Source organism: Setaria viridis, chromosome 7 (genome assembly GCF_005286985.2).
Source record: "Setaria viridis chromosome 7, Setaria_viridis_v4.0, whole genome shotgun sequence".
NCBI classification, from domain to species: Eukaryota; Viridiplantae; Streptophyta; class Magnoliopsida; order Poales; family Poaceae; genus Setaria; species Setaria viridis.
Window position 1 is genome coordinate 15,278,500 of NC_048269.2, and position 71,013 is coordinate 15,349,512.

At 44.1% G+C, this 71,013-nt stretch overlaps 6 protein-coding genes and 1 pseudogene across 6 annotated transcripts; 2 read left to right on the forward strand and 5 right to left on the reverse strand.

Moving 5' to 3' along the window:
- Window positions 1–13,313: 13,313 nt before the first annotated feature.
- On the reverse strand, window positions 13,314–17,245 carry LOC117864645 (homeobox-leucine zipper protein ROC6). Its single transcript, XM_034748769.1, has 8 exons — window positions 17,010–17,245; window positions 16,804–16,921; window positions 15,933–16,493; window positions 15,725–15,826; window positions 15,411–15,635; window positions 14,711–14,891; window positions 14,198–14,610; window positions 13,314–13,733 (listed from the first exon to the last, which is right to left on the reverse strand). The coding sequence occupies exons 1-8, from the start codon at window positions 17,243–17,245 to the stop codon at window positions 13,314–13,316; spliced, it is 2,256 nt and encodes a 751-aa protein (XP_034604660.1).
- A 4,362-nt stretch (window positions 17,246–21,607) lies between these two features.
- Window positions 21,608–22,340, forward strand: LOC117863064 (uncharacterized). Its single transcript, XM_034746646.2, has one exon. The coding sequence runs from the start codon at window positions 21,725–21,727 to the stop codon at window positions 22,058–22,060; it is 336 nt and encodes a 111-aa protein (XP_034602537.1). The 5' UTR covers window positions 21,608–21,724; the 3' UTR covers window positions 22,061–22,340.
- A 6,359-nt stretch (window positions 22,341–28,699) lies between these two features.
- On the reverse strand, window positions 28,700–31,508 carry LOC117864646 (homeobox-leucine zipper protein ROC6-like; annotated as a pseudogene).
- LOC117864647 (homeobox-leucine zipper protein ROC7-like) lies at window positions 30,809–34,410 on the reverse strand. Its single transcript, XM_034748770.2, has 4 exons — window positions 34,255–34,410; window positions 31,761–32,014; window positions 31,558–31,675; window positions 30,809–31,399 (listed from the first exon to the last, which is right to left on the reverse strand). The coding sequence occupies exons 1-4, from the start codon at window positions 34,408–34,410 to the stop codon at window positions 30,809–30,811; spliced, it is 1,119 nt and encodes a 372-aa protein (XP_034604661.1).
- A 12,189-nt stretch (window positions 34,411–46,599) lies between these two features.
- On the reverse strand, window positions 46,600–50,531 carry LOC117864648 (homeobox-leucine zipper protein ROC6-like). The gene is made up of 8 exons (XM_034748771.1): window positions 50,296–50,531; window positions 50,090–50,207; window positions 49,219–49,779; window positions 49,011–49,112; window positions 48,697–48,921; window positions 47,997–48,177; window positions 47,484–47,896; window positions 46,600–47,019 (listed from the first exon to the last, which is right to left on the reverse strand). The coding sequence occupies exons 1-8, from the start codon at window positions 50,529–50,531 to the stop codon at window positions 46,600–46,602; spliced, it is 2,256 nt and encodes a 751-aa protein (XP_034604662.1).
- Window positions 50,532–54,890: 4,359 nt separating this feature from the next.
- LOC117863065 (uncharacterized) lies at window positions 54,891–55,622 on the forward strand. Its single transcript, XM_034746647.2, has one exon. The coding sequence runs from the start codon at window positions 55,007–55,009 to the stop codon at window positions 55,340–55,342; it is 336 nt and encodes a 111-aa protein (XP_034602538.1). The 5' UTR covers window positions 54,891–55,006; the 3' UTR covers window positions 55,343–55,622.
- Window positions 55,623–62,710: 7,088 nt separating this feature from the next.
- Window positions 62,711–66,017, reverse strand: LOC117864650 (homeobox-leucine zipper protein ROC6). The gene is made up of 8 exons (XM_072295291.1): window positions 65,770–66,017; window positions 65,567–65,684; window positions 64,875–65,408; window positions 64,692–64,793; window positions 64,384–64,605; window positions 63,878–64,037; window positions 63,373–63,782; window positions 62,711–63,112 (listed from the first exon to the last, which is right to left on the reverse strand). Exons 1-8 carry the CDS (start codon window positions 66,015–66,017, stop codon window positions 62,711–62,713), a joined length of 2,196 nt encoding a protein of 731 aa, XP_072151392.1.
- Between the last annotated feature and the right edge of the window lie 4,996 nt (window positions 66,018–71,013).

Below are 71,013 nucleotides of genomic sequence, written 5' to 3' on the forward strand. Positions count from 1 at the left end.
ACTGATAAATTGCTAAACAACCTAACTGTGATTAGCTAGCAATTATATGGATTAAAAAGGCATAAAGATATACCTCCATTGGGCTGCCAGCCGGGAAGGCTTGCTGGGCAGGTCAGGCCGCAGCTGGGCTGCTCGGCTGAGCAGTTGCCCCGGCCTGGGCCGCTGGCCTCCAGCCTAGGCCGGTGGGAACGCCCTCGTGGGCCGCAGGCCCCCACCAGCGCAGCTCGCCTGGGCTGCTGTGGGAGCTGGTCCGCGTGGGAGCCAGCCAGGCCGCCTCCTGCGCCTGGGTGGGCCGCGAGCCGTCTGGGCCGCCGCTGGCCGGGAGCTCCTACATATCCGGAGATCCTGTACAGCTCCCGGAAGCCCGTTTGTTTGTTATTGGGCTTCCGGTGTTGGAGATCCATGCGCGTAGCTGCAACCGTTAGATGGATTCGTCTCTTTGCAGTCCTAGCTCCCTTTGTCCCTTCCTGCCTGTTCTCTGCCGCCGCCGCAGCACCCGTGCAAGCTAGATGTACATGCAGCCCGTAGCCCGATAGCCCGACACAAAGTCCAATTTTTTAGCCCGTCGCAAACACAGCTCGGTCCGTAACTCTTCGAGCTCAGGCTGGCCTGGCCCGATGGTTCGTGCCGGGTGTGGGCCGGCGCCTCGGCCCGCCGGGCGGCACGGCCCGGCATGAAAACTAACCGACCCAACAGTCGCCGCTCCCAGCTCCCACTCAACCTTATCCGAGCGATCGGCCGACCGAGCCTCCCAGTCCATGTCATCCTCCCCTTCCCCCATCCGCTCCCCTTCCTCTCCAACGGTCCAACCTCCGCCTCCCCTCCAGCCTCCGGCGGCCGCCCCTCCGAGGCTGCGACCTGATGACCTCCCGGGCGGCACGCCACCGGCGCCACCTCCCTCCCCCGCGGTCTCCTCCGACGCCACCGCCGCCGCTGCCCTCCCTCGTGGCCTTCCCTGGCGCCACCGCTCTCCCTCACAACCTTCTCTGGTGCCGCCGTCGCTACCCTCCCATGCAGCCTCCTCCGGCGCCGCCGCTTGGCCTCGTGGTCTCCTCCGATGCCACCGCCCTCCCTCACGACCTCCTCCGGCGCTCCCTCACGGCCTCCTCCGAAGCTGCCGCTGTCGGGCGCTGGCATAGTGGCGCACAGGGAGGGAGTAGGCCGCGAGGGCCCGCCATGCCTCGGGTCGGCCGTAGCCCTCTGGGCCCATGCTTGGGCTGCCGACGCAGCCCGTGGGCGGGCATGGCACGGCATGGTGATGTCATAGTGCCGGGCCTGGCCCAGCACGAAAATCAACGGGCCTTGCCGGGCCTGGGCTAGACCGGGCCAGGTGGCCCGAATGGACATCTATTGTGTGAGCCGCTGCAGCCTGCCGCCATTGCCAGCTAACACCTCCACTGCCCTCCCGCGCGCCGCCGCCATTCTTCCCTACGTTGGCCCCGTGCGCCTCCATCGTGCTCCGCCGCCCAGCCGCCTACCCGAGCTGCTCGGCCAAGCGCCGCTACAGCACGCCGCCCGACCGCGTGCCGCCGCCGCTCCCCGCCTCCCCGTGCAGCCCCGCGCCCATGTCTGCACCCCTGCCATCATTGGAGAAGAAGCCTCCACCGATTTTTTTTCCTAAAATGTTGATTTAGGTTTTAACAAATGTTGGATCTATTATCATAAAATGTTGAACTAGAGTGTGAGAAATGTTGAAGATAGCAATTTTTTAAAAATGTTGAGATGTGTTTTCAAAAAATGTTGAATCTGTTATTTCTAAATATTAGTTCATTTTTTCATAAAATATCGAATCCAGATTTCTAAATGTTGAATTTAGATCTCTAATTTGAGACTAATAGACTTTAAAATTATAACTCTTATCTAGCTTCCGCATTTTAGGAGCCTGTGTATCACCGTGCTAGCAGCAACACCGTCGTTGCCACAGGCCGGCTGGAGGACGATGTCAGGTGATTTTTGTCGCTCGTGGCTGGCGACGTCGGCGGTTAGCTGGTGCCTGGCCAGCTTTGCTTTGGATCTTTTGAAGGTGGAGGTGTCAGAAAAAGGCACCTGTGTCACAGGTAGTGCGGCGCCGTTAATTGAGATACTGGCCCCGTCACCCGTGCACTGTGAGGCTGTGATAGGAAACAACCCCACAGATGGATCGTCCGGATGCGCTGTGCTGCCTGTAAAGAACCAAAAGCCTTTTCAAAGAAATTTCCTGGGCACAAATGTTACTGGTCACTGGTGCAACTGCTAACTAACACTTCCTTGGTCTTCTGTTTTGGTTTCTGCGCCAACCAACGTTTACTAGTTACATGTGATCTTTATTACAGAGGCGCTCGGCACAGGGAAACGATCGCAAGGTGATGCAAGTGATGGGTTTTCCGACACCACTATAATAAATCCATGATGAGTACAAGTTAACCTACGATGCGAAGTACACGGCAAAATAAGATTTCATCACAGATCCCACTTAGTGACGGTTTTTCTATGATCTATGACTGAATGTATGTCATTCAGCTATTAATACATTTCTTGTAGTGCACTCATAGTCTACCGTTTGATTTATCATCAACTGCATTCTTAATTTAGTAACTAGTAAGTTTGGATTCGACTCCGTGAGATCAAATTAAACGGATTTGAATTAAAAAAGTAAGAATATGCATGTTAGAGATATCCCTACTGACTTCAATTCGGTAAAAAAACAAACATTTTAACTTAAGAAAAAACTTTACTGATTGAAGAGAGTAAGTAGTTTAGAACGTCGATACGGTATATAAAGGTGAATATTTCAACCAATTTCTAAAAATATATTCAAATAATTGGAAGAGTATATGTTATGAAATTATTTTTCATGATAAAACTAATAGTTTCAGCGCCTTGCCTTGCAAAACTATTTGGTAATTTTTAGCTATTGATTTGAAAAATAAACATGTATGACGGTCAAAGATAAATATGATATTAATAGTTACTTATAATAACTGTGACCAGATCGACTTCTCTTGGATACTTTTTTGCTTCCTTTTCCAGTGTTCCTTTCCCTTATTAAGATGTAACTTCACTGCCGCAAAGTGTAGTAGTTGTTTTTCTTTCTAAAAGTACTTGACCAAAAGTGAGTCGCCTCTCCATGAATTGGCGGTGAAAATTGGTTGGCAGATGTTTGTACGTACGCTCATCTGTCAAAAGTTACATGGCAAAAATTAAAAGCATCCATGTCTGCATCCTAGGAAACCGATACTCCCCAACCAACACCAAACGTCAGCATTTTGTGCTCAGCAGGAGATCAGAACCTCCGTTTATAAATTGTGTTCGATCAACTGCTCGTCTACGTGGGCATAGCACTACCTATACAACCACCAGAGCGTAGCTACAATTGCCAAGGACGACACGCGCGAGCATGGGCAGCAAGGTGCGCGTCGTCTTCCTGCTTCCGCTGCTCGGCGTTGCGCTTGCTCTCGCCGGCGGCACCGTGGAGGCTGGGCTCGCCGGCACGGGGCCGTACGCCGCCGCGCTGCGGATGATGGCCCCCTCGACGACGACGTCGACGATGGGCTTCGAAGTGCGCCGCCGTGTCCTCAGCAACATCAGCCCGTCCTCGCTCAATCCTAACAGGGCAGCTTGCCTCCGTAGTTGCCCGGCCTCCGGCGGGGCCTACACCGGCCGCGGCTGCCAGAAGGTGTACCAGTGCTCCGGTTGAGCATGCGCGTCTGTGCTTCCTCCTGCTCCGGCAACCTGATCCTATATCTCTTATTTTGTCTATGTTTCTTTTAATTTCTACTTTAGTAAGAGCCAAAGCATGTGTACCATTGCAGTAAAAACAAAATCATATGTACCATTTGCTGATTTGCATCCATGTATCATCACGCATGGACTTACGCGCGTGTGAAATTCAACTTTAAGGCATTAGCTTTTGTCTTGACGGTGTACCTGCGTAAGTCTATTTTTTTTAAACGAACCGACGGTAGAGTTGCCTGTTGTATTGAAAAGAGAAGAGTCCGGATAGACAAAACAAAGTTGTTTACAAAGGAAATACATGAATGATTCAACCTCAAAAAAGAACTCGCGGGAAAACTCAGTGACGTTCCATGAGGATAGCTAGGTGTTTTGCTTCTGCCATCATCCTTGATTTTCTGAAGGACTCTTTGTGCTCGAAAATTCTTGCATTTCTCTCGAAGGTGGTGTTTTGCGCGTCTTGATGACGACATATTTACTTATATTATTGACGCGAATCAATTTATCAAATTTAGGCTAAAATCAGTTCCATGGACCAAAATGCATGACATTGGAGGTTCAATACTACAAGCACCGAAAATAAGATTATTGGAAATAACTCTTTGAAAGGATATATATCAGCGTTTCAGTTTCACGATTTGCGTTTGTCTGAACCAAGGCAATGGGTGAATATGTGCATCAGCTTAGTTCAAAACCTTGGAGACAACAGGTTAATGCAAGACAATCAATCTTCAAATTCAGTGGAGTAAACTAGGACAATGAAGGAACAGTAAATATAAGATGACAAATACAAGTTAAGTGCGCTTTAGGCCCGTCTCAACGGGGGAGTTTCATGACATTAAAATCAATGCCATAGCAGTAAAAATGCTGCCTTGACAAGGTAATTAATAAAGGGAGTTTCATCAGATGAGAGAGGAGTTTCATCCCCATAACACTCATTTGGCACAGTTACCTAGTTACCTAGTTCTCTTACCTAGTTCTCAGTCTAGATAACTGTACAATGAAACTGTGTATTGAGATTGGCCTATTCATTTAAAATTTTAGATAGATCGACAATACAAGATTTGTATTACTAGATTCATTTGAAAAGCACTTTCATAATAATTTACGATCTCTTTCCATTTAACATTATATTTTATATTTTACAAGCACCTCCTCCTCTCTATAAATAGAGCACTAGGGTTTGGAGGAGAGGACTTTTTACCACTTGTTCATTTAGCTCACTTGTTCACTTGGATGGTTTTCTACATTTCTCCCTAATCCCAACAGTGGCACCCATCCTGGTTTCGCACGAAATAAAATTCACGATCACCATGAGAGATAAAGAGATTATAAGCAATCGAAGATTTCTACTCAATTACAAAAGCCCAAAATGCTTAGCTGAGCACCCTCGGGTTAAAAAAAGAATAGAAAAGTAAAGGAACAGATGCCGATTAAAACGATTACCACACAGCGAAGCTGGCAGCCCAGGCAAGGAACATGACTTTAAGCTGTTGCCGACGTAAAATGTTGAAAAGTCAACTATCGCGGGGCTATGGCTACTGAAATAACGAGGGTCATAGTTCATTTCTTCAAATAAAATACTTTAGTCTTACCTTCGATGTCTTCCATTTGACTTTGCAAAAGTAAAAATCGACTGACACCTTGTTTCTTGACGGTTTGTATTTTACTACACGAGGTTCATCTTGGAAACGCTGAGCATGTTGGTGCATCTAAATCAAGGTGGGTGCACCCTCGCAGCCAGGCAACGCTGTCCATCACCTCAGTTCCCAGGTGCAAGAACCCTCGCAGCAACAAGCCCCGACCTGCGGCAAGCTCCAATGTACCCTCGCGGCAAGCGCCGACATCCACGGCAAGCTCGACCCTAGTGGAAACAATCCCCACGGCAAGCACCGATCTCGAGGAGGAAAGCTGCGTTCTAGTTTTGGCAACTTAGCAACTCAGTAGCAACCTCGTTACAGTCAGTCCTGTATGCATGCGAGGTTGCCAGGCACCAAGGCAGAGCGAGGGTGCAGACCATCGATCAAAGCCGCACTCGTCAACATACGCTGCATGCAACTCGAAACTGCTGTACCCAAGAACCCTCGAAGTATCATCGGAGCCGAACCCTCGCAGTATAGCCTCGTAATGTGAAGAAAGCAAGAAACAGGAAAAGAAGCTTCTGTCCCCGAAGCTGTAGGGTCTGGACCACATGCAGAAAAGTTATAACCTATATGCATGGTATAGTTTTTGTGCGTACTTGAAGTGAGCTGCCATGTAATGCAACATCAGAGCTGCTGGCCGCTCGCCATTACAGCTTGGCAGCAAGTTCCCCATCAACAACAAGTTAGGCAAGAACCCTCGTGGAACACAGATCATAAGGTCTCATCAAACTTAAGCTTAACAAGGTCACGAATCGAAGGTGCCAAGCAAGTTGCTAAGCATGGTCAACTGTATACCATCACCCTCGATGGTTCATCAAAGAGAAGCCAGACAGGAGCACGGCCAAGGTCTGGTGCAAGTTCCCTGCCGCGCATGCAGCCTCGTGATGGTCCGAGTGCCATGCAGTTCAGCCTCCACATTCCGGATCGCACGTGAGGCTAGAGGGCAGCACAGTTAACCTCGCAAAGTTGCAAATCAAAGTTCCCTACCACGCATGCAGCCTTGCGAGGGTTCGAGCGCCATGCGGTTCAGCCTGCACATTCCGGATGCACGCGAGGCTAGAGGCCAGCAGGGTTAACCTCGCAAAGTCAATCAAAGTTCCCCGCCGCGCATGTAGCCTTGCGAGGATTCGAGTGCCATGCAATTCAGCCTGCACATTCTGGACGCACGCGAGGCTAGAGGCCAGCATGGTTAACCTCGCAAAGTCGCAAATCAAGTTGTACTCGGAAACTCCAAAAGCCAACCCTCATGGCAACCCCCAACTACCCTCGCACAGTGACGACCTAAAGCAGCAACCAACCAACACTCTAACATCAGGCTAGGGTGCGGCCAGTCTTCGTCAGAGGAAAGAAACAAGAAGCAGTACGTGGAAGGGAACTGCGCGAGGCTATGGGTTCTTGAAGTGGGAGCCTCAAAGCTAGGTGTCCAAATCGGATTGTGGACAAAGTCCCAAGGTCAGAAGATCAACCTGACACAAAGATAAAATTCCGAGGTTGGAAAGATGGAGGCGTGAGTTATGCTCAAAACCTCCCAAAGCTAAACTACGGAACCCTTGCAAAACAAGTCAAGCCAAGCCGTAGGACCTCCGCTCCAAACCTCAACGACCTCGCGACACCAATGCTTCCAATGCATGCCGTACACCTTCGCATACGTATATCACCGTCTATCACGCATGGATGCACCCGTCCACATAGCTCGGAGGCATATAAATATCGTCATCATCATCACGTCACACTTGTTGGGTTGACAGCCCATCGAACAAGAGCAAAACGATGACAAGGAAAATTAAAACCACGCTGAGCAGCTCGTACATAGTCTGAACACCAATTGAAGGTCATTTTCCACCTCTACAAATAAACTATTTCAATTTTGCCAACCTCGGTTATTTTCGCAAGAAAGAAAAATACATTTTCTAATCATCTTGCTCCTTTCGTATAAGCTGGTTTCACCTCTCGAAAGGCACTTGGGCGTTGGTCTTAATAAGTGGTGAATGGTGGTGGGCTGCCTCGCTTGGTCCAAAATTGCATGGCCCAAGCAGCGATCTCGGCCCACGAAGCTGCCGTCAATACGTGGTGCAGCAGTCTACTTCCACATTCATGTGAAGCAACACCATCACGTCATTTCATTCATCATCTACACGCAAAACGAAAAAACTCAGGAAGCAAATAATATTCGTGGGGTCAAAGTTCTAAGGTCCTATCTCAACCAATCAGACAAAACACTTGATACAAGTTGCTCAAACATACTATGCATATTTTGTCCAGAGCCCTACAGGGGGCTACACTTAGAAACTCACTTCTTTTCCTTAGAAATTTTTCTCACTAACTTGCAGGACTTCACCAATGTACCAATACAAGTTAACTCTAGTAAGCATGTGATTATTTGCACTACTTATACATGTGGCTATCTAACCTATGCCAACATATCACCAACTCATTTTCAATGCAATGTTTTATCCCCCACAAGACTAAGTTTAAATTGACAGTCGAAGCAACCAAGAGTTGCGATATCGACTAGAGCATGATGCTCGGAAAGTAAGTCCACAAAAGCTTGATCATAAGCAAGCTTTCGTCGACTTATCTGTTTATTTTATTGTTACTATATTACGGTTGGATGAGGCAAGTGACCTCCAATCGAGACATCCTTAAAAAATAATGCAAGTTACATCTTAATATTGAAATTTCTTCTCTCTAACATGCAGGTGCTCACCACTGTAAGTAGTTCTCCACCCGCTTAAGTTAACCCTTGTATACTAGACCTTCGCATCTTTTTGTAGGAACATTGATTTTCACCTCGTAACCAAGTCAAGAATTGGGGCATGATATATTGGTTTTAATGGCGCGTTGGTTTTCATCAAGTGATATATTTTACGGGCATTTGGCTCTCATCAACTATTGGAATTATCTCTATTAGCTTTCATCAGCCATTGGCCTTTCACTATAATGGTTTTCAGAGCACCAAGTCACAACCTTCGGAGGTTGATTAAAGCAATTCAATGCACTATTTTTTTTGTGTGCTTAAGTTTCAATTAAAACTACTTTCTTTTGGAGGGTTGATGACATGACCAACTATGAGATATATCTTTGCATATCCAAGCATTTCATTCATATGCATCAAAGCATGCATCAAATCATCGCATTGCATGGACGCATTACTTTCATTCATGAATCAGGAAAGCCCGAGAGGCTAAGAGGTTTGATTTCGTAAAAGAGAAGTTGGGTGATGACCCACAAGTTTACCTTTTCTGCAATATTACTTTTTGCTCAAACATTCAAAGCCAAAAGCAATAAAAAGTTGCGGCATCATCTATACATTTTAAGCATTTTTAATTACTAAGCCTCAAAAGGCCACTACATCGCATTTCTGCGCAAGTAAAACCTTGCATTTCTATGCAAGCAGAGGTTTGCTTATCCCAACCGTGGATGCAAACACTCAAACCTTGCATTTCTGCGCAAGTAAAACCTTGCATTTCTGTGCAAGCAGAGATTTGCTTATCCCAACAGTGGATGTGAACACTTGAACATTGCATTTCTGCGCAAGTAAAGCCTTGCATTTCTGTGCAAGATCTGAGCCAAAAGAAACAACAGGTTGCGATGTCAGTTGTACTTTTTGTTCAAGCATTCAGAGCCAGAGGCAACAAGAAGCTGCGGCATCAACTTTACATTTCAATGTACAGTTGTTTTCCCTCTAACCTCGCAGGGTTTAAAGTTTCATGGTCGAAGCAACCAAGAGTTGCGATTTCGACCTTACTTTGAGCAAGTCAACCTGCGCTCAGAACCCTCGCAAGTCGAGTCATGCTCCAAACCTCCGTAAATCAAGCTATAGAACCCTCGCAAGTCAAGCTGCGCTTGGCACACCGCTTGCCCAGCTCCAACCGAAGCTTCATGTCATCTATGTGTCACCTACGCGCGGCCAATCACCAGCTCCGGTCATACTTAAGCTCGTGCCATCAATCATTTGGAAGTGAAATACCAAGTCAAATCCAACCATGTCAACCATCGAGGGTCCATTATCCCAGTTAATTCAAGGCATGAAGCTCATATTAACCTTCGTCTCATGTTCTCTCATTTAAGAATAATGGGAGCTCCGAGCTGGTTTCTCAAGCCATGCAGTTCATAAAAGTGCCGGCCACCATCATCACCACAAAAGTCATGAACCACTTCTTAACATGCATTACTACAATTCTGTCACCCTCGATTTGTCTGTTGCTAGAAATAATTATATCATTTTTAATCATCTTGTTTATTCGCTAGTTGCTCCACTAAGATGAGATACAACTATCTGTCCCTTGTCCAAGGCTCGAAGCTATCATAAGCCCGTGTGGATGGACATGCATGTATTACCCCTGCATGCATCTACTTTGGTCCTATGTAGCATCGCTTGCATGCATGTCGTTGCATCCGCTTGCAACACGAACCTGTTAAGCATATGGCTGCAAACACCTTAGCTGCCAGGCAATGTTTGCCGCTCGTCATCTACGCACAACAGCAATGCAAAGCTGCTGGATCGAAGCTGCGGACAACTCCGGCATCTCCGAGGACCGGCTCTGCATCACCTCCGCAGGGATCTCAACCCTCACGACAAGCACCGAACTCTGCAGCACGCTGCTCTACCCTCGCAGCAAGAACCTTCGCACCTAGCGCCGACCTACGGCAAGCTCCACCCTTGCGGCAAGCCAACCTCCGTGGCTAGCTTAACCCTAGCGGCAACCTGCTACCGTCACCTCTGCATGCATGCAAGGTTGCTAAGGCACCAAGACAGAACGAAGCATCGAAGCTGCTAGGCTTACAAGTAGCAAAGCTAAAACACAGCTCGTTACCTGCGAGTGCATGGCTGGATGCTCAAGCAACTAGGCAGCGCTCCCTCCATCACCTTAACCCTCGCAACTAGCCTCCACATACCAGAACCCTCGCTACTCTCTGAGACGTGTGCATGCGTCAAACAAAAACCACGCATGCATATATTACCTCGGCATGCATGCTCTGCTGAGACCAACTCTCCCGAGGCTAACTGCTCACCAAAGCGGCCAAAATAAGTACATAGGCAATTATGTTAAACATAGATGGTTTTCAGCTTACCACATCTGATGGTTATGATCCTATTCTATGCATGCCAGCAATTGCTAAGCACAGATGGGTCAAACTTTTTCCCCTTGATCGAAGGTATCTAGAGACACCGGAATGCAAAAAATATGCTAAGTTAATTTGCCACCATGACATGCAAATCTGATCAGCCGCCCCACTGTTAGAGAATGCGTGTGCACTATATTGCTTCACTTCAATCACTAACATTTCTGTTTGCAGGGTGTATCCTTTAGGCGCTCATTACTTAACCATATGTGAATTTTGTCATTTCTTTTAGTATTCTTTCCTATGTTACAACTAAGTTAATTCAATATAGTGAGAATTCGTGTGCTAACCCCTCTATGGAGGCCATGTTACCTATCAAAATACAGGCCTATGATACTTGGTTTCTTGAAAAGGTCAGTGACGAAGGTTGTGACCTTACTGGTATCCTGTCTATATTAACCTATTTCAAAGGTCTGGGTTTTCCGAAAGGATCAGGATGATCAAATGGCTCAACCTTGGATGGCATCATCTGCTACATCGGCTCGAGGGGCTCCACCTCAGCATCACCCTCGACTTTGCCTTAGCTACATCGGCTCGAGAGGCTCATCCTCGGCATCGCCGCACCTTCAGCATCGCCATCTACCTCGCCATCACTATGTTGCCTCGAGAGGCTCGCCGTCAACTTCAACGTCATCACCGACTACACGTACGATTCAACCTCAGCCACTGCTATTATATCTACTACATCGACTACTTCGACTACTTCCACCACATGCACAACTTCTCTCACGAACACCAGCCAAGAGGGGCTGGAGGGGCGTATTAGAGGACCAGTCCATCCTAGTTGCCTGGTGCTCATGAGAGAAGGCTTGAAGATGCTGGATCTATCTTTGCCTACGACTACATCAGCTCTTGAAGCGAGGCTCGCTGATCAAGGCTTAGGAGTAAAGCCGCATGCAGATCGAAGCCCATCGTTCCAGGCACTTGGAGGCGTAGTGTCTAGAGTTGGCACATGTAAACTGAAGAGTGTGCGTGCTCTTTTCTCCATGCCCCTTTTTCCCATTGGGTTTTTGGGATGGAGTTTTTAGTGAGGCGCACACGGGTTGGTTGCAAAGGGCATTCCTCGCAACCGGAGTCTGAGTTGCCAGCCTCTTTTAACAGGAGCAACTATTAGATCTTGTTGTGCCAGCCAAGACCGAATAGTTGAGGGGCTATTATTGGGGGTTCGCCTTAGGAGTCCTAAGGCTAGGGACCCCTTGTATGTAAAAGAGGCCTGAAATGAGATCTAAGGACTTGTTTGTGAGGTTTAGGGACTCAGTTGTAACATCTAGGGATCTCTTTATAAAGTCTAGGGACCTATCTATAATATTTGACCCCACCAATGGAATTAATATAAAAAGCTACCTCCTCCTCCATATAAATAGAGCCCTAGGGCTTGGAGGAGAGGACTTTTGGCCACTTGTTCATTAGCTTACTTATTCACTTGGATGGTTTTCTACATTTCTCCCTCTTTATTATCTGTTCGGGATTCCTAATCCCAACACTTACTTAGTGAGAAAGGTATGGAAAAAAATCTATCAATGGAGTGTAACAACCTATTTTGAAAGTGGCACACTGTTTGCTCACAAACTGTCTAGACACCTGCATAATAACCTGCTTACATTTTTGTACTCGCTTCGCTTATTATGCAATTGTTATAATTGTTAGCAAATAGTACACACACATATATGCTTTTTCTCATGAGCTTTGCTTAAAGGCCTATTTTAGCGGTGGACCTCAAATGAAGTCTTCTCAATGATGAACATTTCACAACTTCTCCATTCATCAGAAGCATACTAGAGCTTCTCTTTTGAACAGCCCCAGCCCCACTAGACACTGGCTGTTATTGGAGGCCTGCAGGGAATGCGAGAAAGTATCGATACCGCCATACATATATCAGCCCCTGCACAACATTTGAATATGAATCTGGAACCGATAAATGAATCTAGCATTGTACTTTGTTTGTACAATATTTTTGTGATTACTTCACAAAATTATACAAGAAGTTATTGCTGTATCAGATTATTACCTGACAGTCAATATTGCAAGGAATCAGGAATGCATGCAGCTACTGGAGATGAATTATGTCATATACTCCCTCCGTCCCATATTACTATTCGTTTTGATTTTTTTAGATACATCACTTTTGATATGCATATAGACATAAATATATAGCTAGGTGCATATCAAAAGGTGTGTATTTAGAAAAGCCAAAACGAATAGTAATTTGGGACCGAGGGAGTATATGTCTATATACATCAAATATGCTTGTTTACTATCTATATAAAACACCATGTGTATTATTGAAAAAAATGACATAGGAATTTGCAGCAAAACTTTCACACTATAAAATTGCTATGAAGGCCTAAAAAATACATGAAATTATAATCTGGGAAAGTACAATCAGCATGTGGCTGGGAACACGTGGGAAATCCATGGACTCATACTAGTAACCAATAAAAGAAGTGATGTATACTAGAGATGATCACAGCAATGCAATGACGATCCTAATTAATGTCCAAAAAATAAAATGAAACATAAGCAACATAGCAATCGCTTTGGCATCGAGAAAAATTATGTGTTCGATGTGTCTTGGTAAAAGTAAAGTTTACACAAATTCATGATACAAGAGGTTCAATGTAATAACAATTAACAACCATGTCTAACAGGGCATTTCATTCAGAAACCAAGCCAATGCACCTACTAGCGACATGCCCAGCGCAAAGCTTAGAGCACAATCGATTAGTTCTTGACTTGATTCCTCTAACCGCTCCATGCACTATTGTATATATGAAAACATAAACTGTGCTTGAGTCTAATTTTATTCTCTTCGCCATTCTCCGACATAGCCAGTCAGTCCACTATGACGTTATTGGCCCCGACGGCGTCCTTGATCTTCTTTATCGCATCGCAGAGCTGCTGTCCTGCATTGTCAAAGGCCCGGGTAGTGGCATGGTCGCCTGATGGGGAGCTAGGCAACATTGCTTGGAACGCCACAGTAAGAAGTGCTCCTTCACCGTCGTCGTTGTTGTTGTCGATGGGAGCACTAGTAGAGGAGCTGGCAGCGTTGTATCGGGCCTTGCCATGGCCGTCTGGGAGGATGGCGAATCCAGAGGGCACGAGGAAGATGTTGTTTTCGGCGCCAGCCATGATGCCACGCATCACGTTTTCCTCAATGAGACTGTACACCACCAGCGAACCTGACGCGTCGGTGCTTGACTGTTGCAAGATCAGCATGTTGTTGTTCATTCCACGACTTCCCTGAGCAACGATCTGCAATAAAAACAAAAGCCATACTAATCACAAATTTGATGGAATTAAGAAACTGGACTATGTTTTTATGACCATAAATATTAAAGAGATTACTTCTAGTTAACTGCATGCGTAAATCTTAATAGTTGTATCCGAAAGCTATGTTATAACAGTTTTGCTCTCTTTTACTTACTTCAAACTAACCCAGTTATTCCTTCATCAGAACAAAATTAACCTATGGTATATGGTATATAGTATATATAAGATCTAACTATTCATTATTATGGATAATTTAGTAATTATTAATTGTAAAAGTGATATTTCAATTGGAATGGTCTTTTAACTTATGCTAGTGTCAAAAACTAAAATTAAAGTGATGCCATTTGTGTATTTTTATCATGGTACTCTTATACTACCTATACTACCTATACTAGTCATGTATACTACCCATAGTTGAGAAAATTAACAAGAGCATGCAGACTCACAGTGGGGCGGAGGACAGAGACAGCGTTGCCATGGAGGCGTGCAGACGTGGAAACATATCCCAATTCCTTCACTTGGCCCCCATTGACAAAGCTATCCCACTCGCCACGGCGCTGCAAATTGCAGAGGTACTCGAACACGCGCACTGGCGGTGTGCCAGGCAGCCGGACTGTGGTGGTGGCGCTCAGCACCGTGATTGCAGGCTCTCCAGGCATGATCTCAGCGCAATTCCATATCACCATGCGCACTGCTGCGTCCACCCTCTCAGCAGCAGTGCCACTGCTAACACACCACTGGTTGGTGATGTTGGTCGATGCAATGGTAACCGGCCCAGAGATGGCGGCGTAGAAGCTCGCCGTCATCCGCTGGGCCAGCTCCAAGACTCCCCTCTTCCCCAGCGATGATATGGCTGCCCCTGCAGGATTTCCAGAACAACTGAATCACTAGAATTTCAATACAAGTATGAATGCACTAGTCTTTTATTTTTTGTTTCTATGATGTTTACTTAAATTTACCTGAGCTGCTACTGCTGCTGCTTGGAACATGGCTGGAAGCCAGAACGGCCATGTACTCACACTGCCTCTGGAACGATCTGAGCCAACGGCATGCACCAAAGGCTTGCCCAGAATGGAGAAACTTTCTGAAGAGTGTTGGCACAGCGGCTCCAAGGTACTCCCCGTGCACAACCCACGTGACCTGGAATGCACCAAGAATTTCAATGAGAAAATAGGGTTGCACACAATCGAATTTTATGAAGTCGCAACGTCTTTGCAGCAAACATGTATATGATGTAAAACATAAACTATCTTTTGGTCATTAACAAGTTGACATCAAAGTTATTCACAAAAGTTTAACTCATATGATATACACCGCATGATGTGTCCCTAAAGAAAATTACAGTTAAATAATACAATTAGAAGTTAAATAATAACAGGTTAGCTATATTCGAATTTACATGATATATATAATCACATTATACTACTTTTTGTGGAGCTCATTTGATATACATTGAAATGTGAAAGGCCAAAAATTAAGCTATAAAATCTCAAAGTCAATAATGAAATAACTGACTTTTTTGCTTACAGAATTTGATGGGATGGAGAATTGAGATAGATAAAATCAGATGTTGTGAAAATATATCCTTTGTAGCAAATTAATATGATGCCACACATCACTAGAGGTCCAAAAGTTTGATTCTGAATTGTGGTAGAGTACCTTGCAGAAGCCACTCCTCATGCCCTCAAGTATGCAGCCGGATGGCAGCAACCTGTAGCCCGTGCAACTAGCTCCGCTGCTTTGCTGTTGAAATCCATGCTGGTTGCCATCAACAGACACGTCTACCACAGCCCACTTCCTCTCCGCCATCATCTTGCTAAACCTCAGAAACTTCACGTTGCGGGTCGGCAGGCACGGCGTTGGCACCCAGAACTCTACATCCATCTGCAAGTACTCCACGGCGTTTGAATTAGGTGATTGATCGTGATCAAAGTGAACACAACAGATGCACGAGATAGAGAGTATGAGTTCACCAGTTGAATGAGCCCGTCGCGTAAAGAGGAACTGCCGCTGCAGATGACATTGCTGGACCTCACATATGAGACGATATCAGGGAACATCTCTGACCACTGGGCCTGGGAAAACACAATGCAAAAGATGTGATATTTATACACCTGAAAACGCTGGCTGACCATTGCTGGAATGTAATATGTGTAGATTTTAGTTTGGTGTGTGTGTTACCACATCGGTGAGGATGCTGACGAGGTCCATGGCTTCGCCTTTGATCATATCAGTCTCCCTTGTAGCCTCCGCGACAAACCCCCATGGGCAAAATCCAAGTAACCCAGGGAACGTTTGCAAATCGTACTGCTGGTCGCTGAGCACCTCGCCGTCGATGGTTGGCATCCACAACGGCTGACCCTTCGTTGCCAACATGACAAGCTCCTTGAAAGCACGCTCAGCGTGCGATCGAAGTGTAGCCTGGTTGGTTCTATTGCAGGTGAATGGCACAGGGTTCATGTAAGCTGATGCCTGATTCTCGGATGACATAGGCTGAGGACGTCGTCCTGCCTCACGGATGCTTCTTTTCAGGTAAGCATTGGCACGCTGCAGTTCATCCTTGAGCCTTGCATTTTCACTGAGCAGGCGCTGCCTCTCCAACGTCGTCTGGTTTGCTCCTGCGGGGTCACGACATTTGAAGCATGTCGGGTCCAGCATTAGTTGCTTCAGTTCATTGTTATCAGCTTGCAGCTTCCCATTTTCTTGTTGCAACTCCTTGACCTCGTTTCCACATGCCTTCAACTGCATATGTCAATTGAAGAAATTAGAATAATCGATATCGTTTTTCAAACACATGTATGCGTTTAGCCTTAATTCGTGAATTTTGACAATTAACAGAACAGAAATGTACCACCACTATATACTATCTCTGTTTCTGAAAAAATTATGGTGTTTTAGGACAAGCTAATCAATTTAGAAATGAAATAATTAGTTTGTCCTTCACTTCATTTATTTGAGAATCGGAGGGAGTATTTAGGAACACATTAGAGATATACATACACAAGAGACAGAACAACTGACTTTATAAGATGGTGGCAAGATGTAGACTTACCTTCATCAAGGAGCGCCGGTTTTGGAACCAGAATCGGACCTGCCTTTCCTCTAAACCAATCCTTGTGCCAAGTTGCTGACGCTGTTCAGCATCTGGGTGGGTACATGCGTGGAACATCCTGCATATAGAAGTAGAAGAGAGATGCTTACATTCTTTCAAACAAAAAAATGTGCACAGTGGTTCAATGATTATGGGTAGTGCCTTACGCTTCGAGTTCCTGAACCTGCCGCACATTGAAGCGCTTCGGACGCTTGGATTGCGGTGTCTCACTCTCAGGGAGGTGGTCCTCGTCATGAGTTCTCTGGTTAGTGTCCACATTATGGTCCTCTCCTAGGAGAGCATCCATATCATATTCCACAGGGTAGTCCCATGCTGTAGCGTCTCCCAAGGTGAGGCCAAGAGCTTGTTCCTTGTTGTTGTTCAGATGCCCATCGTTCTCCATAGTAACCTGATAACGAAACGAAACAGTAACAATGATCAAATGGGATTAAAAGTCAAGATCATTCTGTTACTATAGGAGCTAGTTTTTTACCCGGGCAATCTTATTAGTTCAGATGCAAGGCAATCAAAGAATATTTCATTTTCAGTCTCTTCGTGGACTGTGGCGGTGAGTGTATGTACATGTCGTGAAGCAGATAAACAACACGGGTAGACACCTACTTAACAAGCGAAGTTCTACTGTTCAAATATGCCACCACCACATTGGACAACTACACGGCACCCAGGATTTGGTGAAAAGACGACTGAATTGCAAGCTATGATGGCGTGAATGTAAAAACTGCAGTGAAGCCATCCGTGCTTATACACATGCTGAATTATACTCGATATGAAGCTACGCTGACGAGGCAGGTTTCCTAAAAATTCATTTCCCTCAATTTTCCACAAAATATGTTGCAACACATTCCAAAATTATTTGATCCCTAACCATGCAAATCCTCGGGTTTAAGGCTAGTGTGCATAATACTTCACATCATTAGTGGTGAAAGGAACATGGAGATGCAAGAATCAAACTACGCTTAAGAACAAACATAGTAGTTAAAAAACTTGATCCTATACCTTCGATTGAAGCTGCAGTCCTGCTGACACAAGAATGCCTTCGAATGGCTGGGGTGTGGTGGCGTTTCTCGACAGGTAGAAGCTAGTATAAGCTTTGTATGATTGCTGGTGTAACACGCCTCTGGCTGTGAGAACAACTACCTAGGCCGCCATTCAATTTTGGCTATGAGAAGCTAAGGGTCTCCCGTGGTTTAAGTAACAGGAGATTGGGGTGACGATGAGCACAAGGCCGAGTGGGTTTAAACGTGAAGGAATAAATCGGCTGGTAAAAACATGTGACAGCATATCTGTATACTTGGAATAAATTAATTTCCACAGCTAAAATAATGCTGTACAGAATGATTGTTCATGCATTGAATTCCTGCCTCGGATTCTTTCTATACGTTTATCTCTTTGTCCATTCATTTTGCTATGCTCCATTCTCAGGTTTCACTGGTAGCACAAATCTATTGCATTTATTTCATACCATACTAAACTAGGGTCTATTTGGCATTTTTAAACCATGCTATTGTTACATCTTGACTGCCCAAAAATAAAATGTAACTTGTTCATTCAACTGGGAAAAACTGCAAACACAGAAAAGTAAAGGAAAAACTTTCAAATGATGATCAAATTTCCCGGATCAGAAAACATAAAGACTATTTGAACTAAAACATTTCAAGTAAAAAACTCCCAAATTAAAATTATTAAGTTCAGAATAAAGTTGCAATGCGTACAAAAAATTCATATGAAAACATTGAGTTCAAAATTTCAAAAAAGACCAACATGTTTGCAGCTTATTTCGGGCTCTAGGTGGTTGCCTATCAATGGCTGCACCATGCGGCGTAGAGATGTGCAGGAATGATATAATGGAGTTGAGTTGTTAGGGAGGGTAACATACGGAGAGCTGAGAGAAAAGGGGGTATTTTTTCTACCTTACGGGGATGAGATCCGGAAAGGACAATATCCACCTCCTATTTGTCAGCTTCCAACTAGGGCGACCTGACCAAAGGAGCTCACTCACATGCACAAGAATTTCCCTACTATTTTGCTGCAAAAAGTAAAAATATATGTGAGAAAAAAGAGTTAGAAAGTCCAATTAATTTCTTTCAATCAGTAAGACTTAATTAATATCTTTTGCTATTCAAGGCTTGCCGTTTATGGAACATATGCACAATTTTCAGGATAGGTCACTGCGGGCTTACGCCATGATTGTGGTGATGCGATGATGCCCGTTCTTCTAGGTTTGTTTGTCCATTGGTCACCACTCCACTTCATTTAACTGAAAAAAGCTTCAAAGGCATAAAAAGAAAATTTTTAAGTGATGTCAAAATGTCCAAAATCAGGGAAAAACGTAGAAAAAGATTCAAGTTGAAATATTGAACTAATTATTTCAAGTAAAGAAAAAAACCAAAACAAAAGTGTCAAGTGTTCAATGCGTCAATGATTTTCAGATCGAAAGATCCAGTTCAATGTTTCGATTTTAAAAAGTGTAACATGGCTGCATTGAGGACCTATTGTTTCTCCTCTCTTCACCGGGTTCACGATGCACGCAGCTCTTTTCTAGCTCCACAGCGGTTGCCTAGCAAGGGCTTTGAAGATGCAGCGTAGAGGTGTTGGGTTTTGCAGATGTTTCAACCTTATGGAGATGATCGAGATCTAGAAGAGATTGTTCTTGCTATACCTGGCTGAACAAAGTATGCATACTCCCTCCGTCCTGGAATACAAGACATCCTAGGATTTTTAAAACAGATTAAGGGGTGGGCAAATATCTCATCGACCCTTAGTTAATGGTAACACAAGGCAAGTTTTTTCAGTTAACAAGGGAAATATTTGGCAAGTTTTTAATTGAGTTGATTGAGTACTTGCTAAAAATTCCTAGGACGCCTTATATTTGAGGATAAATTTTGAACCCTTGGATAACTTATATTTTAGGACGGAGAGAGTAATTGTCAAGACATGCCGCTGTGGCCTCTACAGCTTGCATCCGCGTTGTTGTTGCCATATATTCACCTCTATAATCTATATTGCCTAGCTAATATATCCATTTCTACCACTGAATTGTTGCAAACTACTATCTTTTATTTGTCAAGGTGTTATGGGGCCATAATTAGGATCTTGACCAAGTATCTAATGCAAAAATTAATTACAAAAAGCAGGATAAAGAAGTTGAAGTGGAATGTTGTACTAATATATATCCTTACAAAATGATAGTGGTAAGTTTGGTGTATTATTCACCGCTCTTGGCCACTACGCATACTATGCAACGTGAATTGAATATGCTCATAATGAAATCCATATTTTGATTGGGTTTTAGCTTTACCCAAGAGACAGTTGAAACAGCTAGTGGGATTAGCTCGCTGTCACATCCTAAGAAGAACCACGTGTCTATGCCCCTCCATATACATGCATTAGCAGTCTTATGTAATGAGGCGAATAATATATTATTCACACTAACTCAAGCGAGCCAAACACTGTACCGTGGTAAAAGTAACATGATATTCATCTGTATAAAAAATTATGTGGTAAAACAATACAAACACAGGTTGACGAAACATGGACCGCTACGAATCAAGCCCGTCTATTGATGCCTTGATTTCTCACTAGCTTCTTGCTCTTGTGCCTCTGTGGGACTGGGTCACTTTATTTTTTTGATGAGTGGCCCTAATGTAATCTATGTATTGAGGATCATCATGCACCTTCAAATGTGCAGTAACTAATAATGCCCTAAGAGCAGTCTAATCCGTAGGCAACAAGAGCTTCATCAAAAGCTCAGAGAAGAGATATAGTCCCACACCCATCGGAACAATAGGCTCTGTTGATCGGGTAGTGGGTACCTGTAACTTACAAAACAAAACGGGCCTCAGCCTTACACAATACATACCACTATATGACAACTACTAGCCAGTTATATAACAACTAAAGTCCATTATATAACCAAATGAACAACTAGATGTGACTCCTAACAACTTATCTATTGCTCAGAAACCTAGGAGACAACTGTATATGACAACAAAGAATATATATTCTAGTAATATAATGATATCGCAGTACTCTTGAGTAAGCTAACTCTTTATGAATTATGTAGCTAGTGTAGAGGTAAAACTTAAATTGACTTCTTTTTACAAAACTTTGATATAATTTTAAGGCTTGATAGTTTATGAATTTGTCATTCGAGGTCCTCATCATGCATGTTCTTGGTCCCTTTATATCCTTTTATTTATGTTGCCCTAATGTAATCTAAGTATTATGGTGTGTGTAGATTATATTCTTATATGCATATCAATTTATCGCAATGATGTGCAGCTCTCTCGCACAGCAATCCAAGCTAATTTTTGTTAAGAGCTAAAGCTGATTAGTGCGTGTTTGCTGTCTGAAGCTACTTTCCTTTTTCCCTCGAGATAAACATGCAGTAGTAGTCGGGTTGTGTTTTTCCTCACCTTGTTTTGCTCATATTGTCACGAACATCCTAACTGCCATTATTCTAGCTGTTGTTTCGTTAAAAAGCCACCATGCAGCTCAACAACTTTTGAATTCTCTCAATTCCTAATCTAGCTGAAGTATCGGTTAATATTAATGCGCTTTGCCGCCGTAATTTGTAGAGATAAGATGCAAAAAGTAGTTCACCTGTCGGTTCCATGATTGGCGGCAAAAGTTATTGGTAGTGGGTTTTGTGCTGCGCACATCGTTTGACATCATCATTCAGACAGAAACTAGAGGACGTGAAGCTACAAGTTGGAGCCAAAGGAAGACACACATATCCAACCGGGCCCATGCCAGGAAATCGCCCAATACCAACCCTCCAATTTATAAGTGGAGCTCCTAGTGGATTCGCAGCACCATTCAGCACAAACCAACGCATCCCCAGTTTGCAACTCTCGCCAACATGGATAGGAGGAGGGCGTACGCATCCTTGCTCGTGCTCGTCGGCGTCCTACTCGCTCTTGCAAGCCCCGTCGTCGCCGGCGGGATGAGCGCCACGTTCGCAGCCGGCGTTGGGGTCGGAGACGCGGCCGCGCTGCGACGGCTGATGTCGACAAGGCTGGAGGACGGGGTGGCGCCGGAGCTCACGGTGGACCTGGAGCTGCACCGCCGCGTTCTGGCCGGCGTCATCAAACCGGGCGCGCTGAATCCCAACCGCCCGGCCTGCATACGGTCGTGCCCGGCGCCAGGGCAGCCGTACAACCGGGGCTGCAAGGCCATATACCATTGCCCCCACTGAGTGAGCAATTTCTGATCAAGTGATCGCCATGGGTCGATGCACGCGAGCTTATTAATCCATTTGTGGTGCCTTTGCTGGCTTGATCCCTCGCCCAAGTGTTTGTTGCTAGTTACTATTATTATTTGATGTATCACGAAATAATTTGCGCGTCACTGTTCTCGTGGTACTAGAAACCACAAAGAGTTGTTACGCGATCGTATCGGCAAATTGTGGTGAGAAGCATGGCATCCTGTGATGAACTTGGAAAGCCTATAGATATGCTATATGAATTTTCAGAATCTGTCGTTGACAGCAAGGAAACGAGTGGACAAAAGGACTAGGAAAACCTTTGACTCTTTGCTGATCTTGATTTCTTGGTCCATGTGGCTTGAACGTAACGCAAGAACTTTCAATAGAGTCGACAAGATGGCGACGCTACTGGCACAAATGATCCTTGAAGACGCGTATGTTGGAGATGCCCAAGAGGGCCTAGCCCATTTGGATGTGCTGGCCCATTAAGCAAGTTTATAAATGCTAATCAACTGGCCACAAGTTTAATTAACCCTACCCCTGCCGCACAGAACCAGGGGTGAGGCTCCGCTGCCGTACAGAACCAGGGACGAGGTTCCTACCGCCAGCTCGCGCCTTGGCTTTCTGGTGCGCCACCGTCGCACGCATCTGCCTGGTGCGCTGCTGCAGTCCTCCCTCCCGGATCAAAGGTTGAAGCCGTAGAGGTGTCGCTCGGTTGCGCACTTCATCAGATCGTACGACTAGTTCCTCGACGTTGATCGGATCGACTACTCGCGCTTCATCAAGACTTCTATTGCGATGCGCGACGAGCGAAGGTATAATCTATGATCATCTACTCGCAAGTGATCCTATTTACAGGGTTATATTTTTGTGTGCTAGAGAGTAGCATACCCACATTTCCTAACAGTGGTACCAGAGCTGTGCTTGTGCTGTTTTTGATCTAGATTAAATATTTTGCATGGTTGGTTGTAGATCAGATCATTTTGGCGAATAGCATTACACGCGAATTGAATTATTTTACTCCGTTCTTGCTTCCTCATTATGTGACTGGCTAACTGGCTGTCTTTATGACGGCACGCGAGCGCCGCGTGGTTGACCACGAGGTTGTGAGTTCGTGTAGCGAAGCAGTCAATACGTGACGTGTACGGCTATGTCGGCTAGAATGCCATGTTTGTTAGCTTCCTGACAGCATGCGAAAAATCTGTTCTATCCGTTATCGGCTGACGGGACCAAATCGTGTTTTAATAGAAAAAAGGGACGTGCTGCATCATTCGTAGAAACGCCTAACTCGTTTTTGCAGAGAATGATGTGATCGTATGGTCTCAAAATCATGTGATGATCTGTGTGTAATAAATTTGTGTGGCCTGCGTGTCACAAATTATTACAGCCGGGTTGAGGCTATTCATTTTCAGCCTGTGTGCCACTCCTGTGATGTAATTTATAATTTTAATTTAGCTTCTAGCGTGTATTAGCTGAATTAGATTATGTAATTCATCGACACAAGCGAAGCAACTCGGCGACCGTTGTACCTTGGAGAAGGCACCCAAGATGCGACGTCTCGACATAGGCGTGCGGACTGGCGGTTGTCGACATGTGCTATTTTTTGTTGGACGAAGAAAGACCATACTATCACAATAATTTTATTATATGTGATGACTATTATTATGCACTGCCTGTGATGAGCATGATAAATCCCTCATGAAAAATTAGGATTTTATGCCCTTGCAACAGCTGCACCATTAAAGTCTTGTTAGTAGGTGATGGGTCTGCCAAAGTAGGGTGTCATCTTCTACCTTGATCCATTGGGTGGTGTCGGACACCACAGCATAGTGTTGGTTTACTTGACATAGCTATCAAGTCACACTTGGGCTTTGGGGCATTAGTGTTGGGAGCCGAGACATATGATGTCGCCCAACAAACGAGAGTCGCACTATATGCGATTGGAAAGTGTTGCCTACCTTGTTCACTATGATGCTAGCGGTGATGCCAAAGCTCACTAGTATCACAGGGAACGTTGGTTCTCGTCCTACTATGCAACGCCGAGGACATTTGCACAACATAGCATGAATTCTTTTATTACAAGTGTTAATAAAAGAAGTGCTAACCGTCGCGTATCTTCCTGTTGTAGAAAATGTCGAGTAGATCAAACTTTAATTTGCGATCGATCCTAGATAGATAGAGAAAAGCTAAATGGAACAAACTTTGTTGATTGGAATTGGAACCTAAGAATTGTTCCTAGACAAGAAAAAAAGGAGTATATTCTTGATATGCCTTACCCAGAAGAGCCTCAGAATGTCGCGCACACCACTAGTGCATATCGTGCTTATGTGAAGCATACTGATGATGCGGTGGATATGCAGTGCCTGATGTTTGCTTGCATGAACTCTGAGCTGCAGAAGCAATTTGAGAGCACTAACCCATACAATATGATCGTGGGGTTACGTGGCATGTTCGAAAACCAAGCGAGGGTTGACAGGTTTAATACCTCAAAGACCTTGTTTAGTTTCAAGCTTGGTGAAGGTGCTCCAGTTAGCCCTCATGTGATTAAGATGATTGGGTACATTGAGAGCTTGCAGAGACTGGGTTTTCTCCTCGATGACGATCCTGCCACCGATGTGATACTGCAGTCCCTGCCTGCTAGCTTTGAACCATTCATCCTGAACTATCACATGAATGGTTTGAAGAAATTGCTGACTGCTAGCTTTGAACCATTCAGAACTAGGGAACAGGTTCCTGCCGCCGGCTCGTGCCTTGGCTTTCTGGTGCGCCGCCGTCGCACGCATCTGTCTGGTGTGCTGTTGCAGTCCTTCCTCCCAGATCAAAGGTTGATCGCGGGGATCTCCGAGTACGTGCTGTGGAGTGCTAGCATGCTCCGGTTCGTCATCCCATCCCTTACGTATGGACTGCCGTATAGGTGTCGCTCTGTTGCACACTTCGTCAGATCGTACAACTACTTCCTCGACGTCGATCGGATCGACTACTCGTGCTTCATCAAGACTTTGCTGCGACGCACGATGAGCGAAGGAATAATCTATAATCATCTACTCGCAAGTGATTCTGTTTACGCGGTTATTTCTTTTGTTAGCGAGTAGCATACCCGCGTTTCCTAACAGCGTATGCCTGGGTAGCAGCTCATTTTCACTGCCTGGCGCCGTTCACTGCAGCTCTTCATTCTAATGTCACGAGCAATAACCTGGTAGTTGGGTCGCAAGATGGGGCAAATGTTATCTTTCCTTAACTTTTCATTTGTAAAGTAGGCCATCACTCCTATTTGACACTGCATGATCATGTAACCTGATATTTCTCCTCTCTTAATGAAATACGTGCCAGACCGTGAAAAAAGGAATCCATGGGGAATCAAAGTGTTGACGCAAAAATGTGCCACTACACGAGCACGTCACGTGCAACGGAAAGGCGCTCCTTACAATGCCTTCGCGAATCTGAAAGTGGATCAGTTTTACGCTCATCTAGGAGGGACCCGTCAAGTTGCCTATATATAAGAACTTATTTGCTTGGAGCACTATCATCCAGTGGTGAAATCAAACAAAATGCTGTTCCGAAAGTCCTAAACCGTGAAACAAGATAACCTTAACACATCTCCTATCTTGCAGGCACCTGGAAGCTGGGTGAATTTGTGATTTTGAGGCGATGGATTGAACACAAGATGGTTTATCTTCACCTAGTGCAACTTCAATTCCCAACTCAACAATGCTCTTCATAATGTTTGTCAGGTATAAACCTTTGTAAAGCCCCTCATGAAGAACTGTGCTTGGATCATATATTGTTTAATTATTCCACATCTGTTCAGTTTCCACAATAAACGAATAGAAATATACATATAGACACTGTTATTCTCCGTCAGACCATCCTTAGTAGCTCTTTCAAGTCCATCTCTGCTTGCTATATGTACTCTTTGCGTACTCCGCTTTGAAGGTACATCCAACTTCCACTTGGGATTACCTCTTGGGAGGTAGGAGTTCGAGTGAATCACATCTATCAATTTTTAGAATAAAAGATATAATTAAATAATTAAAATAATCCAAAAAGGAAAAGGCTGGCAATCTCGCGGCGCTTATTTTCATCCCTTTCAACCGTGATGCCACGTTCACGTTATGGAAAATTATGAAAACTGTACATGTTCACCTTCAACGTGAGGGAAACACTAGTAGAGAATTGGCTTTCCATGCGCCCCCTTTTGTCCCGGTTTAAAGTTGGCCCGGGACAAAAGGTTCACCAACCGGGACTAAAACTCGGTCACTGGTGGGGGGCTCACCAACCGGGACCTTTTATCCCGGTTGCAAAGGCTAGTGGGAAAAAAAGACTCTGAGAGGCCTTTTATCCCGGTTTGAAACACCAACCGGGATAAAAGGGTCAAGAGCCTTTTATCCCGGTTTGTAATACCAACCGGGATAAAAGGGATAAAAGGGGGTCATTTATCCCGGTTGGTGTTTCAAACCGGGATAAAAGGGTCCCCAACGAGGTGACTGGAAGGTGGCTGGAAGAGGATTAAATTCTCGAACCCTTTTATCCCGGTTTGTAATACCAAAGATATATAACCGTACCAAATTAATGAGTATCAGAAAATGTCAGTGCTGACGATTAGCCTAGGACAGATATTCTTCAGTTCTGTTGCATCTAGCGCTAGTCTTCAGGGGTCATGTCGCCACACACCTGCATGCATGCCTAGCTTGCGTGCACTATGCAAAGGCTCACGGCCACAGAAGATGTACAACCTGCCGATTGCATCTCAATCTCTCTCATAAACATCTGGCACAGTTTTGTAGAATAACCTTCTTGGTTAGCTAAGTATCCCTTAAAGAACCAGCCATCACAAGCCTCCTCCGGTTTGTGTCATCTTGACAGATAAATTCTCCCACACGGCCACACAGTTCGGGAGGAACTGTGACAGACTAGTCATCAAATAATGTAAGCATTTTTGTAGTAGCGTGTCTTGTGACTCAGCGAGTCCTGGACAATACCTAGCACATAGAATTTGCATTCCTTAATTAATTTGTTGTGTGTCATCATATTTATCTAGCTAGTACATTTTATGATTTTGGTTATTTTATAGAATTTGTGATTTGTTTATATGATCATGAATGTCATGCTTGCATCATACAGCAAATGCCTTGATCAGTGTCATCTCTGTCAATACAAGAAATGTTCTGTCATCTCTGATTAACCTACTTAACATTTGAAGGGTTCTTCTCTCAGGTACTAAGCTACTCAATTGAAAATTGTATATTATTATGAGCAAAAATCCTAAGCTAGTGGGTTCCGTTAGTTACAAATAATAATGAGAACAAGGTACAAGATACTAAGTTGTAATATAATTTTGTTGGAGACTGAAACAGTTCACCGAAGATGGAAAGCTAGCTTTGAAATGAATCCATATTCATGCAAACCGCCCCCAAAGAAACCCACTTTTAAATGGTATATATCTGCTCCAGTGGGACTCGCAACACTAACCAAATCAGGTACCAGGGCTTGAGAAAAAAATCAAGAGAGTGACTGAGTGAGGATTGGCGCAAAGGTATATTATATTTGTTGAAACCGCCTGCAGCAGGATTTTAACACCAAGGAATATTCAGTGCAAATAAGGAAGGTGGCACTAGGTAATCTAGTGCATTGACAACAAAGGTAGCATTAACAACAAACATTGTTGATCCTTGAACATTTTTGGCTTTGATACTGTTGAAGACATGAAGAAGCTCTTGAACACAAAGAAAGACGAGATCAAATCACATATGTGGGTTTTACCAAGATGAAGCCCTCGCCAAGGTGATCAAAACAGACATTGGTTTGCCAATTTGAAGCGTAGAGAAAGTTGCCGCCCAGAAGATGTCGACACCATAAGTTCCATCAATTCCCAAGAATTGGTAGGATTTACCTTGTGTTTGTTTGAAACTTCCGTCTCATTTGTCAAAAATTTAGAATGAGTCCAGAATAGAGTTATAGATTAAGTTATTTGTCAGTTTTGACACATTTTTTCATAGACTTGACTTGTAACTGGACAACACCTCCTTTTGCTTTAAGAATAGACAAGGCTAATTTATCCAACACAGAATTTGAAAAAATCAGTCTACTGTATCATTTTCCATTTACCCTACTTTTCCAACCCTATATTTTGTTCATTTTTCATGGGATCCCTCCTGCACATTTGGTGCATGGTGCTTCAAGACCTTCGCTGGCCTGTTTAGAAGAGCGTGCTCACTGTTGTGGGGTACATTATATTTTTGCGTGTTCTTTGTAGCACCATTTACATGTATGCTGCATTCACGTACATATACCATTTGCCTCGAGAAGCATATGTTAAACAGTGTCCCAGGCCTTGCTATGGAAAGGAGTTTTCTCAAATTGAGCCTCAAATGATAAATAGGAAACATAATTCAACTGATGCAAATCCACAATGATACGGGTTCAAACCAAGTATAAAACTGACTTGAACTAGTATAAAACCAACAAGTATAATACTGACAGCAGGATTCATGGAGTAGTTTCTCCGAACATAGCTAATGGTGAACCAGCATATATGCCAGTGTAAAAATTAGAGCATATTATTTTTCGTCCTTGACTTGTTTCACCAATCCCAAAAGAGATCACATTATCTGTCGGACATAAAGCTGTGCATCAGGCTGGGATAGCAATATCAGCCCCAACGGCAGCAAGGATTTGGTTTATTGCTTGGCAGACCCGACTTCCAGCATCGTCCAAGGTCTCGAGTGCATGGGTGGATATAGAACTGGGCAGTATTTGCTGGTAGGCTGCGGTAAGAAGAGATCCTGCAGTGCTGTTCTGGCCGGTGGGAGTGCTGTAGGAGGAGCTGGCAGCTGCAGCGCGGTGAGCCTTGGCATGACCATCTGGAAGGATGGCGAATCCGGACGGCAGGAGGAAGACAGAGGAGTTGTCAGCACCATCCATGACAGCACACATCATGTTCTTTTCGACGAAGCTGTACACCACAAGCGAGCATGACAAGTCGCTGGTTGCCTCTTGCAGGATCAGCATGTTGCTGTTAGCTCGAACTGTAACCTGCAGCATAAGGAAAAAAAAAGGATACCTGTGACCAATTGTTTGTCATAATAAAGAAATTACTGGACACATACGGTTTGATGACAAGTGATATCAGGTGAAGACTACTTCAAGTGAACTGATCTAATATCATTATATATGTTTCAAATAAAGCAATGTTATAAGAGGTCTACTCTTCCTCGAATGCTTCAAGTAAATGCGAGGTGTTATTTTTCCAGAAGAGGCAAAATGATGGAAAACAAGGAAGGTGACAGACTCACATCACTGGGTTGAAGGACGGAGACAACATTGCCACGTAATTGCCGGCACGTGACTATAGAGCTCAGCTCCTGCACCGCGCCACCATAGCCAAACTTATCCCACTCGCCGCGGCGCTGCCCATTGCAGAGGTACTCGTGAACACGATGTGGTGGCACGCCTGGCAACCACACAGTCGTGGTGGCACACAGCACAAGCGCGGGGTGGCTGCCCCATGGTAGAAATATTCCATATTACCATGCGCACAGTTGCCAAAAACGTTTTGGCGCCAATGTCGCAGCTACCATGCCACTCGTTGACAATGTTGCTTGGTCCCGGAGTAACCGGCTTGGACACGGCGGTATAGAAGCTCACCATCATTCGCTGGGCCAAATCCAAGACGCCCCTTCTTCCTAGCGCAGACATGGCTGGTCCTGTGAGAGTTTTTCAGAATAAACCAGATGAGTAAACTGTTAAGCTCATTTTGTGCACTTCTACTAGTTTTATTTCTTCGTTTCCGCGGACTTACCTGAGGAATGGGTGCAGTGCAGAGTGGCCATGTACTCACACTGCCTCTGGAGCGATGCAAGCCAACGGCTTGCGCCAAGGGCCTGCCCGGACTGGAACAATCCTCTGAAGAGTGGCGAAACAGTGGTCTCATCGTACTCCGCATGCACAATCCATGTCACCTGAAATAATGCACGAGCAATTTTGATGTCCCGGACAGGTTACATGTACACGAACTACAACATGGGTCGCATCGCTTTTGCAGCAACTACATATGATACAGAACATAAATTATGCTTGATTTCACTAGTTAACAATTGAATTTGGAGTGAACTATTTTGTCTTTGCCTAAAGAATTTTAAGGGCTAGAAGGTTTAGCTACATATAACCGAATGTCATGGAATCACAACCACCATATAGCAGAAAATTTGTATGATGTGTAATTACCACAAATGTCTAATAATGATTCCACGCATCACATGGGTGATCAAATTATTTGAACTCCTGAGTCCCAACTGTAGTAGAGTACCTTACAAAGGCCATTGCTCATGTCCTGAAGGAGGCAGCCAGAGGGCAGCAACCTGCAGCTCATGTACCCAATTTGGCTGCCATTTGGTTCAATTCCACGGATGCCATCGATGGATACGTCCACCACAGCCCACTGGTTGTTTTCAGTCTCCTTGCTGTACCTTAGAAATTTCACGCTTCGGTTTGGTGCGCGTGGCGACTGCACCCACAGATCCACGTTCATCTGCAGGAGCTCAATAAAATTAGTCAAGCCTATCAACCTCAACATCGGCATAGAAGTCTGCAGAGATGTGCGGTGCAAGAACTCACCTCCTGAATTAGCCCGTCGCGCGAAGTTGAAATGCCACTGGAGACAACCTTGCTAGCCCTTACACTTTCTATGATACCAGGGAACATCTTGGACCAGCATGACTGGGAAAATAAGACGCATAAATATCATGACAATGCTAGTTGGGCATTCCTTGAATGCAGCTGTAGATACGTGTATCTTACCACGTCAGTGAGCATGGCAACGAGGTCGGAGGCGGTACCCCTGACTGTGGTAGTCTGCTTGGTGGCCTCCATGACAAACCCCTGCGGGCAGGGGCCAAGTAGTCCTGGGTACGTGCGGCAATTGTACTCCTGGTTGTGTAGCATCTTGCCATTGATGGTAGGCAGCCACATCGGCTCATCCTTCACTGCTAACATCATAAACTCGTTCAAGGCACGTTCAGCGTATGAGAGAAGTGTGGCCTGGTAATTGCTGCCATTGTCGTCGAATGGCACCAGGTTCAGGGAAGCTGATTCCAGATGCTCCAGTGTCTCAGAGTGAGGAAGGTTTGAATCATGGATGAGCTTGATCAAATATTCTTGGGCACGACGTTTCGTATCCTTGAGCCTTGCATTTTCATTCAGCAGGTGCCATTTGTGCTCTGTTGGGTCACGACATCTGCCACATGCTAATGTTTGCTGCAGTTTCATGTTCTCCGCGTGCAGCTGAGCATTTTCTTGCTTAATGTCCTTGTTCTGATCTCCAACTGCCTTCGCCTGCATGTTTCAATTAAAGAATTAACAATGGTCATTACTTTTCATACGGTGCATCTCTATACATTTTTAGCCTTAATTTGTGAATTCTGTCAGTTAATTAATGGAACAAAAATGCAGTACAACTACTATATATGATTAGGAACTTATTAGAGATATACCTTAGTCTTAGTGCGTCGGTTTTGGAACCAGAACTTGACCTGCCTTGCCTCTAACCCAATCTTGTCAGCAAGTTCCTGGCGCGTCGGATCATCTGGGTGGGCAGACACTTGGAACAAACTGCATAGCAATAGAAATGAGATAAGCTCACAGAAAAAAAGTGAGCAATGATATTCAATGCCTATGGTGCGAATGTTTGTGTTACGATTCAAGTTGTTCAATCTGCTTTGCAGTGAAGCGATTCTTCCCACGCTTGGATGATTTCGACCCATCGTGGTGGTGTTCCTCGTCATCCTCATCCTGATCAGTGTTCACATGGTCCTCGGCGCCCAGGAGAGCATCAATATCGTATTCTTCCATGTGGTTGATCCAGTTCGGGTAGGCGGTCTCGTTTCCAGGGTCGAGGCCCATGCCTTGTCCATTGTTACTGTTCAGCTGCCACTCGTTGTCCATAGTATCCTGATAACAAAAGTCAAGAGAAGCAATGATAAAAGACAATATTGCAAAATAAATGGTCTTTATGGATCCTATTCAGATACTTCGTACATACAAAACTATTCAAAAATTATAAAATGCTGAAGTTCAAGCATCCAAGTTGTTGGATTGTAAGCATACAAATAAATAGCAGTGATCATCACTATTCATTCTAGATTTATCATTCTTTTCATTTCACATGAAATACATCTGAAATTTGTCATAGCATTGTATTAAATGGCTCCAAATGTTCTGATGTTTTACAAGGACGGCAACAAAAACTTGAGGGGGGTTCTAATATTCCTTGATGTTGAACATTAAGTGGAGTGGATTTTCTTCTATGGAGAAGAGTACAGGTCCTTAGACTGTCACCTGATGTGGCACCTGCTATGCTGCATCAAGCAAAGATCGATTGTACTGTAAATATGGATCACTAACTTCAATAAAGCAAGGTGGTCGTTCAAAAATTTCACTTGACTCATTGACCAGGGATCCCAACATGCCTGTTTATTTTCATAGAAAACAAACTCGCATGCCGTGGATCCCAGCTAAGGAAGATAGCATTAGATGGCTCCAAATAATCTGAAGGTACTAAATCCTGGAACGTAGTCGTGCTTATCAAGGAGACTCCCCGAAACATTCAGTGGAGAAACTCATGTTTATGGAGAAGCACTAGTCTCAAACTGTCACCTGAAGTGGCACCTGCTACGCTGCATCAAACCTAGATCTGTTCTTCTGCCATCTAAAAAAAGGATAGTGATTGGAATAAAGCAGTGTGGTCCTTAAAGCATTTCTAGCTCCTTGATTCAAGTTTCAACCAGGAATCCAAACAATAAATAAAACAAAACAGCATGTCAAGGATCCGAGTAATGTGATCGTTTTGCAAGAAAAGAAAAAATTAGGTAGAAAAACTAAGGAATGATGATGGCATTAGCAATTCGGGTATGTGGGACATGGAGAGAGGATCTAGAAAAACTAAGAGAGGATAAAAAAACATTCTTTTGAAAAATCTTAGTCCTGGGATGAGGGAGGTGAAAACCAGATGCCTCTGCGTGAAATTGTCCAACAACAGTTAACAGAAGAGATTAACAACAAGTTTTGCAAACTCTTGACTGATGACAAAATTTCGTGTACTGTATTTTAGATAGCGCCTATTAATTCTACTAGGTTGGACAGGCTTCTTCACAGATGCATCTCGTCCATCGTAACTGGAAAATGGTTAAGGCTGTTGATACAAGGCAATCTGGGAATTCTTCGCTGATGGTAGAATGTTGCTGGCTGCAAATCAAACATCTACTGTTCATATCCTAATAAATAGTCGGTCTCTACTTCAACACCGATGAAATTCTCTTAAACATCTGATCTAGCAGCGAGGTAGTTTCGAAGTTTATTATTCCGTGGAATAACTAGTCGCTTGGTGAATCGAAACTTGGAGACTAAATAAACTTTGAGCTAAAGAAATTACCTCCTGTGGAACTCTAAATGTCCTCTGCACGAAAGCACGATTCGGGATTGCTGCGGTAGGAATTTGGTGACTCGAAACACCTGACTGGAAGCTACTGTCGAATTTAAGGTCGAGTCTCTCAGGGTACAAATAAACAACACAAGATATGTGTGTGATAAAGTAGGTAACGTCCATAAAGGAATAAATGCCTGCTACAAAATTTGATTATATATTAAGAACATTAATACACTACTCAATCATATGCAATACAAAAAGATTCATCATTAAATACCTAGATTTGATCCTTCCTGTACAGATCTCTCCTATAAGAAAGGTGTCACAAGTAGTAGTGATCCGCAACATTTATTTCATATCATATTTTTTAATTTTTCTATGGAGTGTTTGATGGAATTCACCTTGCTGCCGTTAAGATATGTTTAGTTTGGGTATGAGATGGAATCCGATGGTCCCCTACCTGTTATTTGGATGGTACTCGGTCCCACTCGTATTTGGTTGACAACCTTATCCGAGCGATCGGCCGACCGAGCCTCCCAGTCCATGTCATCCTCCCCTTCCCCCATCCGCTCCCCTTCCTCTCCAACGGTCCAACCTCCGCCTCCCCTCCAGCCTCCGGCGGCCGCCCCTCCGAGGCTGCGACCTGATGACCTCCCGGGCGGCACGCCACCGGCGCCACCTCCCTCCCCCGCGGTCTCCTCCGACGCCACCGCCGCCGCTGCCCTCCCTCGTGGCCTTCCCTGGCGCCACCGCTCTCCCTCACAACCTTCTCTGGTGCCGCCGTCGCTACCCTCCCATGCAGCCTCCTCCGGCGCCGCCGCTTGGCCTCGTGGTCTCCTCCGATGCCACCGCCCTCCCTCACGACCTCCTCCGGCGCTCCCTCACGGCCTCCTCCGAAGCTGCCGCTGTCGGGCGCTGGCATAGTGGCGCACAGGGAGGGAGTAGGCCGCGAGGGCCCGCCATGCCTCGGGTCGGCCGTAGCCCTCTGGGCCCATGCTTGGGCTGCCGACGCAGCCCGTGGGCGGGCATGGCACGGCATGGTGATGTCATAGTGCCGGGCCTGGCCCAGCACGAAAATCAACGGGCCTTGCCGGGCCTGGGCTAGACCGGGCCAGGTGGCCCGAATGGACATCTATTGTGTGAGCCGCTGCAGCCTGCCGCCATTGCCAGCTAACACCTCCACTGCCCTCCCGCGCGCCGCCGCCATTCTTCCCTACGTTGGCCCCGTGCGCCTCCATCGTGCTCCGCCGCCCAGCCGCCTACCCGAGCTGCTCGGCCAAGCGCCGCTACAGCACGCCGCCCGACCGCGTGCCGCCGCCGCTCCCCGCCTCCCCGTGCAGCCCCGCGCCCATGTCTGCACCCCTGCCATCATTGGAGAAGAAGCCTCCACCGATTTTTTTTTCCTAAAATGTTGATTTAGGTTTTAACAAATGTTGGATCTATTATCATAAAATGTTGAACTAGAGTGTGAGAAATGTTGAAGATAGCAATTTTTTAAAAATGTTGAGATGTGTTTTCAAAAAATGTTGAATCTGTTATTTCTAAATATTAGTTCATTTTTTCATAAAATATCGAATCCAGATTTCTAAATGTTGAATTTAGATCTCTAATTTGAGACTAATAGACTTTAAAATTATAACTCTTATCTAGCTTCCGCATTTTAGGAGCCTGTGTATCACCGTGCTAGCAGCAACACCGTCGTTGCCACAGGCCGGCTGGAGGACGATGTCAGGTGATTTTTGTCGCTCGTGGCTGGCGACGTCGGCGGTTAGCTGGTGCCTGGCCAGCTTTGCTTTGGATCTTTTGAAGGTGGAGGTGTCAGAAAAAGGCACCTGTGTCACAGGTAGTGCGGCGCCGTTAATTGAGATACTGGCCCCGTCACCCGTGCACTGTGAGGCTGTGATAGGAAACAACCCCACAGATGGATCGTCCGGATGCGCTGTGCTGCCTGTAAAGAACCAAAAGCCTTTTCAAAGAAATTTCCTGGGCACAAATGTTACTGGTCACTGGTGCAACTGCTAACTAACACTTCCTTGGTCTTCTGTTTTGGTTTCTGCGCCAACCAACGTTTACTAGTTACATGTGATCTTTATTACAGAGGCGCTCGGCACAGGGAAACGATCGCAAGGTGATGCAAGTGATGGGTTTTCCGACACCACTATAATAAATCCTTTAATTCATGATGAGTACAAGTTAACCTACGATGCGAAGTACACGGCAAAATAAGATTTCATCACAGATCCCACTTAGTGACGGTTTTTCTATGATCTATGACTGAATGTATGTCATTCAGCTATTAATACATTTCTTGTAGTGCACTCATAGTCTACCGTTTGATTTATCATCAACTGCATTCTTAATTTAGTAACTAGTAAGTTTGGATTCGACTCCGTGAGATCAAATTAAACGGATTTGAATTAAAAAAGTAAGAATATGCATGTTAGAGATATCCCTACTGACTTCAATTCGGTAAAAAAACAAACATTTTAACTTAAGAAAAAACTTTACTGATTGAAGAGAGTAAGTAGTTTAGAACGTCGATACGGTATATAAAGGTGAATATTTCAACCAATTTCTAAAAATATATTCAAATAATTGGAAGAGTATATGTTATGAAATTATTTTTCATGATAAAACTAATAGTTTCAGCGCCTTGCCTTGCAAAACTATTTGGTAATTTTTAGCTATTGATTTGAAAAATAAACATGTATGACGGTCAAAGATAAATATGATATTAATAGTTACTTATAATAACTGTGACCAGATCGACTTCTCTTGGATACTTTTTTGCTTCCTTTTCCAGTGTTCCTTTCCCTTATTAAGATGTAACTTCACTGCCGCAAAGTGTAGTAGTTGTTTTTCTTTCTAAAAGTACTTGACCAAAAGTGAGTCGCCTCTCCATGAATTGGCGGTGAAAAATTGGTTGGCAGATGTTTGTACGTACGCTCATCTGTCAAAAGTTACATGGCAAAAATTAAAAGCATCCATGTCTGCATCCTAGGAAACCGATACTCCCCAACCAACACCAAACGTCAGCATTTTGTGCTCAGCAGGAGATCAGAACCTCCGTTTATAAATTGTGTTCGATCAACTGCTCGTCTACGTGGGCATAGCACTACCTATACAACCACCAGAGCGTAGCTACAATTGCCAAGGACGACACGCGCGAGCATGGGCAGCAAGGTGCGCGTCGTCTTCCTGCTTCCGCTGCTCGGCGTTGCGCTTGCTCTCGCCGGCGGCACCGTGGAGGCTGGGCTCGCCGGCACGGGGGCCGTACGCCGCCGCGCTGCGGATGATGGCCCCCTCGACGACGACGTCGACGATGGGCTTCGAAGTGCGCCGCCGTGTCCTCAGCAACATCAGCCCGTCCTCGCTCAATCCTAACAGGGCAGCTTGCCTCCGTAGTTGCCCGGCCTCCGGCGGGGCCTACACCGGCCGCGGCTGCCAGAAGGTGTACCAGTGCTCCGGTTGAGCATGCGCGTCTGTGCTTCCTCCTGCTCCGGCAACCTGATCCTATATCTCTTATTTTGTCTATGTTTCTTTTAATTTCTACTTTAGTAAGAGCCAAAGCATGTGTACCATTGCAGTAAAAACAAAATCATATGTACCATTTGCTGATTTGCATCCATGTATCATCACGCATGGACTTACGCGCGTGTGAAATTCAACTTTAAGGCATTAGCTTTTGTCTTGACGGTGTACCTGCGTAAGTCTATTTTTTTTAAACGAACCGACGGTAGAGTTGCCTGTTGTATTGAAAAGAGAAGAGTCCGGATAGACAAAACAAAGTTGTTTACAAAGGAAATACATGAATGATTCAACCTCAAAAAAAGAACTCGCGGGAAAACTCAGTGACGTTCCATGAGGATAGCTAGGTGTTTTGCTTCTGCCATCATCCTTGATTTTCTGAAGGACTCTTTGTGCTCGAAAATTCTTGCATTTCTCTCGAAGGTGGTGTTTTGCGCGTCTTGATGACGACATATTTACTTATATTATTGACGCGAATCAATTTATCAAATTTAGGCTAAAATCAGTTCCATGGACCAAAATGCATGACATTGGAGGTTCAATACTACAAGCACCGAAAATAAGATTATTGGAAATAACTCTTTGAAAGGATATATATCAGCGTTTCAGTTTCACGATTTGCGTTTGTCTGAACCAAGGCAATGGGTGAATATGTGCATCAGCTTAGTTCAAAACCTTGGAGACAACAGGTTAATGCAAGACAATCAATCTTCAAATTCAGTGGAGTAAACTAGGGACAATGAAGGAACAGTAAATATAAGATGACAAATACAAGTTAAGTGCGCTTTAGGCCCGTCTCAACGGGGGAGTTTCATGACATTAAAATCAATGCCATAGCAGTAAAAATGCTGCCTTGACAAGGTAATTAATAAAGGGAGTTTCATCAGATGAGAGAGGAGTTTCATCCCCATAACACTCATTTGGCACAGTTACCTAGTTACCTAGTTCTCTTACCTAGTTCTCAGTCTAGATAACTGTACAATGAAACTGTGTATTGAGATTGGCCTATTCATTTAAAATTTTAGATAGATCGACAATACAAGATTTGTATTACTAGATTCATTTGAAAAGCACTTTCATAATAATTTACGATCTCTTTCCATTTAACATTATATTTTATATTTTACAAGCACCTCCTCCTCTCTATAAATAGAGCACTAGGGTTTGGAGGAGAGGACTTTTTACCACTTGTTCATTTAGCTCACTTGTTCACTTGGATGGTTTTCTACATTTCTCCCTAATCCCAACAGTGGCACCCATCCTGGTTTCGCACGAAATAAAATTCACGATCACCATGAGAGATAAAGAGATTATAAGCAATCGAAGATTTCTACTCAATTACAAAAGCCCAAAATGCTTAGCTGAGCACCCTCGGGTTAAAAAAAGAATAGAAAAGTAAAGGAACAGATGCCGATTAAAACGATTACCACACAGCGAAGCTGGCAGCCCAGGCAAGGAACATGACTTTAAGCTGTTGCCGACGTAAAATGTTGAAAAGTCAACTATCGCGGGGCTATGGCTACTGAAATAACGAGGGTCATAGTTCATTTCTTCAAATAAAATACTTTAGTCTTACCTTCGATGTCTTCCATTTGACTTTGCAAAAGTAAAAATCGACTGACACCTTGTTTCTTGACGGTTTGTATTTTACTACACGAGGTTCATCTTGGAAACGCTGAGCATGTTGGTGCATCTAAATCAAGGTGGGTGCACCCTCGCAGCCAGGCAACGCTGTCCATCACCTCAGTTCCCAGGTGCAAGAACCCTCGCAGCAACAAGCCCCGACCTGCGGCAAGCTCCAATGTACCCTCGCGGCAAGCGCCGACATCCACGGCAAGCTCGACCCTAGTGGAAACAATCCCCACGGCAAGCACCGATCTCGAGGAGGAAAGCTGCGTTCTAGTTTTGGCAACTTAGCAACTCAGTAGCAACCTCGTTACAGTCAGTCCTGTATGCATGCGAGGTTGCCAGGCACCAAGGCAGAGCGAGGGTGCAGACCATCGATCAAAGCCGCACTCGTCAACATACGCTGCATGCAACTCGAAACTGCTGTACCCAAGAACCCTCGAAGTATCATCGGAGCCGAACCCTCGCAGTATAGCCTCGTAATGTGAAGAAAGCAAGAAACAGGAAAAGAAGCTTCTGTCCCCGAAGCTGTAGGGTCTGGACCACATGCAGAAAAGTTATAACCTATATGCATGGTATAGTTTTTGTGCGTACTTGAAGTGAGCTGCCATGTAATGCAACATCAGAGCTGCTGGCCGCTCGCCATTACAGCTTGGCAGCAAGTTCCCCATCAACAACAAGTTAGGCAAGAACCCTCGTGGAACACAGATCATAAGGTCTCATCAAACTTAAGCTTAACAAGGTCACGAATCGAAGGTGCCAAGCAAGTTGCTAAGCATGGTCAACTGTATACCATCACCCTCGATGGTTCATCAAAGAGAAGCCAGACAGGAGCACGGCCAAGGTCTGGTGCAAGTTCCCTGCCGCGCATGCAGCCTCGTGATGGTCCGAGTGCCATGCAGTTCAGCCTCCACATTCCGGATCGCACGTGAGGCTAGAGGGCAGCACAGTTAACCTCGCAAAGTTGCAAATCAAAGTTCCCTACCACGCATGCAGCCTTGCGAGGGTTCGAGCGCCATGCGGTTCAGCCTGCACATTCCGGATGCACGCGAGGCTAGAGGCCAGCAGGGTTAACCTCGCAAAGTCAATCAAAGTTCCCCGCCGCGCATGTAGCCTTGCGAGGATTCGAGTGCCATGCAATTCAGCCTGCACATTCTGGACGCACGCGAGGCTAGAGGCCAGCATGGTTAACCTCGCAAAGTCGCAAATCAAGTTGTACTCGGAAACTCCAAAAGCCAACCCTCATGGCAACCCCCAACTACCCTCGCACAGTGACGACCTAAAGCAGCAACCAACCAACACTCTAACATCAGGCTAGGGTGCGGCCAGTCTTCGTCAGAGGAAAGAAACAAGAAGCAGTACGTGGAAGGGAACTGCGCGAGGCTATGGGTTCTTGAAGTGGGAGCCTCAAAGCTAGGTGTCCAAATCGGATTGTGGACAAAGTCCCAAGGTCAGAAGATCAACCTGACACAAAGATAAAATTCCGAGGTTGGAAAGATGGAGGCGTGAGTTATGCTCAAAACCTCCCAAAGCTAAACTACGGAACCCTTGCAAAACAAGTCAAGCCAAGCCGTAGGACCTCCGCTCCAAACCTCAACGACCTCGCGACACCAATGCTTCCAATGCATGCCGTACACCTTCGCATACGTATATCACCGTCTATCACGCATGGATGCACCCGTCCACATAGCTCGGAGGCATATAAATATCGTCATCATCATCACGTCACACTTGTTGGGTTGACAGCCCATCGAACAAGAGCAAAACGATGACAAGGAAAATTAAAACCACGCTGAGCAGCTCGTACATAGTCTGAACACCAATTGAAGGTCATTTTCCACCTCTACAAATAAACTATTTCAATTTTGCCAACCTCGGTTATTTTCGCAAGAAAGAAAAATACATTTTCTAATCATCTTGCTCCTTTCGTATAAGCTGGTTTCACCTCTCGAAAGGCACTTGGGCGTTGGTCTTAATAAGTGGTGAATGGTGGTGGGCTGCCTCGCTTGGTCCAAAATTGCATGGCCCAAGCAGCGATCTCGGCCCACGAAGCTGCCGTCAATACGTGGTGCAGCAGTCTACTTCCACATTCATGTGAAGCAACACCATCACGTCATTTCATTCATCATCTACACGCAAAACGAAAAAACTCAGGAAGCAAATAATATTCGTGGGGTCAAAGTTCTAAGGTCCTATCTCAACCAATCAGACAAAACACTTGATACAAGTTGCTCAAACATACTATGCATATTTTGTCCAGAGCCCTACAGGGGGCTACACTTAGAAACTCACTTCTTTTCCTTAGAAATTTTTCTCACTAACTTGCAGGACTTCACCAATGTACCAATACAAGTTAACTCTAGTAAGCATGTGATTATTTGCACTACTTATACATGTGGCTATCTAACCTATGCCAACATATCACCAACTCATTTTCAATGCAATGTTTTATCCCCCACAAGACTAAGTTTAAATTGACAGTCGAAGCAACCAAGAGTTGCGATATCGACTAGAGCATGATGCTCGGAAAGTAAGTCCACAAAAGCTTGATCATAAGCAAGCTTTCGTCGACTTATCTGTTTATTTTATTGTTACTATATTACGGTTGGATGAGGCAAGTGACCTCCAATCGAGACATCCTTAAAAAATAATGCAAGTTACATCTTAATATTGAAATTTCTTCTCTCTAACATGCAGGTGCTCACCACTGTAAGTAGTTCTCCACCCGCTTAAGTTAACCCTTGTATACTAGACCTTCGCATCTTTTTGTAGGAACATTGATTTTCACCTCGTAACCAAGTCAAGAATTGGGGCATGATATATTGGTTTTAATGGCGCGTTGGTTTTCATCAAGTGATATATTTTACGGGCATTTGGCTCTCATCAACTATTGGAATTATCTCTATTAGCTTTCATCAGCCATTGGCCTTTCACTATAATGGTTTTCAGAGCACCAAGTCACAACCTTCGGAGGTTGATTAAAGCAATTCAATGCACTATTTTTTTTGTGTGCTTAAGTTTCAATTAAAACTACTTTCTTTTGGAGGGTTGATGACATGACCAACTATGAGATATATCTTTGCATATCCAAGCATTTCATTCATATGCATCAAAGCATGCATCAAATCATCGCATTGCATGGACGCATTACTTTCATTCATGAATCAGGAAAGCCCGAGAGGCTAAGAGGTTTGATTTCGTAAAAGAGAAGTTGGGTGATGACCCACAAGTTTACCTTTTCTGCAATATTACTTTTTGCTCAAACATTCAAAGCCAAAAGCAATAAAAAGTTGCGGCATCATCTATACATTTTAAGCATTTTTAATTACTAAGCCTCAAAAGGCCACTACATCGCATTTCTGCGCAAGTAAAACCTTGCATTTCTATGCAAGCAGAGGTTTGCTTATCCCAACCGTGGATGCAAACACTCAAACCTTGCATTTCTGCGCAAGTAAAACCTTGCATTTCTGTGCAAGCAGAGATTTGCTTATCCCAACAGTGGATGTGAACACTTGAACATTGCATTTCTGCGCAAGTAAAGCCTTGCATTTCTGTGCAAGATCTGAGCCAAAAGAAACAACAGGTTGCGATGTCAGTTGTACTTTTTGTTCAAGCATTCAGAGCCAGAGGCAACAAGAAGCTGCGGCATCAACTTTACATTTCAATGTACAGTTGTTTTCCCTCTAACCTCGCAGGGTTTAAAGTTTCATGGTCGAAGCAACCAAGAGTTGCGATTTCGACCTTACTTTGAGCAAGTCAACCTGCGCTCAGAACCCTCGCAAGTCGAGTCATGCTCCAAACCTCCGTAAATCAAGCTATAGAACCCTCGCAAGTCAAGCTGCGCTTGGCACACCGCTTGCCCAGCTCCAACCGAAGCTTCATGTCATCTATGTGTCACCTACGCGCGGCCAATCACCAGCTCCGGTCATACTTAAGCTCGTGCCATCAATCATTTGGAAGTGAAATACCAAGTCAAATCCAACCATGTCAACCATCGAGGGTCCATTATCCCAGTTAATTCAAGGCATGAAGCTCATATTAACCTTCGTCTCATGTTCTCTCATTTAAGAATAATGGGAGCTCCGAGCTGGTTTCTCAAGCCATGCAGTTCATAAAAGTGCCGGCCACCATCATCACCACAAAAGTCATGAACCACTTCTTAACATGCATTACTACAATTCTGTCACCCTCGATTTGTCTGTTGCTAGAAATAATTATATCATTTTTAATCATCTTGTTTATTCGCTAGTTGCTCCACTAAGATGAGATACAACTATCTGTCCCTTGTCCAAGGCTCGAAGCTATCATAAGCCCGTGTGGATGGACATGCATGTATTACCCCTGCATGCATCTACTTTGGTCCTATGTAGCATCGCTTGCATGCATGTCGTTGCATCCGCTTGCAACACGAACCTGTTAAGCATATGGCTGCAAACACCTTAGCTGCCAGGCAATGTTTGCCGCTCGTCATCTACGCACAACAGCAATGCAAAGCTGCTGGATCGAAGCTGCGGACAACTCCGGCATCTCCGAGGACCGGCTCTGCATCACCTCCGCAGGGATCTCAACCCTCACGACAAGCACCGAACTCTGCAGCACGCTGCTCTACCCTCGCAGCAAGAACCTTCGCACCTAGCGCCGACCTACGGCAAGCTCCACCCTTGCGGCAAGCCAACCTCCGTGGCTAGCTTAACCCTAGCGGCAACCTGCTACCGTCACCTCTGCATGCATGCAAGGTTGCTAAGGCACCAAGACAGAACGAAGCATCGAAGCTGCTAGGCTTACAAGTAGCAAAGCTAAAACACAGCTCGTTACCTGCGAGTGCATGGCTGGATGCTCAAGCAACTAGGCAGCGCTCCCTCCATCACCTTAACCCTCGCAACTAGCCTCCACATACCAGAACCCTCGCTACTCTCTGAGACGTGTGCATGCGTCAAACAAAAACCACGCATGCATATATTACCTCGGCATGCATGCTCTGCTGAGACCAACTCTCCCGAGGCTAACTGCTCACCAAAGCGGCCAAAATAAGTACATAGGCAATTATGTTAAACATAGATGGTTTTCAGCTTACCACATCTGATGGTTATGATCCTATTCTATGCATGCCAGCAATTGCTAAGCACAGATGGGTCAAACTTTTTCCCCTTGATCGAAGGTATCTAGAGACACCGGAATGCAAAAAATATGCTAAGTTAATTTGCCACCATGACATGCAAATCTGATCAGCCGCCCCACTGTTAGAGAATGCGTGTGCACTATATTGCTTCACTTCAATCACTAACATTTCTGTTTGCAGGGTGTATCCTTTAGGCGCTCATTACTTAACCATATGTGAATTTTGTCATTTCTTTTAGTATTCTTTCCTATGTTACAACTAAGTTAATTCAATATAGTGAGAATTCGTGTGCTAACCCCTCTATGGAGGCCATGTTACCTATCAAAATACAGGCCTATGATACTTGGTTTCTTGAAAAGGTCAGTGACGAAGGTTGTGACCTTACTGGTATCCTGTCTATATTAACCTATTTCAAAGGTCTGGGTTTTCCGAAAGGATCAGGATGATCAAATGGCTCAACCTTGGATGGCATCATCTGCTACATCGGCTCGAGGGGCTCCACCTCAGCATCACCCTCGACTTTGCCTTAGCTACATCGGCTCGAGAGGCTCATCCTCGGCATCGCCGCACCTTCAGCATCGCCATCTACCTCGCCATCACTATGTTGCCTCGAGAGGCTCGCCGTCAACTTCAACGTCATCACCGACTACACGTACGATTCAACCTCAGCCACTGCTATTATATCTACTACATCGACTACTTCGACTACTTCCACCACATGCACAACTTCTCTCACGAACACCAGCCAAGAGGGGCTGGAGGGGCGTATTAGAGGACCAGTCCATCCTAGTTGCCTGGTGCTCATGAGAGAAGGCTTGAAGATGCTGGATCTATCTTTGCCTACGACTACATCAGCTCTTGAAGCGAGGCTCGCTGATCAAGGCTTAGGAGTAAAGCCGCATGCAGATCGAAGCCCATCGTTCCAGGCACTTGGAGGCGTAGTGTCTAGAGTTGGCACATGTAAACTGAAGAGTGTGCGTGCTCTTTTCTCCATGCCCCTTTTTCCCATTGGGTTTTTGGGATGGAGTTTTTAGTGAGGCGCACACGGGTTGGTTGCAAAGGGCATTCCTCGCAACCGGAGTCTGAGTTGCCAGCCTCTTTTAACAGGAGCAACTATTAGATCTTGTTGTGCCAGCCAAGACCGAATAGTTGAGGGGCTATTATTGGGGGTTCGCCTTAGGAGTCCTAAGGCTAGGGACCCCTTGTATGTAAAAGAGGCCTGAAATGAGATCTAAGGACTTGTTTGTGAGGTTTAGGGACTCAGTTGTAACATCTAGGGATCTCTTTATAAAGTCTAGGGACCTATCTATAATATTTGACCCCACCAATGGAATTAATATAAAAAGCTACCTCCTCCTCCATATAAATAGAGCCCTAGGGCTTGGAGGAGAGGACTTTTGGCCACTTGTTCATTAGCTTACTTATTCACTTGGATGGTTTTCTACATTTCTCCCTCTTTATTATCTGTTCGGGATTCCTAATCCCAACACTTACTTAGTGAGAAAGGTATGGAAAAAAATCTATCAATGGAGTGTAACAACCTATTTTGAAAGTGGCACACTGTTTGCTCACAAACTGTCTAGACACCTGCATAATAACCTGCTTACATTTTTGTACTCGCTTCGCTTATTATGCAATTGTTATAATTGTTAGCAAATAGTACACACACATATATGCTTTTTCTCATGAGCTTTGCTTAAAGGCCTATTTTAGCGGTGGACCTCAAATGAAGTCTTCTCAATGATGAACATTTCACAACTTCTCCATTCATCAGAAGCATACTAGAGCTTCTCTTTTGAACAGCCCCAGCCCCACTAGACACTGGCTGTTATTGGAGGCCTGCAGGGAATGCGAGAAAGTATCGATACCGCCATACATATATCAGCCCCTGCACAACATTTGAATATGAATCTGGAACCGATAAATGAATCTAGCATTGTACTTTGTTTGTACAATATTTTTGTGATTACTTCACAAAATTATACAAGAAGTTATTGCTGTATCAGATTATTACCTGACAGTCAATATTGCAAGGAATCAGGAATGCATGCAGCTACTGGAGATGAATTATGTCATATACTCCCTCCGTCCCATATTACTATTCGTTTTGATTTTTTTAGATACATCACTTTTGATATGCATATAGACATAAATATATAGCTAGGTGCATATCAAAAGGTGTGTATTTAGAAAAGCCAAAACGAATAGTAATTTGGGACCGAGGGAGTATATGTCTATATACATCAAATATGCTTGTTTACTATCTATATAAAACACCATGTGTATTATTGAAAAAAATGACATAGGAATTTGCAGCAAAACTTTCACACTATAAAATTGCTATGAAGGCCTAAAAAATACATGAAATTATAATCTGGGAAAGTACAATCAGCATGTGGCTGGGAACACGTGGGAAATCCATGGACTCATACTAGTAACCAATAAAAGAAGTGATGTATACTAGAGATGATCACAGCAATGCAATGACGATCCTAATTAATGTCCAAAAAATAAAATGAAACATAAGCAACATAGCAATCGCTTTGGCATCGAGAAAAATTATGTGTTCGATGTGTCTTGGTAAAAGTAAAGTTTACACAAATTCATGATACAAGAGGTTCAATGTAATAACAATTAACAACCATGTCTAACAGGGCATTTCATTCAGAAACCAAGCCAATGCACCTACTAGCGACATGCCCAGCGCAAAGCTTAGAGCACAATCGATTAGTTCTTGACTTGATTCCTCTAACCGCTCCATGCACTATTGTATATATGAAAACATAAACTGTGCTTGAGTCTAATTTTATTCTCTTCGCCATTCTCCGACATAGCCAGTCAGTCCACTATGACGTTATTGGCCCCGACGGCGTCCTTGATCTTCTTTATCGCATCGCAGAGCTGCTGTCCTGCATTGTCAAAGGCCCGGGTAGTGGCATGGTCGCCTGATGGGGAGCTAGGCAACATTGCTTGGAACGCCACAGTAAGAAGTGCTCCTTCACCGTCGTCGTTGTTGTTGTCGATGGGAGCACTAGTAGAGGAGCTGGCAGCGTTGTATCGGGCCTTGCCATGGCCGTCTGGGAGGATGGCGAATCCAGAGGGCACGAGGAAGATGTTGTTTTCGGCGCCAGCCATGATGCCACGCATCACGTTTTCCTCAATGAGACTGTACACCACCAGCGAACCTGACGCGTCGGTGCTTGACTGTTGCAAGATCAGCATGTTGTTGTTCATTCCACGACTTCCCTGAGCAACGATCTGCAATAAAAACAAAAGCCATACTAATCACAAATTTGATGGAATTAAGAAACTGGACTATGTTTTTATGACCATAAATATTAAAGAGATTACTTCTAGTTAACTGCATGCGTAAATCTTAATAGTTGTATCCGAAAGCTATGTTATAACAGTTTTGCTCTCTTTTACTTACTTCAAACTAACCCAGTTATTCCTTCATCAGAACAAAATTAACCTATGGTATATGGTATATAGTATATATAAGATCTAACTATTCATTATTATGGATAATTTAGTAATTATTAATTGTAAAAGTGATATTTCAATTGGAATGGTCTTTTAACTTATGCTAGTGTCAAAAACTAAAATTAAAGTGATGCCATTTGTGTATTTTTATCATGGTACTCTTATACTACCTATACTACCTATACTAGTCATGTATACTACCCATAGTTGAGAAAATTAACAAGAGCATGCAGACTCACAGTGGGGCGGAGGACAGAGACAGCGTTGCCATGGAGGCGTGCAGACGTGGAAACATATCCCAATTCCTTCACTTGGCCCCCATTGACAAAGCTATCCCACTCGCCACGGCGCTGCAAATTGCAGAGGTACTCGAACACGCGCACTGGCGGTGTGCCAGGCAGCCGGACTGTGGTGGTGGCGCTCAGCACCGTGATTGCAGGCTCTCCAGGCATGATCTCAGCGCAATTCCATATCACCATGCGCACTGCTGCGTCCACCCTCTCAGCAGCAGTGCCACTGCTAACACACCACTGGTTGGTGATGTTGGTCGATGCAATGGTAACCGGCCCAGAGATGGCGGCGTAGAAGCTCGCCGTCATCCGCTGGGCCAGCTCCAAGACTCCCCTCTTCCCCAGCGATGATATGGCTGCCCCTGCAGGATTTCCAGAACAACTGAATCACTAGAATTTCAATACAAGTATGAATGCACTAGTCTTTTATTTTTTGTTTCTATGATGTTTACTTAAATTTACCTGAGCTGCTACTGCTGCTGCTTGGAACATGGCTGGAAGCCAGAACGGCCATGTACTCACACTGCCTCTGGAACGATCTGAGCCAACGGCATGCACCAAAGGCTTGCCCAGAATGGAGAAACTTTCTGAAGAGTGTTGGCACAGCGGCTCCAAGGTACTCCCCGTGCACAACCCACGTGACCTGGAATGCACCAAGAATTTCAATGAGAAAATAGGGTTGCACACAATCGAATTTTATGAAGTCGCAACGTCTTTGCAGCAAACATGTATATGATGTAAAACATAAACTATCTTTTGGTCATTAACAAGTTGACATCAAAGTTATTCACAAAAGTTTAACTCATATGATATACACCGCATGATGTGTCCCTAAAGAAAATTACAGTTAAATAATACAATTAGAAGTTAAATAATAACAGGTTAGCTATATTCGAATTTACATGATATATATAATCACATTATACTACTTTTTGTGGAGCTCATTTGATATACATTGAAATGTGAAAGGCCAAAAATTAAGCTATAAAATCTCAAAGTCAATAATGAAATAACTGACTTTTTTGCTTACAGAATTTGATGGGATGGAGAATTGAGATAGATAAAATCAGATGTTGTGAAAATATATCCTTTGTAGCAAATTAATATGATGCCACACATCACTAGAGGTCCAAAAGTTTGATTCTGAATTGTGGTAGAGTACCTTGCAGAAGCCACTCCTCATGCCCTCAAGTATGCAGCCGGATGGCAGCAACCTGTAGCCCGTGCAACTAGCTCCGCTGCTTTGCTGTTGAAATCCATGCTGGTTGCCATCAACAGACACGTCTACCACAGCCCACTTCCTCTCCGCCATCATCTTGCTAAACCTCAGAAACTTCACGTTGCGGGTCGGCAGGCACGGCGTTGGCACCCAGAACTCTACATCCATCTGCAAGTACTCCACGGCGTTTGAATTAGGTGATTGATCGTGATCAAAGTGAACACAACAGATGCACGAGATAGAGAGTATGAGTTCACCAGTTGAATGAGCCCGTCGCGTAAAGAGGAACTGCCGCTGCAGATGACATTGCTGGACCTCACATATGAGACGATATCAGGGAACATCTCTGACCACTGGGCCTGGGAAAACACAATGCAAAAGATGTGATATTTATACACCTGAAAACGCTGGCTGACCATTGCTGGAATGTAATATGTGTAGATTTTAGTTTGGTGTGTGTGTTACCACATCGGTGAGGATGCTGACGAGGTCCATGGCTTCGCCTTTGATCATATCAGTCTCCCTTGTAGCCTCCGCGACAAACCCCCATGGGCAAAATCCAAGTAACCCAGGGAACGTTTGCAAATCGTACTGCTGGTCGCTGAGCACCTCGCCGTCGATGGTTGGCATCCACAACGGCTGACCCTTCGTTGCCAACATGACAAGCTCCTTGAAAGCACGCTCAGCGTGCGATCGAAGTGTAGCCTGGTTGGTTCTATTGCAGGTGAATGGCACAGGGTTCATGTAAGCTGATGCCTGATTCTCGGATGACATAGGCTGAGGACGTCGTCCTGCCTCACGGATGCTTCTTTTCAGGTAAGCATTGGCACGCTGCAGTTCATCCTTGAGCCTTGCATTTTCACTGAGCAGGCGCTGCCTCTCCAACGTCGTCTGGTTTGCTCCTGCGGGGTCACGACATTTGAAGCATGTCGGGTCCAGCATTAGTTGCTTCAGTTCATTGTTATCAGCTTGCAGCTTCCCATTTTCTTGTTGCAACTCCTTGACCTCGTTTCCACATGCCTTCAACTGCATATGTCAATTGAAGAAATTAGAATAATCGATATCGTTTTTCAAACACATGTATGCGTTTAGCCTTAATTCGTGAATTTTGACAATTAACAGAACAGAAATGTACCACCACTATATACTATCTCTGTTTCTGAAAAAATTATGGTGTTTTAGGACAAGCTAATCAATTTAGAAATGAAATAATTAGTTTGTCCTTCACTTCATTTATTTGAGAATCGGAGGGAGTATTTAGGAACACATTAGAGATATACATACACAAGAGACAGAACAACTGACTTTATAAGATGGTGGCAAGATGTAGACTTACCTTCATCAAGGAGCGCCGGTTTTGGAACCAGAATCGGACCTGCCTTTCCTCTAAACCAATCCTTGTGCCAAGTTGCTGACGCTGTTCAGCATCTGGGTGGGTACATGCGTGGAACATCCTGCATATAGAAGTAGAAGAGAGATGCTTACATTCTTTCAAACAAAAAAATGTGCACAGTGGTTCAATGATTATGGGTAGTGCCTTACGCTTCGAGTTCCTGAACCTGCCGCACATTGAAGCGCTTCGGACGCTTGGATTGCGGTGTCTCACTCTCAGGGAGGTGGTCCTCGTCATGAGTTCTCTGGTTAGTGTCCACATTATGGTCCTCTCCTAGGAGAGCATCCATATCATATTCCACAGGGTAGTCCCATGCTGTAGCGTCTCCCAAGGTGAGGCCAAGAGCTTGTTCCTTGTTGTTGTTCAGATGCCCATCGTTCTCCATAGTAACCTGATAACGAAACGAAACAGTAACAATGATCAAATGGGATTAAAAGTCAAGATCATTCTGTTACTATAGGAGCTAGTTTTTTACCCGGGCAATCTTATTAGTTCAGATGCAAGGCAATCAAAGAATATTTCATTTTCAGTCTCTTCGTGGACTGTGGCGGTGAGTGTATGTACATGTCGTGAAGCAGATAAACAACACGGGTAGACACCTACTTAACAAGCGAAGTTCTACTGTTCAAATATGCCACCACCACATTGGACAACTACACGGCACCCAGGATTTGGTGAAAAGACGACTGAATTGCAAGCTATGATGGCGTGAATGTAAAAACTGCAGTGAAGCCATCCGTGCTTATACACATGCTGAATTATACTCGATATGAAGCTACGCTGACGAGGCAGGTTTCCTAAAAATTCATTTCCCTCAATTTTCCACAAAATATGTTGCAACACATTCCAAAATTATTTGATCCCTAACCATGCAAATCCTCGGGTTTAAGGCTAGTGTGCATAATACTTCACATCATTAGTGGTGAAAGGAACATGGAGATGCAAGAATCAAACTACGCTTAAGAACAAACATAGTAGTTAAAAAACTTGATCCTATACCTTCGATTGAAGCTGCAGTCCTGCTGACACAAGAATGCCTTCGAATGGCTGGGGTGTGGTGGCGTTTCTCGACAGGTAGAAGCTAGTATAAGCTTTGTATGATTGCTGGTGTAACACGCCTCTGGCTGTGAGAACAACTACCTAGGCCGCCATTCAATTTTGGCTATGAGAAGCTAAGGGTCTCCCGTGGTTTAAGTAACAGGAGATTGGGGTGACGATGAGCACAAGGCCGAGTGGGTTTAAACGTGAAGGAATAAATCGGCTGGTAAAAACATGTGACAGCATATCTGTATACTTGGAATAAATTAATTTCCACAGCTAAAATAATGCTGTACAGAATGATTGTTCATGCATTGAATTCCTGCCTCGGATTCTTTCTATACGTTTATCTCTTTGTCCATTCATTTTGCTATGCTCCATTCTCAGGTTTCACTGGTAGCACAAATCTATTGCATTTATTTCATACCATACTAAACTAGGGTCTATTTGGCATTTTTAAACCATGCTATTGTTACATCTTGACTGCCCAAAAATAAAATGTAACTTGTTCATTCAACTGGGAAAAACTGCAAACACAGAAAAGTAAAGGAAAAACTTTCAAATGATGATCAAATTTCCCGGATCAGAAAACATAAAGACTATTTGAACTAAAACATTTCAAGTAAAAAACTCCCAAATTAAAATTATTAAGTTCAGAATAAAGTTGCAATGCGTACAAAAAATTCATATGAAAACATTGAGTTCAAAATTTCAAAAAAGACCAACATGTTTGCAGCTTATTTCGGGCTCTAGGTGGTTGCCTATCAATGGCTGCACCATGCGGCGTAGAGATGTGCAGGAATGATATAATGGAGTTGAGTTGTTAGGGAGGGTAACATACGGAGAGCTGAGAGAAAAGGGGGTATTTTTCTACCTTACGGGGATGAGATCCGGAAAGGACAATATCCACCTCCTATTTGTCAGCTTCCAACTAGGGCGACCTGACCAAAGGAGCTCACTCACATGCACAAGAATTTCCCTACTATTTTGCTGCAAAAAGTAAAAATATATGTGAGAAAAAAGAGTTAGAAAGTCCAATTAATTTCTTTCAATCAGTAAGACTTAATTAATATCTTTTGCTATTCAAGGCTTGCCGTTTATGGAACATATGCACAATTTTCAGGATAGGTCACTGCGGGCTTACGCCATGATTGTGGTGATGCGATGATGCCCGTTCTTCTAGGTTTGTTTGTCCATTGGTCACCACTCCACTTCATTTAACTGAAAAAAGCTTCAAAGGCATAAAAAGAAAATTTTTAAGTGATGTCAAAATGTCCAAAATCAGGAAAAACGTAGAAAAAGATTCAAGTTGAAATATTGAACTAATTATTTCAAGTAAAGAAAAAACCAAAACAAAAGTGTCAAGTGTTCAATGCGTCAATGATTTTCAGATCGAAAGATCCAGTTCAATGTTTCGATTTTAAAAAGTGTAACATGGCTGCATTGAGGACCTATTGTTTCTCCTCTCTTCACCGGGTTCACGATGCACGCAGCTCTTTTCTAGCTCCACAGCGGTTGCCTAGCAAGGGCTTTGAAGATGCAGCGTAGAGGTGTTGGGTTTTGCAGATGTTTCAACCTTATGGAGATGATCGAGATCTAGAAGAGATTGTTCTTGCTATACCTGGCTGAACAAAGTATGCATACTCCCTCCGTCCTGGAATACAAGACATCCTAGGATTTTTAAAACAGATTAAGGGGTGGGCAAATATCTCATCGACCCTTAGTTAATGGTAACACAAGGCAAGTTTTTCAGTTAACAAGGGAAATATTTGGCAAGTTTTTAATTGAGTTGATTGAGTACTTGCTAAAAATTCCTAGGACGCCTTATATTTGAGGATAAATTTTGAACCCTTGGATAACTTATATTTTAGGACGGAGAGAGTAATTGTCAAGACATGCCGCTGTGGCCTCTACAGCTTGCATCCGCGTTGTTGTTGCCATATATTCACCTCTATAATCTATATTGCCTAGCTAATATATCCATTTCTACCACTGAATTGTTGCAAACTACTATCTTTTATTTGTCAAGGTGTTATGGGGCCATAATTAGGATCTTGACCAAGTATCTAATGCAAAAATTAATTACAAAAAGCAGGATAAAGAAGTTGAAGTGGAATGTTGTACTAATATATATCCTTACAAAATGATAGTGGTAAGTTTGGTGTATTATTCACCGCTCTTGGCCACTACGCATACTATGCAACGTGAATTGAATATGCTCATAATGAAATCCATATTTTGATTGGGTTTTAGCTTTACCCAAGAGACAGTTGAAACAGCTAGTGGGATTAGCTCGCTGTCACATCCTAAGAAGAACCACGTGTCTATGCCCCTCCATATACATGCATTAGCAGTCTTATGTAATGAGGCGAATAATATATTATTCACACTAACTCAAGCGAGCCAAACACTGTACCGTGGTAAAAGTAACATGATATTCATCTGTATAAAAAATTATGTGGTAAAACAATACAAACACAGGTTGACGAAACATGGACCGCTACGAATCAAGCCCGTCTATTGATGCCTTGATTTCTCACTAGCTTCTTGCTCTTGTGCCTCTGTGGGACTGGGTCACTTTATTTTTTTGATGAGTGGCCCTAATGTAATCTATGTATTGAGGATCATCATGCACCTTCAAATGTGCAGTAACTAATAATGCCCTAAGAGCAGTCTAATCCGTAGGCAACAAGAGCTTCATCAAAAGCTCAGAGAAGAGATATAGTCCCACACCCATCGGAACAATAGGCTCTGTTGATCGGGTAGTGGGTACCTGTAACTTACAAAACAAAACGGGCCTCAGCCTTACACAATACATACCACTATATGACAACTACTAGCCAGTTATATAACAACTAAAGTCCATTATATAACCAAATGAACAACTAGATGTGACTCCTAACAACTTATCTATTGCTCAGAAACCTAGGAGACAACTGTATATGACAACAAAGAATATATATTCTAGTAATATAATGATATCGCAGTACTCTTGAGTAAGCTAACTCTTTATGAATTATGTAGCTAGTGTAGAGGTAAAACTTAAATTGACTTCTTTTTACAAAACTTTGATATAATTTTAAGGCTTGATAGTTTATGAATTTGTCATTCGAGGTCCTCATCATGCATGTTCTTGGTCCCTTTATATCCTTTTATTTATGTTGCCCTAATGTAATCTAAGTATTATGGTGTGTGTAGATTATATTCTTATATGCATATCAATTTATCGCAATGATGTGCAGCTCTCTCGCACAGCAATCCAAGCTAATTTTTGTTAAGAGCTAAAGCTGATTAGTGCGTGTTTGCTGTCTGAAGCTACTTTCCTTTTTCCCTCGAGATAAACATGCAGTAGTAGTCGGGTTGTGTTTTTCCTCACCTTGTTTTGCTCATATTGTCACGAACATCCTAACTGCCATTATTCTAGCTGTTGTTTCGTTAAAAAGCCACCATGCAGCTCAACAACTTTTGAATTCTCTCAATTCCTAATCTAGCTGAAGTATCGGTTAATATTAATGCGCTTTGCCGCCGTAATTTGTAGAGATAAGATGCAAAAAGTAGTTCACCTGTCGGTTCCATGATTGGCGGCAAAAGTTATTGGTAGTGGGTTTTGTGCTGCGCACATCGTTTGACATCATCATTCAGACAGAAACTAGAGGACGTGAAGCTACAAGTTGGAGCCAAAGGAAGACACACATATCCAACCGGGCCCATGCCAGGAAATCGCCCAATACCAACCCTCCAATTTATAAGTGGAGCTCCTAGTGGATTCGCAGCACCATTCAGCACAAACCAACGCATCCCCAGTTTGCAACTCTCGCCAACATGGATAGGAGGAGGGCGTACGCATCCTTGCTCGTGCTCGTCGGCGTCCTACTCGCTCTTGCAAGCCCCGTCGTCGCCGGCGGGATGAGCGCCACGTTCGCAGCCGGCGTTGGGGTCGGAGACGCGGCCGCGCTGCGACGGCTGATGTCGACAAGGCTGGAGGACGGGGTGGCGCCGGAGCTCACGGTGGACCTGGAGCTGCACCGCCGCGTTCTGGCCGGCGTCATCAAACCGGGCGCGCTGAATCCCAACCGCCCGGCCTGCATACGGTCGTGCCCGGCGCCAGGGCAGCCGTACAACCGGGGCTGCAAGGCCATATACCATTGCCCCCACTGAGTGAGCAATTTCTGATCAAGTGATCGCCATGGGTCGATGCACGCGAGCTTATTAATCCATTTGTGGTGCCTTTGCTGGCTTGATCCCTCGCCCAAGTGTTTGTTGCTAGTTACTATTATTATTTGATGTATCACGAAATAATTTGCGCGTCACTGTTCTCGTGGTACTAGAAACCACAAAGAGTTGTTACGCGATCGTATCGGCAAATTGTGGTGAGAAGCATGGCATCCTGTGATGAACTTGGAAAGCCTATAGATATGCTATATGAATTTTCAGAATCTGTCGTTGATAGTAATAATTATTAGCGGTACTTTTCATTTATTTTCTTTTTTGCATTAAATAATTCTCAAGGGTAAGTTCTTCGTTTTCCTAAACTTGTGTTTTGGGTAATTATAATAACACTACGTACCTCAGCTAAACCACGAGGGCCCCACACCAATGTATGAACGCATTGCAAATCAGAATGCGGCTGAGTGCCATCTGACCAGACTGAAAATATATACTGATGCCAATCATGCTTTCGCACACTGTCGGTCCAGCAACCCCAACTATTGAAGGCCAGTGTGATCAGCGAGCAGAGAGTTGGTACCAAGTCGTGATCAGAGACCAAAAACAAGGAATCCATGGGTCAGTTCAAGTGGGCGACGGCAAAAGCACTCTTTTCTGGAGAGACAGGTGGATTGAAGATCGTGGCTCCATTGCGGAGATTGCCCCATGTCTACTGGCAGTTGGTCCTAGGATTCGTAAGAAAAGGACTATTCAGGAAGGCTTTGCAAGATAGAAAATGGGTCAAAGATATCATAGGAGCTCTAACGGTTCAGGTCCTACTTGACTATCTAAGCGTTTGGAACAAACTGCAGATGTTCATGCTCGATGATGCAACCCCGGACAAGGTGCCGTGGAAATGGATACAAGACCATAGTTTCTCAACGACATCAGCATACAGGGCCTTTTTCTTTGGACAATATGAAGTACCTGGGGCAAGGATCCTTTGACTCTCTTCCTGACTGATGGATGGCAGCAAGGAAACGAGTGGACAAAAGGACTAGGAAAACCTTTGACTCTTTGCTGATCTTGATTTCTTGGTCCATGTGGCTTGAACGTAACGCAAGAACTTTCAATAGAGTCGACAAGATGGCGACGCTACTGGCACAAATGATCCTTGAAGACGCGTATGTTGGAGATGCCCAAGAGGGCCTAGCCCATTTGGATGTGCTGGCCCATTAAGCAAGTTTATAAATGCTAATCAACTGGCCACAAGTTTAATTAACCCTACCCCTGCCGCACAGAACCAGGGGTGAGGCTCCGCTGCCGTACAGAACCAGGGACGAGGTTCCTACCGCCAGCTCGCGCCTTGGCTTTCTGGTGCGCCACCGTCGCACGCATCTGCCTGGTGCGCTGCTGCAGTCCTCCCTCCCGGATCAAAGGTTGAAGCCGTAGAGGTGTCGCTCGGTTGCGCACTTCATCAGATCGTACGACTAGTTCCTCGACGTTGATCGGATCGACTACTCGCGCTTCATCAAGACTTCTATTGCGATGCGCGACGAGCGAAGGTATAATCTATGATCATCTACTCGCAAGTGATCCTATTTACAGGGTTATATTTTTGTGTGCTAGAGAGTAGCATACCCACATTTCCTAACAGTGGTACCAGAGCTGTGCTTGTGCTGTTTTTGATCTAGATTAAATATTTTGCATGGTTGGTTGTAGATCAGATCATTTTGGCGAATAGCATTACACGCGAATTGAATTATTTTACTCCGTTCTTGCTTCCTCATTATGTGACTGGCTAACTGGCTGTCTTTATGACGGCACGCGAGCGCCGCGTGGTTGACCACGAGGTTGTGAGTTCGTGTAGCGAAGCAGTCGATACGTGACGTGTACGGCTATGTCGGCTAGAATGCCATGTTTGTTAGCTTCCTGACAGCATGCGAAAAATCTGTTCTATCCGTTATCGGCTGACGGGACCAAATCGTGTTTTAATAGAAAAAAGGGACGTGCTGCATCATTCGTAGAAACGCCTAACTCGTTTTTGCAGAGAATGATGTGATCGTATGGTCTCAAAATCATGTGATGATCTGTGTGTAATAAATTTGTGTGGCCTGCGTGTCACAAATTATTACAGCCGGGTTGAGGCTATTCATTTTCAGCCTGTGTGCCACTCCTGTGATGTAATTTATAATTTTAATTTAGCTTCTAGCGTGTATTAGCTGAATTAGATTATGTAATTCATCGACACAAGCGAAGCAACTCGGCGACCGTTGTACCTTGGAGAAGGCACCCAAGATGCGACGTCTCGACATAGGCGTGCGGACTGGCGGTTGTCGACATGTGCTATTTTTTGTTGGACGAAGAAAGACCATACTATCACAATAATTTTATTATATGTGATGACTATTATTATGCACTGCCTGTGATGAGCATGATAAATCCCTCATGAAAAATTAGGATTTTATGCCCTTGCAACAGCTGCACCATTAAAGTCTTGTTAGTAGGTGATGGGTCTGCCAAAGTAGGGTGTCATCTTCTACCTTGATCCATTGGGTGGTGTCGGACACCACAGCATAGTGTTGGTTTACTTGACATAGCTATCAAGTCACACTTGGGCTTTGGGGCATTAGTGTTGGGAGCCGAGACATATGATGTCGCCCAACAAACGAGAGTCGCACTATATGCGATTGGAAAGTGTTGCCTACCTTGTTCACTATGATGCTAGCGGTGATGCCAAAGCTCACTAGTATCACAGGGAACGTTGGTTCTCGTCCTACTATGCAACGCCGAGGACATTTGCACAACATAGCATGAATTCTTTTATTACAAGTGTTAATAAAAGAAGTGCTAACCGTCGCGTATCTTCCTGTTGTAGAAAATGTCGAGTAGATCAAACTTTAATTTGCGATCGATCCTAGATAGATAGAGAAAAGCTAAATGGAACAAACTTTGTTGATTGGAATTGGAACCTAAGAATTGTTCCTAGACAAGAAAAAAAGGAGTATATTCTTGATATGCCTTACCCAGAAGAGCCTCAGAATGTCGCGCACACCACTAGTGCATATCGTGCTTATGTGAAGCATACTGATGATGCGGTGGATATGCAGTGCCTGATGTTTGCTTGCATGAACTCTGAGCTGCAGAAGCAATTTGAGAGCACTAACCCATACAATATGATCGTGGGGTTACGTGGCATGTTCGAAAACCAAGCGAGGGTTGACAGGTTTAATACCTCAAAGACCTTGTTTAGTTTCAAGCTTGGTGAAGGTGCTCCAGTTAGCCCTCATGTGATTAAGATGATTGGGTACATTGAGAGCTTGCAGAGACTGGGTTTTCTCCTCGATGACGATCCTGCCACCGATGTGATACTGCAGTCCCTGCCTGCTAGCTTTGAACCATTCATCCTGAACTATCACATGAATGGTTTGAAGAAATTGCTGACTGCTAGCTTTGAACCATTCAGAACTAGGGAACAGGTTCCTGCCGCCGGCTCGTGCCTTGGCTTTCTGGTGCGCCGCCGTCGCACGCATCTGTCTGGTGTGCTGTTGCAGTCCTTCCTCCCAGATCAAAGGTTGATCGCGGGGATCTCCGAGTACGTGCTGTGGAGTGCTAGCATGCTCCGGTTCGTCATCCCATCCCTTACGTATGGACTGCCGTATAGGTGTCGCTCTGTTGCACACTTCGTCAGATCGTACAACTACTTCCTCGACGTCGATCGGATCGACTACTCGTGCTTCATCAAGACTTTGCTGCGACGCACGATGAGCGAAGGAATAATCTATAATCATCTACTCGCAAGTGATTCTGTTTACGCGGTTATTTCTTTTGTTAGCGAGTAGCATACCCGCGTTTCCTAACAGCGTATGCCTGGGTAGCAGCTCATTTTCACTGCCTGGCGCCGTTCACTGCAGCTCTTCATTCTAATGTCACGAGCAATAACCTGGTAGTTGGGTCGCAAGATGGGGCAAATGTTATCTTTCCTTAACTTTTCATTTGTAAAGTAGGCCATCACTCCTATTTGACACTGCATGATCATGTAACCTGATATTTCTCCTCTCTTAATGAAATACGTGCCAGACCGTGAAAAAAGGAATCCATGGGGAATCAAAGTGTTGACGCAAAAATGTGCCACTACACGAGCACGTCACGTGCAACGGAAAGGCGCTCCTTACAATGCCTTCGCGAATCTGAAAGTGGATCAGTTTTACGCTCATCTAGGAGGGACCCGTCAAGTTGCCTATATATAAGAACTTATTTGCTTGGAGCACTATCATCCAGTGGTGAAATCAAACAAAATGCTGTTCCGAAAGTCCTAAACCGTGAAACAAGATAACCTTAACACATCTCCTATCTTGCAGGCACCTGGAAGCTGGGTGAATTTGTGATTTTGAGGCGATGGATTGAACACAAGATGGTTTATCTTCACCTAGTGCAACTTCAATTCCCAACTCAACAATGCTCTTCATAATGTTTGTCAGGTATAAACCTTTGTAAAGCCCCTCATGAAGAACTGTGCTTGGATCATATATTGTTTAATTATTCCACATCTGTTCAGTTTCCACAATAAACGAATAGAAATATACATATAGACACTGTTATTCTCCGTCAGACCATCCTTAGTAGCTCTTTCAAGTCCATCTCTGCTTGCTATATGTACTCTTTGCGTACTCCGCTTTGAAGGTACATCCAACTTCCACTTGGGATTACCTCTTGGGAGGTAGGAGTTCGAGTGAATCACATCTATCAATTTTTAGAATAAAAGATATAATTAAATAATTAAAATAATCCAAAAAGGAAAAGGCTGGCAATCTCGCGGCGCTTATTTTCATCCCTTTCAACCGTGATGCCACGTTCACGTTATGGAAAATTATGAAAACTGTACATGTTCACCTTCAACGTGAGGGAAACACTAGTAGAGAATTGGCTTTCCATGCGCCCCCTTTTGTCCCGGTTTAAAGTTGGCCCGGGACAAAAGGTTCACCAACCGGGACTAAAACTCGGTCACTGGTGGGGGGCTCACCAACCGGGACCTTTTATCCCGGTTGCAAAGGCTAGTGGGAAAAAAAGACTCTGAGAGGCCTTTTATCCCGGTTTGAAACACCAACCGGGATAAAAGGGTCAAGAGCCTTTTATCCCGGTTTGTAATACCAACCGGGATAAAAGGGATAAAAGGGGGTCATTTATCCCGGTTGGTGTTTCAAACCGGGATAAAAGGGTCCCCAACGAGGTGACTGGAAGGTGGCTGGAAGAGGATTAAATTCTCGAACCCTTTTATCCCGGTTTGTAATACCAAAGATATATAACCGTACCAAATTAATGAGTATCAGAAAATGTCAGTGCTGACGATTAGCCTAGGACAGATATTCTTCAGTTCTGTTGCATCTAGCGCTAGTCTTCAGGGGTCATGTCGCCACACACCTGCATGCATGCCTAGCTTGCGTGCACTATGCAAAGGCTCACGGCCACAGAAGATGTACAACCTGCCGATTGCATCTCAATCTCTCTCATAAACATCTGGCACAGTTTTGTAGAATAACCTTCTTGGTTAGCTAAGTATCCCTTAAAGAACCAGCCATCACAAGCCTCCTCCGGTTTGTGTCATCTTGACAGATAAATTCTCCCACACGGCCACACAGTTCGGGAGGAACTGTGACAGACTAGTCATCAAATAATGTAAGCATTTTTGTAGTAGCGTGTCTTGTGACTCAGCGAGTCCTGGACAATACCTAGCACATAGAATTTGCATTCCTTAATTAATTTGTTGTGTGTCATCATATTTATCTAGCTAGTACATTTTATGATTTTGGTTATTTTATAGAATTTGTGATTTGTTTATATGATCATGAATGTCATGCTTGCATCATACAGCAAATGCCTTGATCAGTGTCATCTCTGTCAATACAAGAAATGTTCTGTCATCTCTGATTAACCTACTTAACATTTGAAGGGTTCTTCTCTCAGGTACTAAGCTACTCAATTGAAAATTGTATATTATTATGAGCAAAAATCCTAAGCTAGTGGGTTCCGTTAGTTACAAATAATAATGAGAACAAGGTACAAGATACTAAGTTGTAATATAATTTTGTTGGAGACTGAAACAGTTCACCGAAGATGGAAAGCTAGCTTTGAAATGAATCCATATTCATGCAAACCGCCCCCAAAGAAACCCACTTTTAAATGGTATATATCTGCTCCAGTGGGACTCGCAACACTAACCAAATCAGGTACCAGGGCTTGAGAAAAAAATCAAGAGAGTGACTGAGTGAGGATTGGCGCAAAGGTATATTATATTTGTTGAAACCGCCTGCAGCAGGATTTTAACACCAAGGAATATTCAGTGCAAATAAGGAAGGTGGCACTAGGTAATCTAGTGCATTGACAACAAAGGTAGCATTAACAACAAACATTGTTGATCCTTGAACATTTTTGGCTTTGATACTGTTGAAGACATGAAGAAGCTCTTGAACACAAAGAAAGACGAGATCAAATCACATATGTGGGTTTTACCAAGATGAAGCCCTCGCCAAGGTGATCAAAACAGACATTGGTTTGCCAATTTGAAGCGTAGAGAAAGTTGCCGCCCAGAAGATGTCGACACCATAAGTTCCATCAATTCCCAAGAATTGGTAGGATTTACCTTGTGTTTGTTTGAAACTTCCGTCTCATTTGTCAAAAATTTAGAATGAGTCCAGAATAGAGTTATAGATTAAGTTATTTGTCAGTTTTGACACATTTTTTCATAGACTTGACTTGTAACTGGACAACACCTCCTTTTGCTTTAAGAATAGACAAGGCTAATTTATCCAACACAGAATTTGAAAAAATCAGTCTACTGTATCATTTTCCATTTACCCTACTTTTCCAACCCTATATTTTGTTCATTTTTCATGGGATCCCTCCTGCACATTTGGTGCATGGTGCTTCAAGACCTTCGCTGGCCTGTTTAGAAGAGCGTGCTCACTGTTGTGGGGTACATTATATTTTTGCGTGTTCTTTGTAGCACCATTTACATGTATGCTGCATTCACGTACATATACCATTTGCCTCGAGAAGCATATGTTAAACAGTGTCCCAGGCCTTGCTATGGAAAGGAGTTTTCTCAAATTGAGCCTCAAATGATAAATAGGAAACATAATTCAACTGATGCAAATCCACAATGATACGGGTTCAAACCAAGTATAAAACTGACTTGAACTAGTATAAAACCAACAAGTATAATACTGACAGCAGGATTCATGGAGTAGTTTCTCCGAACATAGCTAATGGTGAACCAGCATATATGCCAGTGTAAAAATTAGAGCATATTATTTTTCGTCCTTGACTTGTTTCACCAATCCCAAAAGAGATCACATTATCTGTCGGACATAAAGCTGTGCATCAGGCTGGGATAGCAATATCAGCCCCAACGGCAGCAAGGATTTGGTTTATTGCTTGGCAGACCCGACTTCCAGCATCGTCCAAGGTCTCGAGTGCATGGGTGGATATAGAACTGGGCAGTATTTGCTGGTAGGCTGCGGTAAGAAGAGATCCTGCAGTGCTGTTCTGGCCGGTGGGAGTGCTGTAGGAGGAGCTGGCAGCTGCAGCGCGGTGAGCCTTGGCATGACCATCTGGAAGGATGGCGAATCCGGACGGCAGGAGGAAGACAGAGGAGTTGTCAGCACCATCCATGACAGCACACATCATGTTCTTTTCGACGAAGCTGTACACCACAAGCGAGCATGACAAGTCGCTGGTTGCCTCTTGCAGGATCAGCATGTTGCTGTTAGCTCGAACTGTAACCTGCAGCATAAGGAAAAAAAAAGGATACCTGTGACCAATTGTTTGTCATAATAAAGAAATTACTGGACACATACGGTTTGATGACAAGTGATATCAGGTGAAGACTACTTCAAGTGAACTGATCTAATATCATTATATATGTTTCAAATAAAGCAATGTTATAAGAGGTCTACTCTTCCTCGAATGCTTCAAGTAAATGCGAGGTGTTATTTTTCCAGAAGAGGCAAAATGATGGAAAACAAGGAAGGTGACAGACTCACATCACTGGGTTGAAGGACGGAGACAACATTGCCACGTAATTGCCGGCACGTGACTATAGAGCTCAGCTCCTGCACCGCGCCACCATAGCCAAACTTATCCCACTCGCCGCGGCGCTGCCCATTGCAGAGGTACTCGTGAACACGATGTGGTGGCACGCCTGGCAACCACACAGTCGTGGTGGCACACAGCACAAGCGCGGGTGGCTGCCCCATGGTAGAAATATTCCATATTACCATGCGCACAGTTGCCAAAAACGTTTTGGCGCCAATGTCGCAGCTACCATGCCACTCGTTGACAATGTTGCTTGGTCCCGGAGTAACCGGCTTGGACACGGCGGTATAGAAGCTCACCATCATTCGCTGGGCCAAATCCAAGACGCCCCTTCTTCCTAGCGCAGACATGGCTGGTCCTGTGAGAGTTTTTCAGAATAAACCAGATGAGTAAACTGTTAAGCTCATTTTGTGCACTTCTACTAGTTTTATTTCTTCGTTTCCGCGGACTTACCTGAGGAATGGGTGCAGTGCAGAGTGGCCATGTACTCACACTGCCTCTGGAGCGATGCAAGCCAACGGCTTGCGCCAAGGGCCTGCCCGGACTGGAACAATCCTCTGAAGAGTGGCGAAACAGTGGTCTCATCGTACTCCGCATGCACAATCCATGTCACCTGAAATAATGCACGAGCAATTTTGATGTCCCGGACAGGTTACATGTACACGAACTACAACATGGGTCGCATCGCTTTGCAGCAACTACATATGATACAGAACATAAATTATGCTTGATTTCACTAGTTAACAATTGAATTTGGAGTGAACTATTTTGTCTTTGCCTAAAGAATTTTAAGGGCTAGAAGGTTTAGCTACATATAACCGAATGTCATGGAATCACAACCACCATATAGCAGAAAATTTGTATGATGTGTAATTACCACAAATGTCTAATAATGATTCCACGCATCACATGGGTGATCAAATTATTTGAACTCCTGAGTCCCAACTGTAGTAGAGTACCTTACAAAGGCCATTGCTCATGTCCTGAAGGAGGCAGCCAGAGGGCAGCAACCTGCAGCTCATGTACCCAATTTGGCTGCCATTTGGTTCAATTCCACGGATGCCATCGATGGATACGTCCACCACAGCCCACTGGTTGTTTTCAGTCTCCTTGCTGTACCTTAGAAATTTCACGCTTCGGTTTGGTGCGCGTGGCGACTGCACCCACAGATCCACGTTCATCTGCAGGAGCTCAATAAAATTAGTCAAGCCTATCAACCTCAACATCGGCATAGAAGTCTGCAGAGATGTGCGGTGCAAGAACTCACCTCCTGAATTAGCCCGTCGCGCGAAGTTGAAATGCCACTGGAGACAACCTTGCTAGCCCTTACACTTTCTATGATACCAGGGAACATCTTGGACCAGCATGACTGGGAAAATAAGACGCATAAATATCATGACAATGCTAGTTGGGCATTCCTTGAATGCAGCTGTAGATACGTGTATCTTACCACGTCAGTGAGCATGGCAACGAGGTCGGAGGCGGTACCCCTGACTGTGGTAGTCTGCTTGGTGGCCTCCATGACAAACCCCTGCGGGCAGGGGCCAAGTAGTCCTGGGTACGTGCGGCAATTGTACTCCTGGTTGTGTAGCATCTTGCCATTGATGGTAGGCAGCCACATCGGCTCATCCTTCACTGCTAACATCATAAACTCGTTCAAGGCACGTTCAGCGTATGAGAGAAGTGTGGCCTGGTAATTGCTGCCATTGTCGTCGAATGGCACCAGGTTCAGGGAAGCTGATTCCAGATGCTCCAGTGTCTCAGAGTGAGGAAGGTTTGAATCATGGATGAGCTTGATCAAATATTCTTGGGCACGACGTTTCGTATCCTTGAGCCTTGCATTTTCATTCAGCAGGTGCCATTTGTGCTCTGTTGGGTCACGACATCTGCCACATGCTAATGTTTGCTGCAGTTTCATGTTCTCCGCGTGCAGCTGAGCATTTTCTTGCTTAATGTCCTTGTTCTGATCTCCAACTGCCTTCGCCTGCATGTTTCAATTAAAGAATTAACAATGGTCATTACTTTTCATACGGTGCATCTCTATACATTTTTAGCCTTAATTTGTGAATTCTGTCAGTTAATTAATGGAACAAAAATGCAGTACAACTACTATATATGATTAGGAACTTATTAGAGATATACCTTAGTCTTAGTGCGTCGGTTTTGGAACCAGAACTTGACCTGCCTTGCCTCTAACCCAATCTTGTCAGCAAGTTCCTGGCGCGTCGGATCATCTGGGTGGGCAGACACTTGGAACAAACTGCATAGCAATAGAAATGAGATAAGCTCACAGAAAAAAAGTGAGCAATGATATTCAATGCCTATGGTGCGAATGTTTGTGTTACGATTCAAGTTGTTCAATCTGCTTTGCAGTGAAGCGATTCTTCCCACGCTTGGATGATTTCGACCCATCGTGGTGGTGTTCCTCGTCATCCTCATCCTGATCAGTGTTCACATGGTCCTCGGCGCCCAGGAGAGCATCAATATCGTATTCTTCCATGTGGTTGATCCAGTTCGGGTAGGCGGTCTCGTTTCCAGGGTCGAGGCCCATGCCTTGTCCATTGTTACTGTTCAGCTGCCACTCGTTGTCCATAGTATCCTGATAACAAAAGTCAAGAGAAGCAATGATAAAAGACAATATTGCAAAATAAATGGTCTTTATGGATCCTATTCAGATACTTCGTACATACAAAACTATTCAAAAATTATAAAATGCTGAAGTTCAAGCATCCAAGTTGTTGGATTGTAAGCATACAAATAAATAGCAGTGATCATCACTATTCATTCTAGATTTATCATTCTTTTCATTTCACATGAAATACATCTGAAATTTGTCATAGCATTGTATTAAATGGCTCCAAATGTTCTGATGTTTTACAAGGACGGCAACAAAAACTTGAGGGGGGTTCTAATATTCCTTGATGTTGAACATTAAGTGGAGTGGATTTTCTTCTATGGAGAAGAGTACAGGTCCTTAGACTGTCACCTGATGTGGCACCTGCTATGCTGCATCAAGCAAAGATCGATTGTACTGTAAATATGGATCACTAACTTCAATAAAGCAAGGTGGTCGTTCAAAAATTTCACTTGACTCATTGACCAGGGATCCCAACATGCCTGTTTATTTTCATAGAAAACAAACTCGCATGCCGTGGATCCCAGCTAAGGAAGATAGCATTAGATGGCTCCAAATAATCTGAAGGTACTAAATCCTGGAACGTAGTCGTGCTTATCAAGGAGACTCCCCGAAACATTCAGTGGAGAAACTCATGTTTATGGAGAAGCACTAGTCTCAAACTGTCACCTGAAGTGGCACCTGCTACGCTGCATCAAACCTAGATCTGTTCTTCTGCCATCTAAAAAAAGGATAGTGATTGGAATAAAGCAGTGTGGTCCTTAAAGCATTTCTAGCTCCTTGATTCAAGTTTCAACCAGGAATCCAAACAATAAATAAAACAAAACAGCATGTCAAGGATCCGAGTAATGTGATCGTTTTGCAAGAAAAGAAAAAATTAGGTAGAAAAACTAAGGAATGATGATGGCATTAGCAATTCGGGTATGTGGGACATGGAGAGAGGATCTAGAAAAACTAAGAGAGGATAAAAAAACATTCTTTTGAAAAATCTTAGTCCTGGGATGAGGGAGGTGAAAACCAGATGCCTCTGCGTGAAATTGTCCAACAACAGTTAACAGAAGAGATTAACAACAAGTTTTGCAAACTCTTGACTGATGACAAAATTTCGTGTACTGTATTTTAGATAGCGCCTATTAATTCTACTAGGTTGGACAGGCTTCTTCACAGATGCATCTCGTCCATCGTAACTGGAAAATGGTTAAGGCTGTTGATACAAGGCAATCTGGGAATTCTTCGCTGATGGTAGAATGTTGCTGGCTGCAAATCAAACATCTACTGTTCATATCCTAATAAATAGTCGGTCTCTACTTCAACACCGATGAAATTCTCTTAAACATCTGATCTAGCAGCGAGGTAGTTTCGAAGTTTATTATTCCGTGGAATAACTAGTCGCTTGGTGAATCGAAACTTGGAGACTAAATAAACTTTGAGCTAAAGAAATTACCTCCTGTGGAACTCTAAATGTCCTCTGCACGAAAGCACGATTCGGGATTGCTGCGGTAGGAATTTGGTGACTCGAAACACCTGACTGGAAGCTACTGTCGAATTTAAGGTCGAGTCTCTCAGGGTACAAATAAACAACACAAGATATGTGTGTGATAAAGTAGGTAACGTCCATAAAGGAATAAATGCCTGCTACAAAATTTGATTATATATTAAGAACATTAATACACTACTCAATCATATGCAATACAAAAAGATTCATCATTAAATACCTAGATTTGATCCTTCCTGTACAGATCTCTCCTATAAGAAAGGTGTCACAAGTAGTAGTGATCCGCAACATTTATTTCATATCATATTTTTTAATTTTTCTATGGAGTGTTTGATGGAATTCACCTTGCTGCCGTTAAGATATGTTTAGTTTGGGTATGAGATGGAATCCGATGGTCCCCTACCTGTTATTTGGATGGTACTCGGTCCCACTCGTATTTGGTTGACAGGTGTATTTGCCTTGGTTTTTTATTCGTACATGATTTCAGTTTGATTGGAAGGATGGTGTTTTTCACTCCGTTAGTCACTGTCAGTGGGTTGGATCCACCACTTTTAGCCTCTCGGGACCTGATCTTGCTTCACATGCAAACCGCAGCCACGCTTGGCATCTTGTGCCACTGTGCTGGCACATAGCTATCCGTGCAACCACCATCCTAAACAGTGCCACAGCCCTCGCTTTTATTCTCCACCATGCCCCCCCCTCCACTCCCACGTGGAGACCCTGCTCTTTCATTTTAGTTAGATGGTTCCATCCCACCTATGAAAGAGAATATTTCACTTCAAAGATGAATGTTTCCAACTTGTACCTGGCCCGAATGTCACACCCCAGAATTTCTATTTTGGTTTGTCAAATTGGACAGAGAAGATATTTTTTTCCTATATCAAATCATGATATGGGGTGTTGCATTTATGCTGAGTGCATAGTGTTCTGTTTGTAAAATGAATTTGAAATTGTTTTTTACATACGAGTCAATTTAAACTTTGTCTCGTTTGAGAATCCTTATCAAACTGTTAACTCTTTGTTTGGCTAAGAACATTTTAATATCAGGCTAAAATGTCCCTTCAACTCAACTTCCTCCCTATCTATTTCTATTTGCCTTATAATTCTTTACAAGTTATTTATCTCAGCATGAAAGACTGACCAGGTCCTTCACGACAACAAGCCAGCATCTAGTAGATTCTTATCTCTTTCTTAATTACTTTTCATCTTGGTCCTTTTTTCCATTTTATTCCAAATAGCCTTAAAGCCAGGTAAGCTTTCAAGCAGTGGGCCCAAAACTCTCTGTTTTTATTCCGACTGCTTTAAGGAGTAAAACCTTAGCTGCCATGTTCACGTTCGACACTTATAAAAGGTTTTTACACTAAATTGTTTCCATTTTCCTAGAATGTTCCCGTCCTGAAATGATGTTTCCGAAACGAGGAACGTGGCCACGTTCCACATTCCCGGCTGCTAAGAGTAAAACTGATTGCCCACTCAATCCTCATCACTCCATCGCTTTCAAATCCACAAAATCGTAATCTACACGGGCTCAGGCCAGGTCACAGTTTCTTCTGCCGACCACCATCTCCGTCTGTCGAGCCTGTCCTGTATAAGACGCTTCATCCTCGTCGTCTATTACTCGAGCCGTCATGCAGCACCTCTGCTTTATACCAACTGGAGACCATTGCGTGAGCTCTTTCTGGTCTGTGCGCACGCGTAGGCTCTGTCGTTCAGCCGCCCGCCATAGTGTCCTCTATTCTGTGCCTAGTAGCCTACCTGTCTCTTTCAGTCGTCTAAAACGAACCCAGAATCTAGATCTTCTATGCACTGATGATCACTATCTTAATTTCTCATCCTTTTGTTTTCCGGAACTACCATCAGAAGCTGCATGTAGCAGTTTGCTTGCATTGCATGCATGTGCTGGGCGTAGACAAGTACGAAAGCTAACAATTAAGCTTACATGTCCATACTCCGGTTCGAATAATTCTTCTAAAATCATGATCTATATCCAACCTTGCTTACTTAGAAGTCGTTGTCAACTCTTTGACCTCTTATCCGACTCTTGTTCACACGCAATCGTAGGATAGATCAGTTTTTTACATGCACCAACTACATAGCATTGGACAGCTGCTACAACAATATCGAGGTATTTGAAGAATAATAATGACAAGCTTGGACTTAAGATTAGTATGTGTTTGTTGATTCTTGTTACTACTTATTTAGATGTAGATGAGGCAATATGCCTAGCTAGATATGACATAAGGTCTACTATAGGTTTTACTATAGTTTAGGATCTAATCTTGTGCTTGGAGTGCTCATAAGCATGCTCTCGTTTCAAAATCAAGCACTAAATTAGAATATAAAGGTTATTGCTAATGCTACCAAAGAGGTCATGTGGATTCAAATTTCATTGTAGGTACGTAAAATTCATTTTTCTCCGGCTATGCAAGCTGTGGTGTGAGAAATATTTTGCAAAATATCTTTTAACTAACCTTGTTTTCAAAGCAAGGACAAAGAACATAGAGGTTTATTGTAGTTTTGTACAAGAATGAGTGTTAAGGAAATTTCCGAAGATTGAGTATATTCCTTCTGGAGAACATACAGGAGATCACTACTGCAGAGCACCTCATCCGTGCCAACATGGAAACCTCATCCGCACTGATGGATGGACCATCACCATGAAGCCTATACAAATGAGGTTGGTTATTCGTACCAGCATCAAAGCTGGTACGAGTTCGTGTGGCTAGGTTATAGCTGGCAGATTTTTTTACGAACTAGCCGATGGGATATCACACCGGCATACATAGTTAAAATAGGAATTTATAAATAAAAATAGCAAAAAATATTTTTTTACCAAGCCCGGAGGCCGCCCCTAAGCTACGCTCACGCTCGCGCATCGCAAAGTCACAAGTCACGTGTGCGGTGTCCAGCCTTCAAACTCATGACCTACACCCTCGCGTGATACCTCCTTACCATCCCACCTAAACTACGCACCCTGCATGCAAAGGGAAGTTCTATCCCTTTTGATCCTTGTTGTCTGATATTTTGATTCATTATTTAAGCATCTAAATGACTTTAAATGAAAAAACTTTAAACTACAAAGTTGTAGATCACATTGTTGGTTTTGAGCAAGCTCTCAACCAAGCACTTAGAATTCTGAATGCAGAAAAAAGAAAATGCAACTCTAAGGAGAATTGTATTTATTCCAAAATGCGATCCCTTGTATAGTGGGGGTGGCTCCCCGGCCAAGCAACATTTTACACCCCATTTTACCTCTAGCCAACTGCTATATTCTAGAATATGCTGTACATAGAGGTAAAAAAGAGTCCTACTCCAATTTTAATTCCACTTACGGGTCACGCGATTCATGCTACCTCGGTCACGTTTGCAACGTAACCGGCCTTATGATCATCTTTGCGTCATTGAGACCACCTTGACCATCAAGCCATCTAGCGAAGGTGCCGATTAGATTCTCTGCTT

Excerpts from the sequence above, each read along its gene's own strand:
- LOC117863065 (XM_034746647.2), top strand. The coding sequence starts at position 55,007 with ATGGATAGGAGGAGGGCGTACGCATCCTTGCTCGTGCTCGTCGGCGTC.
- LOC117863064 (XM_034746646.2), top strand. The coding sequence starts at position 21,725 with ATGGATAGGAGGAGGGCGTACGCATCCTTGCTCGTGCTCGTCGGCGTC.
- LOC117864648 (XM_034748771.1), bottom strand. The coding sequence starts at position 50,531 with ATGGAGAACGATGGGCATCTGAACAACAACAAGGAACAAGCTCTTGGC. Across the intron at positions 49,113-49,218 it reads TCAGCATCCTCACCGATGTG|GCCCAGTGGTCAGAGATGTT; the intron begins GTAACACACACA and ends GTGTTTTCCCAG. Across the intron at positions 47,020-47,483 it reads TCTCTGTCCTCCGCCCCACT|ATCGTTGCTCAGGGAAGTCG; the intron begins GTGAGTCTGCAT and ends TTTTTATTGCAG.
- LOC117864645 (XM_034748769.1), bottom strand. The coding sequence starts at position 17,245 with ATGGAGAACGATGGGCATCTGAACAACAACAAGGAACAAGCTCTTGGC. Across the intron at positions 16,494-16,803 it reads ACCGGCGCTCCTTGATGAAG|TTGAAGGCATGTGGAAACGA; the intron begins GTAAGTCTACAT and ends TGACATATGCAG. Across the intron at positions 14,892-15,410 it reads TGAGGAGTGGCTTCTGCAAG|GTCACGTGGGTTGTGCACGG; the intron begins GTACTCTACCAC and ends GGTGCATTCCAG.
- LOC117864650 (XM_072295291.1), bottom strand. The coding sequence starts at position 66,017 with ATGGACAACGAGTGGCAGCTGAACAGTAACAATGGACAAGGCATGGGC. Across the intron at positions 65,685-65,769 it reads CAGATTGAACAACTTGAATC|TTTGTTCCAAGTGTCTGCCC; the intron begins GTAACACAAACA and ends ATTGCTATGCAG. Across the intron at positions 64,794-64,874 it reads TTGCCATGCTCACTGACGTG|TCATGCTGGTCCAAGATGTT; the intron begins GTAAGATACACG and ends TTATTTTCCCAG.
- LOC117864647 (XM_034748770.2), bottom strand. The coding sequence starts at position 34,410 with ATGCCAGCGCCCGACAGCGGCAGCTTCGGAGGAGGCCGTGAGGGAGCG. Across the intron at positions 32,015-34,254 it reads CGACGGCGGCACCAGAGAAG|GATACTATGGACAACGAGTG; the intron begins GTTGTGAGGGAG and ends TTTTGTTATCAG. Across the intron at positions 31,400-31,557 it reads ACCGACGCACTAAGACTAAG|GCGAAGGCAGTTGGAGATCA; the intron begins GTATATCTCTAA and ends TGAAACATGCAG.